The 68307-nt window shown below is 58.3% G+C and overlaps 2 protein-coding genes, 1 long non-coding RNA gene and 1 pseudogene across 6 annotated transcripts; 3 read left to right on the forward strand and 1 right to left on the reverse strand.

Moving 5' to 3' along the window:
• The first annotated feature begins 13593 nt into the window (after positions 1-13593).
• TMEM179 (transmembrane protein 179) lies at positions 13594-28929 on the forward strand. The gene is made up of 4 exons (XM_003902330.5): positions 13594-14901; positions 22446-22583; positions 24316-24394; positions 26019-28929. Exons 1-4 carry the CDS (start codon positions 14471-14473, stop codon positions 26196-26198), a joined length of 828 nt encoding a protein of 275 aa, XP_003902379.2. The 5' UTR covers positions 13594-14470; the 3' UTR covers positions 26199-28929.
• Positions 26303-28939, forward strand: LOC110743655 (annotated as a pseudogene). Its single transcript, XR_004184744.1, has 2 exons — positions 26303-26381; positions 27376-28939. The product of XR_004184744.1 is annotated as an uncharacterized LOC110743655 (transcript).
• A 1225-nt stretch (positions 28940-30164) lies between these two features.
• C7H14orf180 (chromosome 7 C14orf180 homolog) lies at positions 30165-40198 on the reverse strand. Of its 3 annotated transcripts, none has more exons than XM_003902328.5 (5): positions 39722-40198; positions 33438-33558; positions 32106-32232; positions 31685-31720; positions 30165-31417 (listed from the first exon to the last, which is right to left on the reverse strand). In XM_003902328.5, the coding sequence occupies exons 2-5, from the start codon at positions 33540-33542 to the stop codon at positions 31212-31214; spliced, it is 474 nt and encodes a 157-aa protein (XP_003902377.1). In that variant the 5' UTR covers positions 33543-33558; positions 39722-40198; the 3' UTR covers positions 30165-31211. The 3 variants fall into 3 exon arrangements, with proteins under 3 accessions (XP_003902377.1, XP_009210630.1, XP_003902378.1); XM_009212366.4 differs by lacking the exon at positions 39722-40198 and adding an exon at positions 38213-39710; XM_003902329.5 differs by lacking the exon at positions 39722-40198 and adding an exon at positions 38190-39710.
• A 19194-nt stretch (positions 40199-59392) lies between these two features.
• Positions 59393-63727, forward strand: LOC116275675. Its single transcript, XR_004184746.1, has 2 exons — positions 59393-63449; positions 63587-63727. It is a non-coding gene; the product is annotated as an uncharacterized LOC116275675 (long non-coding RNA).
• The last annotated feature ends 4580 nt before the right edge of the window (positions 63728-68307 follow it).

A 68307-nucleotide genomic window follows, 5' to 3' on the forward strand; every position in this document is an offset into this window, starting at 1 on the left:
AAATGGATAGTCTGTGCAGCTTTGCAGAGTGCAGGGCCATTTGCATAAATATTGTTTGCAAAAAGCAATTAGTGGTTCATTTACATGCAGTGAAGTAGCAATTTGCACTTTTTTCAGGAACAATTGCTTTGCCGACATGCACAAATTTGATGCTTTGCAATTGGCCTTGTAATAGTAAAGCTTTACAATTTTTCATGTTTAGTTCGTATCTTGCTTTCCTGAGATATGGAACTTTTCCTTTAAAAAAAGAAAGTGCCATGTCAAGGACGAAAGTTCTCCAAGCTAGCATTCCTGGTGAACACTTACTCCTTTTCTGACTGTGTCCAAGCTTCTGCATCTCCCTGAGTACCTGTACAGACCGTTTTCTTGGCCTCCTACTTGTGTAGCTTTAAGTGACGCTTTCTCAGTTGGGCAATGATTGGCCACACCCGCGCACACTGCCCTCCTCCCCCACCGTGGGTCAGGCTGCAGTGAAGAAGGCTCTGCCTTGGGCAGGATCAGTGACTGTGGATCTCAGTTCAAAGAGACAGGATCATGGTCTGGTATCTGGTGGCCCCGGGAGGAGTGGGAGCATCCATGCCCAGTGCCTACCAAGTGACCCTAGCCAGACCTGGCCTGGCTGGTCCCGCACTCTCACCATCAGTGTTGTTCACGTCTCAGCTGAAGCTTCAGCCTTTCCCGCAAGGGCTGTGGCAGACGAATCCAGCAGAGGACCTACGCGGAGGCTCTGCTGCAACGGTGACCTCGCAGTCAAGTCTTGCTCAATTTCCGAGGAAAGTCCATACCGTGTGCACTTGTACAGGTGTGAACCTGTACAAGCAGAAAGAGAAGCAGAACCAATAGAGCCACCAGAGAGGACCTAGAGCAAGTATAACTGGTGTCCTCAGAGAGAAATGAGACCAGTGGCTATTGCAGAGAACCCATGAGAGGTCTTGCAATGAAAAAAAGTCATGAAGAACAAAAGCAAGAAAAGCTCCAGTGATGGGAGGCAGAGTGGGCGTCTGTGGGAGAAGCAGGGAGCTGGGCGAGGATGCTGAGGGAGTCTACCGGAATGTGACACAAAGGGATGGAGTTGGGAAGCACAAAAGGCAAGCTGAGATGTGGAGGACGATCTAGAGACCATAGCATCCCTCTCATAGGATTTCAGGGGAAGAGAATAAAGGGGAGGTGCTGGGGGTGGGACAACAGCCAGGGCATGTTTTCATCTCTCCCTTTTCAGAGCTAAAGGCAGGTGCTGGCCTCACTGGAAGAGCCCACCAAGTGCCAAGCAGGATAAACACAAATAACCAAACTCCCCCAATTCATTCCTTGCTACATCAAAGTGCAATGTGGATCGTCAGTGATACAGCTAAAGCCAGGTGGGTAGGGGGAGGGGAAACCCCAATTATCTAAAAGGAACAAGGATCCGATTGACACCTGCCTTCTCATCTACAGTGTTGGGAGAACAGGTTAAGACTCCAAATCTTCCTAGTTGTGATGTGAAATCCTCGGACAATCCACTATTTATAAGCAGAGAGAAAATAAAACCAGCCAGGCGGGACAGCTAACACCTGTAATCCCAGCACTTGGGGAGGCCGAGGCAGGTGGATCACCTGAGGTCAGGAGTTCAAGACCAGCTTAGCTGACATGGTGAAACCCTGTCTCTACTAAAAATACAAAAATCAGACGGGTGTGGTGGTGGGCGCCTGTAATCCCAGCTACTAGGGAGGCAGAGGCAGGAGAATCACTTGAACCCAGGAGGTGGAGGTTGCTGTGAGCCGAGATCATACCACTGCACTCCAGCCTTGGTGATAGAGTGAGACTCTGTCTCAAAAAACAAATAAACAACCATTTAGCTCCCATAGTCCCTCGATTTTCTGAAAAAGTTGCCAGAAGATGTGTCTAGCAGGAGGAAAAGGGCGCCCGGGAGCCGATGCTGACTAACGGTTATCATCACCGCTGCTGCTCAGGTGCTCTGCTGAGTGCTGTGTGTGAATTATCTCACTGACTCCTCACAATGCCACGAGCCTGGTGCTGCTAGTCACATTTCACAGGGGAGGAAGTAAAAGTACAATAATGTTAGCATATTGTTAAGTTCAAATAGGTACTGATTGCTAAAAATGATAGCCATCTAGCAGTAAAATTCCCTGTAGGATCAACACGGGAGGCTTGAGGGAGATGTGGGGAGTGGACAAAAGCAACATCTTGTGATGGGTCTCATCTTGTTTGGAGAATATCTCGACTCTAACAAATTCTTGACACTGTCGGAAAAATAGATGCTTAAGTGTGTATTTTCTAAATCTATAGGTAATCAAAAGGAGATTGGAAATAGAATGTAAGTATTTCAAATACAGGTGAGGAAAAATGGAATAAAATAAACCTAATTTCTAAAATAAGATGAGAAAGGGGAAAAACAAAAACACCTCAGGAAATATAAAGTAAGATTTTATTCGATCAGAAATCATAATAAATGTCAGTGGACTAAACACATGTGTTAAAAGACAGAGATGCTCAGATTGAACAGAAACAAATAACAAATTCTAACTGAAATGTTGCTTACAAAAGACATACTTAAGGTAACCTAGAAAGTTAAAAATTAAAGGAATAAAAAAGTCTATCAAAAATGCTAAAAAAATGCAAGTAGTCCTAGCAATATTTATATAATACAAGATAAAATTTAAGGCAAAATGTTTAAAAGGGACAAAAGGAGATACTTCATATTGACAAATGAAACAACTCATAAAGAATACATGAGGCTAGAGGCAGTGGCTCACGCCTGTAATCCTAGCACTTTGGGAAGCCAAGGTGAGCAGGTCATCTGGGGTCAGGAGTTCGAGACCAGCCTGGCCAACATGGTGAAACCCTGTCTCTACTAAAAACACAAAAATTAGCCAGCATGGTGGTGCACACCTGTAGTACCAGCTATATGGGAGGCTGAGGCAGGAGAATTGTTTGAACCCAGGAGGAGAGGCTACAGGGAGCCAAAATTGTGCCACTGCATACTAGCCTGGGTGACACAGCGAGACTGTCTCAAAAAAAAAAAAAAAAAAAGAAGAGTCCATGAGAGTCATAAACTGAAATATATAATGAAAACATACATTAAGCAAAAATAGAAAATTACGAATTCATAGTCATGGTGGGAGACCTACCCCAGAAACTGAAAATTTAATAGACTATAAATAAATGTAAGCAATTAAAGCTTGATCTAATAGACACATAGAAATACATACTCAACAAATAAAAAAAATTTTTTTAGCACAGCAAGAACATTTAAAAAAATGTGTACTAGATGACTAAGAGAATTTTGACAACTTAAAAATTAACATGTAAGGCTAACTTCAGTGACCACAAATCAATAAAATTTGAAATCAATGGCAAAAAGAAAGTCCATCAAAATGAGTATAGCTGGAAATACACTATTAATTATTTTAGCAGGTATTAAAACAAAAATAGAAACTGTTAACTATCTGTAGCCAAATGGCTAGGAGAACATTTCATGTTAAAACCTATGGGATAAGGTCAAAGTGTTACCAACAGGAAAATGTATAGACTTAAATTGATTCATTAAAATTGAATATGAATAGGTTAAGATTTTAAACTGAAGAAACTGGAAAAGCAATGGAATAAGCTCAGGGAAATAACGTGTTAATCATAAGGGGGCATGATAATCATAAAGACAGCCATGGGATCACAGAAAAAGGGAGACATTGTTGACATGCCCTTCCCAGCACTGTCCAGGGAGAGGGAGCCACTGTTTTAGACCTCAAGTACTTGTGGTCACCTGGACAGGTGTATGTTATTGGGAGATGCAAGGCAGCTCCTCTTAGCTTGAGCTCATTATCATGAAATAATCTTATTCCCCGTCTGATTCCATGCTCTTCAAGACGACTTCTAATCGTGCCTTCCAGATAGCATTGCTGACAGCAAATACAGTTCAAATACGGATGTTGGTGTTCTAGTCTTGTAAACAGTAACTTCTCAGGGTAAATCAACACATCAACATTCTGATTTCCTGTATCAGCGATTAACTTGCCAGAATCAGGCTGCTGGTATTTTCCAAAATATGGTTGTAAGAATTTGTTAATCATTCTTCACCCCTCGTCTCTCCACTGATCAATCCACCTACCCACGTACTCACACATTCATCAATGTGTGAGTAATAAATCAATACATTTATTTATCCTTCATCCTCCCTGCCACCCTCCCATCCATCCATCCATCCATCCATCCAACCATCCATCCATCCATCCATCCATCCATCCATCCATCCATCCATCCCTTCATCCATCCACTCACTCATTCATCCATTCATGTACCTACACATCCATCTACCCATCCACTCATCCATTTATCCACCCAAACGTTCAACCACACAACCATCCATCCATTCAATCATCCATCCACCCACCCATCCATTCATCCATCCATCCATCCATCCAATTATCCATCCATCCATCCTTCATCCATCCATCCATCCATCCATCCATCCATCCATCATCCATCCCTTCGCCATCCCGCTCACTCATTCATCCGTTCGTATTACCTACACATCCATCTGCCCATCCACTCGTCATTTTATCCGCAGGCGTTCAGCCACCTGACCATCCATCCGTCCGCCCGTCCGTCTCCGTCCACTGGGCATCCCGTCCATCCATCCCGCAGAGCGTCTATCACCCAGGCGTCCATCCGCCCAGGCATCCCGTCCGTCCGTCCACCCCGCCCAAACATCCATCCGTCCATGCATCCACCCATGCATCCATCCATCCACCCATCTATGTATCCACCCCTCCATCCACCCACCCACTTATTCATCCATGCATCCATCTATGCATCCATCTACCCACCCACTCGTCTGTCCACCCATCCATTCATCCATTCATCCAACCAATCACCTACCCACCCTCTCATCCATTTATCACTCTCCTACTGATGTACGAGTTGATTTATTCATCCTCTTATCCCCCATGCACCCAACCACCCTCCACCCATTTACCCCTCTGCAAGGGCCTTCACTGGGCGTTCTTCTGGAGTGGTTGGCACCACTCATTTCTCTCCCATGCACGGAGGACTCTGTTGTGTCATACTCAGGTGGAGTGCAGCGAGTGAGATGATGAACAGTGCCCCTCAGTCATCTTTCGGATGGAGAGCAGTCTCCTTTATATAATCTTATGTTTGCCCTCAGTAGGAGCCAAAAAATGGAGTGAAACATGAAGACATTAGATCTTTTGTGGTTTTCTTTCTGAGTCTCCACTGACCCCTTCCCAGCCCCAATCTTTTTCAGCCTTGCTTCTTCCTCCAGCCATGTCCCTCCTCCCCTTCCACCAGAGGCCTTGCAGCGCCATCCATGGGCCCTGCCTCGAGTCATAGGGCACTGCCTGCTGGCCTGGCTGTTCTACCTGATCCACAGCTTCCCTCATATGGAATGTGGTGGGGGCAAGGGAGTGCCTGATGAGGACACTCTTTCTGGAGTGTTCTATTTATACCCTCCTGCTTTAGAGACGTTCCAGGTGCACCTGGGCGCTGTATTACGTGTTTCTGGACTCTTTCCCACACCTGGCCAAAGCCAGTTGTCCTGGATCCTTCCAGGCCTCAGGCAACAGGTCAGACAGGCCCTGACTGGGAGCTGGCAGGAAGGAGAAAAGCAAAGCATCCCTGAGGTGGGGGCGGCACTGCAGCAGAGGACAACGATAGGAGGCAGCTCTGCAGCCTGGGGGCCAGTGGGGGGAGCCAGACCACCCCTGAAGTTCCAGGTGGACATCCTCTCCATAGAGGGATCTGGGAGTGTCCTCCCCTAGCCCCAGCGACAGCGGCTGGAGCACAGCATCTCTCTCCCCTCACACATGTATGCAGACGGTAGTCACAACCTGGTGAGGCTGTGGAGAAATAGGAACGCTTTTATGCTGTTGGTGGGAGAATAAATTAGTTCAGCCATTGTGGAAGACAGTGTGGTGATTCCTCAAGGATCTAGAACCAGAAATACCATGTGACCCAGCCATCCCATTACTGGGTACATACCCAAAGGATTATAAACCATTCTACTATGAAGACACATGCACATGTATGTTTATTGCAGCACTATTCACAACAGCAAAGACTTGGAACCAACTCAGATGCCCATCAGTGATAGACTGGATTAAGAAAATGTGGCACATATACACCATGGAATACCATGCTGCCATAAAGAAGAATGAGTTCATGTCCTTTGTAGGGACGTGGATGAAGCTGGAAACCATCATTCTCAGCAAACTAACACAGGAACCGAAAACCAAACACCACATGTTCTCACTTGTAAGTGGGAGTTGAACAATGAGAATGCATGGACACAGGAAGGGGAACATCACACACCGGGGCCTGTCAGAGGGTGGGGGGTAAGGGGAGGGAGAGCATTAGGACAAATACCTAATGCATGAGGGGGTTAAAACCTAGATGACGGGTTGACAGGTGCAGCAAACCACCAAGGCACATGTATACCTATGTAGCAAACCTGCACGTTCTGCACATGTATCCCAGAACTTAAAGTAAAATAATAAAAAGAATTATATCAAAAAAGATGAAATAAATAGCTAATGTCCATACGAAAAAAATGTGCTATTTGTATAACACACCAAAGACAAAAGGAAGAGTAGTTCCAGAAGCAAATCCACTTAGATGTGAATTTAAAATATTTTAAAGGTAAAATTTTTAAAAAGTAAAAGAAGTTCAATATACAATTTCCACCCATAGAAGAGGAAAAAGTTGATCACCTTTCACAATATCCAAAAAATTGAACTGAAAATTATTTAAACTTTAAAAGAGATTTTGTAAATAGCAAAAGCATTCAATTTTTAAAGACTGTAAAAAATAAAATGGGGTAATACAAACACATGACTTTACAATTTGCTTTTTTAAATATAGCACTAGACAGATAATCCTTCAAGCCAGTACCCACAGACTCGACTCCTGTTTAATAGCTCAAAACTTTCCATTATAAGGAGGTGCCAGGATTTATTTAATTGCTCCCTGGTTTATAAACATTCTGGTTGTTTTCCATTTTTGGCTGGTACAAACCGTTGTAATAAACATTCATGTACACATGGCCTTATGAAATGAGGCTTTTCTGTTGAGCCCCCATGTTTCAGAAGTGTTGGGGTGATCTGAGCTTTTTTTTTTTTTTTTGAGATGGAATCTTGCTCTGTCACCCAGGCTGGAGTGCAGCGGCGCGATCTCGGCTCACTGCAAGCCCCGCCTCCCGGGGTCACGCCGTTCTCCTGCCTCAGCCTCCCGAGTAGCTGGGACTACAGGCGCCCGCCACCACGCCCGGCTAGTTTTTTGTATTTTATTTAGTAGTAACACGGTTTCACCATGTTAGCCAGGATGGTCTCGATCTCCTGACCTGGTGATCCTCCCGCCTCGGCCTCCCAAAGTGCTGGGATTACAGGCGTGAGCCACCGCGCCGGGCCGCTCTGAGCTTCTACCGACTGTGCCAGGTTCCTCCAGAAGACCACGAGGCTCCCTCCTCCCTGGGGTCCCCAGCTTTGGCAGGCCAGGAGCGGGCGTTATCAGCCTTTTAAAGCTTTGGGACTTAATTTTGGAGGCAGCCTGGGTCCAATGATGGGTCAGTGCGGGGGTACAAAGGTCCAGCTCCTGCTCCTCTGTGGAGCTGCTCTGAAGGGGCTGTTCCCAGGGGGTTGCCTCTGTGTCACCGAGCATTTCTCCCTTGGCTCAGTCCTGCTGCTCTTGGTGGCTCACAGGTGTTGCTCCTGAGAGGAACCCCCACCCTCAGTGCTCCTGTCTACAAACCTCAAGGTCCAGCATCTGTTCCCCTAACCTAGGGTGGTCCTGGGAAGCAGACACATATAGGATTTGGGGCTAGACTAACTACTGGCAGTCACTGGCTGTGGTACCTGTTGCTGTGGCTAGTGCAGAAGTGACAGCCCTGCAGTGTCAGGGACCCCCTCCCCGTGGTGCCCCAGGTGCTGTATCGGGTAGAGGAGGAAGTGCACTGGTTGGTGCCTTATCTCAGAAGCACGAGAGGCGGAGGCAATGCAGGAATCACAGAACCATGGGTCAGATGGCTGTTGCTCGGTGCTACAAATTTCTGGAGAAAGATGATGGGAGCCAAGCTTGACTCGTCTCCACTCAAGGCCTGGTGTGGGGGGCAGTGGGCCTGCTTGGCAGCCTGTCCTGAGAGTCTCATCCCCTACAATTGGAGGCAGGGAAAGGTGGTGGTCCAGCCCAGGGCTTAATTCTAAGGGCAGCATAGCTCCGGAGGTGATAGGACCCTCAGCCTTGGCAAGGCTGCCATGCCAGCCTCAGGCCCCCATGGCGGGCCCCTTTAGGAGAGAAGAACTTATTCCTCAAACTGCCATATGAGCTGCCCTCGATGGTTCCCAGCTGCCAGCCTCTTCTGATGCTGCCTCACTCCAGGTCACTCCCTGTCCCAGGCCAGCTGCTTCCAGTGACTGGTCCACATGTGCTTGCAAAGGCCCAGGGCCCTTGACCCTGGGGTCAGCTGAGCCACCACTGAGACTGTCTCGGCCAGCAGCCTCTCTGCCCTCTTCTGTTTTCATCTTTTCTTCCCCATCTGTGGTCCCAGAGCCCTTCCAACAAGCCTCTCTGGGTACTTCTCCACCTTACAGTCTGCTTTCTAGAGAACCCCACCTGTGACGACATGCTCAGAGGTTGGGGCTCTCCCATACCTTCTGGAAGCCTCTGGGCCTACAGAAGGGGCTTGCTCCTCCACATCAGACACAGGCACTTCCTTGTGTATGAGTTCTCTGGGACTGCTGAGTCTAAGTGCCATAGGTGGGGGCAGCTTAAACAACATTCATTTTCTCACAGTTCTGGAGGCTGGGAGTCCAATATTCAGGTGCCAGCATCTGCCGAGGGCCCTCATGGTGAAAGCAGAAGGGCAGGAGAACCCACACATGCAAGAGAAACAGGGGCTTAATTCTTTCTTTATAAGGAGTCCTTTTCCAAGGTAAATAACCCACTTTCCCAGTAAGGACAGTAATCCATTCATGAGCCCTCCTGACCTAGTCACTTCTTAAAGGCCCCACCTCTCAGCACTGTCACACTGGGGATTAAATTTCCAACATATGAATTTTGGGGGACACATTGAAACCCTAGCAGGAAGCATCATGCCAGTCTCTGCCTGCATCTTCTTGTGGTATTCTACTTCTATGCATGTCTGTCAGCGAATTTTTTACAAGGACATCAATTACATTGGTTGAGGGCCCACCCTAATGACCTTCTTTTAACTTGATTACCTCTGTAAAGACCCCATCTCCAAATAAGACCACATTCTAATGTGCTGAGGGTTCGGACTTCAACATATCTTTGTTGGGGTCGCAGTCAACCCATGACACCTTGTTGGAAGATGATCCACAGGTTTGCTTTGCAAGGAGAATGCATGGCCCTCTAGGGAGGGGCTACTCCATCTCTCCTGCTGGTGACCAACGTCAAACAATGAGCTCTGCTGAGAGAGGGAGGCCAGCGTGCCCCGACGGCTCTGCAGGATCTGAAGACCATGCACCAGCAGGAGGCAGGGATATGTGTGTCCCTGGACCACAGCGTGCTGGATCCAGGCAGGGGAGTAGAACATAAATGTTGGGTAAGAAAGAATTTATCCAAAAGGCAGAGTTGTCGTACAATACAAAGGTTTAACACCAGGCAAGAGCCCTGGGAGGCAGGGCTAACTTGTTCCTAGGATAGTGGGGCAGACAGAGTAATGCCCTGAAGATGTCCACATCCCAATCCCAATTCCTGCAACCCATGAGTATGTTACCTTTTACGGAAATAGGGACTCTGTGCTTGTGATTAAGGTTGAGGACCTCAGGTTGGGGGGTATCCTGGATTTTCCAGATGGGTCTAATGTCAGCATAGAGAGTCTTCTAGCTGCAGAAACCAGAGGGGTGGAGCATGAGAAGGGCTGGACTGGTGCTGCTTGCTTTGAAGATGGAGCAAGGAGGCCAGTAGCCAAGGAACGCAGAAACCTCTAGAAACTGAAAAGGCAAGGAAACAGATTCTCCCCTGAAGACTCCAGAGGGAACAAAGCCCTGCAGATGCCTTGATTTTAGACTTCTGACCCTGGGATGTTCTGGCCTCCCAGAACTGTCAGATAATCCATTTGTGCCGTGGTGGCGATTTGTTGCAGTGGTGACAGAAAACTCAGCTAAGTGGCTCTAAGAAGCTTGGAAGGTGGATGCTCACCCCTGTAGAATAGAATGGCCAGGACAGATGGCGGGAGAGGGAGTAAGAGCTCAGGGACAGGGGCGCGCTCGAGTGGCCGTGCTACAAAGGCTGCAGCACCTACAGAGGCCCCATTCCTGGGTGGCTGCAGGGTGTCTGCAGAGGAGTCTCCATTTACCAGAGCAAGAAAGTTGCACTGGGGAGGGGGCAGAATCACTGAGAAGCTCAGTGGGATGATGGTCGGAGCTTCCATCACAGGACTAGGTGCCCCGAGAACAATGCAGCTGGTGGGATCCCCAGATAAGACAGACCAGGAGGTGCCACCTAATCGTCGGGAGCAAGGTGAGCTCAGGTATCCCAAAGAGCAGCAAAGTCAAAGAAGGAGCCAGCGTGTCCTGACCAACAGAAAGCGGAGGAGATGGACAACAGGACTAGGCATCCCTGGAGGAAAGACAGAGGCATTGCTTACTCTGGTGCACTTGACACCATCATAGGATGTGAAGGGGAACCGTCCCAAGGGCAGCCTGACATGAGACGTCAAGACACTTGGCCCAATTTCTGGACCTAAGCGAGGTTTCAGACTCAGAACAAAATTAACTTGCAAATTCTAATATTTTTATAGAGTATCTTGAGATTCCTAGGTGTAGAATATTATCCTCCAGTAAAGATAGTTTTGCCTCTTTGTTTCCATAGTTATACTGCTTATTTTATTTTCTTGTCTTGGTTCATTAGGTAGAATTGCCCCCAAAATGGTCAATAATAGTTGCAACAGTGAGCATTCCTGTGTCGTTCCTGATTTGAATGGGTGCAGATTTATAATGTGGTTTAAGGTAGTCTTGACCACATTTAGGTAGTTTTATTTTACATAGAGGTTTTTTTTTTTTTTTTTTTTTTTTTTATATTCCTTGATACGAAAAGGTGGGTTTGTCTCCTTTATTTGTTGATGTGGCATATCATTGATAGATTTCCTAAAGCAAAGCTATTCTCTCATTTGTGGACTAAAGTCTACCCATTCTTGTTTTCTTACTTTCTTAATACATTGGGTTGTGTTCAATGTCCCAATATTTTATTTGAAAGTGTTCTGCATCCATATTTGTAGATGAAATTTCCTATGTCTTTCCGCCACAGTTTTGATAAGATTTTGGTATTAATGTAATGTTGGCTTTTAAAAGTGAATTTTGGAGTTTTCCACATTTTCTGTAGATTGGAATTTCTTCAATAAAGAGATGATTAATTTTATGTGTTAACTTGGCTGGGCCAAGGTGCCAGGGATGTGGTCAAACATTATTCTGGATGGTTCTGTGGGGGTAGTTTTGGACAAGGTTAACATTTAAATGGTGAACTTTGAGTAAAGCAGATTGTCCTCCATAATGTGGGTGAGTGTCTTAGTTGGTTTTCTATTGCTAAAACTGAATACCAGAGACTGGGTGATCTATAAAGGAAAGACGTTTATTTCTCACAGTTTCTGGAGGCTGGGAAATCCAAGGTCGAGGTGCTGCATCTGGTGAGGGCCTTCTTGCTGGTGGAAACTCCCTGCAGAGTCCCAGGGTGGGGCAGGGCATCATCCATGGTGGGGAGGCTGAGTGTGCTAGCTCATCTCTCTTTCTCTTCTCATAAAGCCATCAGTACCAGTCCTGGGACAACCCATGAATCCATTAGGCCATTAATCCATGAAAAGATTCATCTATTCATAAGGACAGGACCAAATCACCTCCTAAAGGCCCCACTGCTACATTGGGGATTAAGTTTCTACATGAATTTCAGAAGAGACAAACATTCAAACTATAGCAGTGACCCCATCCAACCAGTTGAAGGCCTGAATAGAACCAAAGACTGACCCCACCTCCCAATCCCCCTCCCCCACCAGTAAGAGGGAATTCTGCAGCCACAGTGTTGAACCACAACATCGACTTTTCCTGGGTCTCCAGCCTGCTGGCCCACCCTGCAGATTTGAGACTTACCAGTCTCCAAAATCACATGAGCCAATTCGTTAAAATAAATCTCTTTCTTTCTCTCTTTCTCCATCTTACTGGTTCTGTGTCTCTGGAGAACCCTGACTAATACAAACAAGAGAAGTCTTTGATTTTTGAAGGTTAAATAGAACTAATCACAGACATGCCAGAGTCTCGCACCTTTGACTTTTGAAAATGGCAGATGTTTAATCATCTTTCCAACCTAGTCTGCAGTTTCCAGTGCTGGTGGTTCCCTGTCAACTGTCATGGTCTCCTTCATGTTGGCCAAAGCCTAGAAGTGTAACACCCCCAGATGTGTTCAAATTGGTCAAACTGCTGGATAATGAGTGGATGGGACTTCCACGCCTGCTCAAGTCAGGGGAGGGGGTGAATTTCCTGAGTGGGCTCCCTGGGGATACTCCAAGAGTGGTGAAAACCCTGAGTGGATTTCCAAGAGAAGAGTGACCATTGCCGACCTCATGGCTGGCCTTCAAGGCCTGATTTCAAAGTGATTGCAAAATGAAATGCAATCCACAGAAGAGAAGAAGTTGCAAATGGTAGCAAGCATAAGAAGATATGCTCAGCCTCATGATGCCAAAGCAAGTCCAAGTTTACACAGCAACGAGCACATTCTGTGAAAACTGGCAGGATTTGAATACAACTGCTGTTTCTCAGCCGTGGAGGGGGAGGGGTCTACAACCCAGACGTGAGGGTAAATTTGAACAACATTTTTTTTTTTTTTTTTTTGAGGCGGAGTCTCGCTCTGTCCCCCAGGCTGGAGTGCAGTGGCCGGATCTCAGCTCACTGCAAGCTCTGCCTCCCAGGTTCACGCCATTCTCCTGCCTCAGCCTCCTGAGTAGCTGGGACTACAGGCGCCCGCCACCTCGCCCGGCTAGTTTTTTGTATTTTTTAGTAGAGACGGGGTTTCACCATGTTAGCCAGGATGGTCTTGATCTCCTGACCTCGTGATCCGCCCATCTCGGCCTCCCAAAGTGCTGGGATTACAAGCTTGAGCCACTGTGCCCGGCCGAACAACATTTTTAAAGCCAGTTTGGCAATTTTTGTCAACATTTTAAATGTGCATACCCCATGACCCAGCAATTCCTCTTCTAAGAATTTCTCTTATAAAAATGCCTGTGCAAGCTCACAAACATATGTGTACAACGATGTTCACATGACAGCATTTGAGGCAGGAAAAACTGGAGACACAAAACATCCACCTTAAGAGGAATAGTTATGCAAATTGTGGAATCATCATTATAATGGAGTTATGCAGTTATTAAAAAGAACGAAATAGGTGTATGTGTAGGCAGGGAATAATCTCCTTGACATTTTGTTGAATAAAAGAATCAGCCTTCAAAAACTATGTATAGTATGAAACATTTTTGTTAATTGTGTGTGTGTGTGTGCTTATGTGCTTAGCAAAATGTCTAGAAAAAAAGATGCCAGGCTATTAAAGTGGTCACCCCTGGTAGTGTGATGGGGTAGGGGAGTGGGATGAGGAGAAGGCTTTCTATTTTATTGTATACATATCTCTATTACTTGACTTAAGAAATGAGCATATATTACTTAGTCAATAAAACAAAAAGATTTTTTAGTGCTTGCAGCAAAAATGCTGATGTAACTTTAAACCAGGAGGAGCAATGTTAGGGCTTCCTCACTCTGCGAATTAGACTAAAGGTGACTTAGTTTTAAAGGCAACTAGAAAAGGCATTAATTATATTAATTAATGCATCAGCGGTTTCCATCTCAGCAAAGATGTCTTAATGAGGGGCTCGGGGCACCCATTATTTATCTTACAAATGCAGCTCCAGGGTCCTGACCGTGCCAGGCAGTGTAACACACATCCCCGCGGAGGGCTGGCGCTGCAGAAGCTCACGGTCCACCCCCTCCTGCCCACACCCGGCCTCACCCTCCCCTTCTCTTCGAGGATGACCTCTGTCCCAGTCCCACGGACCCCGATTCCTCCACGATCTGGCCCCTCCCCCCATACGTTGCATTCCAGGACTCCCGCAAAGGAATCACTTCAGCCTGGACTGCAAACCGCACTCCTACACCTCACTGTGGGCACCTTGGGGGTGTCCTCCAACATCCCCGCCCCGCCCTCTCTCTCGTGGCCTCCTTTCTTTCGAGCTGATGAGGAACTGGGGACCCAGAGTCGGCCTGCGTGAGGCCCGTACAGGTGGCTCCTGCAGTCTTTAGAGGCACAGGGTCGGTCTCCCCAGGCCGACCTGGTAAAATTCCTGCATCTCCTGCAGGCCGCCCTTCTCCGGCTTGGCCGGAACCAGCCTCTGGACCCCGGGCTCCTAGCCCGCGAGCACCAGGAGCTGTCCGCGGTGCTGACCGCAGGCGCTTCCCGCGCTCGGCCGATGCGCACGCGTCCCGGGAGGGGCGCGCGGGACCCGCCGGCGCCGCCACTGCGCAGCCTCCCGCGGGCTCCCCGCCCGGCGCAGCCTCCCGCGGCCTCCCCGCCGCCGCTGTCGCCCGGGCCGGCCATGGCGCTCAACAATTTCCTTTTCGCGCAGTGCGCCTGCTACTTCTTGGCCTTCCTGTTCAGCTTCGTGGTGGTGGTCCCGCTGTCCGAGAACGGCCACGACTTCCGCGGCCGCTGCCTGCTCTTCACCGAGGGCATGTGGCTGAGCGCCAACCTCACGGTGCAGGAGCGCGAGCGCTTCACGGTGCAGGAGTGGGGCCCACCGGCCGCCTGCCGCTTCAGCCTGCTCGCCAGCCTCCTGTCTCTGCTGCTGGCCGCCGCGCACGCCTGGCGCACGCTCTTCTTCCTCTGCAAGGGACACGAGGGGTAAGTGGGGGCCGCTCCCGGCGCGGCGCCCCTTCCATGCCCACAGCGCCCCCAGACCCGCCTCCCCAGGGGGGCGCGCGAGTCCCTCCGTCTCTCCGGTAGCTCCGAGGCCCGCAAATGTCAACAATCAGCCCTCACCCCCTCCATGCAGACCGCCCTTTGTCTACACACACATCTAGGGACCATGACGACCACTGGTCCTGCATACAAGGCCAGTGCCTCCCTTCCCCAAGTGCGCATCACCTCCCGCTTCCGGACATCTGCCCACTTGGGTTGCAGATGTTGCACCGTCATCACCCAGCAGGCCTGGACCTTCCTGGGCGGGCTCAGCCGGGCCACACTCGCCAGGACCGGCGACAGCTCCCAGCCCGGTCTAGGGCTTGCGCTGGGCTCTCCAGGTCCCAGTGACAAGGCGTACTGGGGAGCCCCACCCGGCACCATCGCCCCAGGCAAGGGACGGCAGACGGCTGTCTGGAGGGGAGCCACCCAGGCACACCTCGAGCTCAGGACTTGGTTCATGGAGAGAGACGGCAGGGCGAGGGCTGTGCCTTGTGGGCTCAGGGCCTTCCTCAACCTGGCCTCCATTTTCCTCTTTCTCTTTCCTGCTCCGGCAGGATACTGGATACTGGAGCCTATACAACCTGGTTCACCTGGGGTGCGGTGGTACCCTTAGCCAGTGGCGCCCTGGGGGCCCTCTGGGGGCCTACCCACTCCCTCTGTAGGGGCCCTTTGCGGGCTCACCCACTCCCTCTGCAGGTGCTCTCTGTGAACCCTCGCACCCCCCTGTGCACCCACCCGTCCCCCCTGTGCTCCCACCCGCCCCCTCTGTGCTCCCACCCACCCCCTGTGCGCCCACCCACCCCCTATGTGGCTGCCCTCTGTGGGCCCTCCCACTCCCCTGGCGGAGGCCTGCTGTGCCCTGGAGCAGCCCTAGATCCTGCAGAGGTTCCGGGAGAGCACTCATGAAACCCAGGCCCCTCCCAAACTCTGCCCCCACCCCCATCCTTTGTTGTAGGTTTTCACTCCCTGCCTGCGGGTGGGAGATGAGAAGGACTCAGAGGGGTGCGGGTGGCAGGAGTGGGGAGGCCCTCCTGTTGCCCACCCCCTGTGAGCCCACTGCTTGGTTTTGGCTGAGAGAGGGGCCAGAGAGGGGAAGAAGAGGGACTCCAGGGAGAAGGGAGGGAGCCAGGGCTATGCCGAGTGGGGCTGTAAAATCTGCAGGGAGGGGTGAGAATCCCAGCGCCTGTGGGTAGGAGCACCCTGGGGCTGCTGCAGCACAGTTCCACCAACTGGACTTAAAACCACTTGTCCCACCACCCGCTGCCTCTGTCGCACAGGGCGTCTTCTCTCTGCTTCTCTGTCCTCCCTCTTTTTACAGGGACACCAGTCACTGGATTCAGGGCCCACTCTAAACTCAGGGAGATCTTATCCTGAAATCCAGAGCTTAATTACACCTGCAAAGATGCTGTTTCCAAATAAAGTCACAATCACGGGTACCAGGGGTGGGACTTGGGCATAACTTTTGGGGAACACCATTCCACCCACGACACTAAGGTTCTGGGTGGGGGTCAGTAGCAAGCTGGCTGTCAGCCTGGGAGGACCCAGGTACTGTGGGGCCATGGACCCAAATTGTGTGACTGGAGCCCTGCTCAAGGTGGGGTCAGGCCAGGCGCAGGGTGGTGTCCTGTCCATCTGCAGCTGTCCTCCTCCCCTCAGCCCACTCCAGGGCTGGTGTCCCAAGAAGAGGCTTGAGACATCATCTGCACCCATGTTGCCAAACCCGAGAGTTACCCAGTCTGGGCTGTGTGTGCAGGGCAGGCAGGTGGAAGTCTCCCTGAATGAGACATGGCGTGAAGAGGGAGTGGGACAGCCAGCGAGTAAGGTCAGCTTCCCAAGGCTTGAGGTCCTTTAGTCTCGGAAGCTGAGGGTGAAGTGTGCAGGCCAGGTGGGGCCACAGTTGGTTCATTGCTCATGCACGTCTTCCCTGCCTCCTGGGTGTCCATCAGGGTGCCTGTGGTCCAACTGAGGCTGAGAGGTGGTGGCTGTCTAGATAGGACCCAGCTATGTGGTTGGAGTGATGTGAGATTTCATAGGGGGTTCCATCAGAGGCGGGGGACAGGGAGAGGGGAGAAAAGAGCCCCAGAGCTTGCAAGACAGGAGTCCAGGTCGCACAGGGCGTGGTCTGTTTTGCACACACTGGGCAGCAGACCCAGGGACGCCATAACAGCAGCTCTGCCTCTTGCTGTCTCACGGAAGGTGTCTGTCTGTCAGCCCTGGCAAACTGCCGGTACCATCTCCTTCCAAAGGCAGAAGACAGGTTCCTGGGGAGTCTTCAGGCCTTCCCAGCACTCTTTGTGGCATTCCATCCTCCCACGGGGTGGAGCCGACTGGGATGCAGGCCGACTGTGCGGCCTCTGCCGCAGCCCTGCTGACCGGCCCATATGGGATTTAGGAAGCCTTAGATGACCTGGTGTGCTCAGGGCCTGTGGGGGTTAGGGTGAGGGTTAGGATTGTTGAGGGGGTCTACATTGTGGAGGCTCACCATGGCCTTGACCCCACTGGAGGTCAGGCCCGGGCGACTCCTGCTTTCAGGGAGGGGGCCTGTGGTGGAGCATTTCAGGTTCAGCCCCTTTGCTTCAGTTCAGGGGTTCACCAATCTTCCCACCACTGACCTCTGCCCAGCCTGCTCTTTTCCAGGGACATGTGGTGCCCGTGTCCTTCTTGGCCATCAGGAATTAGTGGCTCAGGTCACGTGGTCATGTGGCCACCTGTCCCCCACCTCATGCACCGCACAGTCCATTGGCAGATGGGTTGTGCGATGACATCTGTCCAAAGTGTCAGCCCTCCATTGAGTTCTGGTTGTAGGCGTAGGTTAACGCTCTCAAGAGCCATCTCAGGCCACAGGTTCCCACCCTAGGGGACCCACGGCTGGGTGAAACCAAGGCAGGCATGCACTTATTCATCTCTGTGTCCTTAGGGCTGAGCACAGGGGATGGTGTGTAGGAGTCACCAGATAAAGTTTGTTGAATGACTGACAGAAAGATGCCTGGGTCCTGAGGCCTGCTGCCTTGTGGTCACTCACCTGGCCCTGATACCTGTGCAGACTCAGTTGTCTGGCCAACAGGTCCACCCTTCAGACTTGCCATGTCAGGAAGTTCTGGACCCCTGGGAAGATTGGGTCTGCAGGGCCCAGTGATAGGGCGGCCAATTCCAACTCAATTGTTGCTCCAGCTACATAGACTAGGCGAGCAAGTCCAGGTCGGTAAAGGGGACTCAGGACCAGCCAAGGGGCTGAGACAGGCCTTTATAGGGAGCTCCTGTGGTGGAAAAAGGCTCTCAGGGCCATCAACGGCCACTGGACATCCAGCCCATGGAGGAGCCTGCTGACCCCATCAGACTCTGGCCGCTAGAGAGCTGGGCCTGGTTAGGACGGCACACGCTCTAATCCTCTAAAGTGGACTCCACCCTCAGAGGCCACCCAGCTGCCCTCCCGCCAGTGCGAGCGCAGGGCCTGTTTGAGGTCTGTTTGAGGGTCACACGGCAGGTCCAGAGCTTGTGGAGCAGAGGCCATGTCTGAGGTGCCAGCTTCCTCTTCCTACGGGGGTGTCTTTCGTGCAGAGTCCGGGCCCTGAGAGCTCGTGCCCAGAAGTGTGAAGATTAGAGCGGGGGGGGGGGTAGCTTTTGCAGAGCGGTGTCATCTTGATGCTGCCTTATTGGCTGCTGATTGAATGAATGAATGAATGAATGGAATGGCGCCTGTGCTTCAGGGGGGGCTTGCCATTTCGGGGCAGAAGGGTTTGCTGAGGCAGCCATGGGCCTGGGGCGGCTGTGCTGAGAGGGAGCATTGAGGACTTGGGCTGGCAGCAGTTTGTGGTTGGCAGGCCAGAGGGGCACTGTGTTAAACTCATCTGCCTGCCCGGCTGAGCCTTCACATTGCTGGGCTTTCCAGGACAGTGGTCACCATGGAGATGGCACATCCTGGCAGCGCACCCTGAGCGGCAGTGAAGAGAGAGGGTTAACCCTGTGTGTGCCGGGCTCCTGTTTCTGACCACTGTCCTGGCCTGGCCTTGGTGAGGGAGAGGCTGGGTGGCCCTGTGACCTCTGGGGAGCTGGATCTGGGGAGGCTCTGGACACATCCAATGCTTTAACAACCTGGAGAGCCTGGGCAGGATCCCTGGAAACTGAGCAGAAAGGAATGAGAGGAGCAGACCGAGGCTGTCAGCCGGCAGCGGCCCCAGCCTGGGGTCCCTTCCCTGTCTCGTGGGGAACTCCTCGATCTGGTCATGGGAGAAGACTCCAAAATCGGGCCCATTTCATAGGGATGTGGCTGGATGTCTGAAGTCTCCAGATAATTGGCTTTTCTGTCTGTTGAAGGTTGTGTTGTGGCCCATGCTCAGCGGTGGAAGGGGACAGTGGGTCGCCTGGGCCCAGAGCCTCTGGCCGTATCTCAGGTGCGCTGGGCCAGGTATTTGCAGGCACTGGGGTCTTTCAGGGAGACCTTGCCCTTAGGGAGCCGGGCCACTCAGGGAAGCTTAAGCCGTGCACGTGCCTGTCTAGAATTCAGTGTATTATAGATGTGGAGGGTGCTGCCCCAGCCTCCCGAGGGGGATTGGGATGTGGCACTGGGTAACAGGCCCTAGCCCGACCTCACTGTCTGCACTGTGGTCAGCCTGGCCCTCCAGGGAGGTCTCTGGGATGGCCTGTCAGGGAAGTCTAGCAATGCCAGGTGCTGGAGGGTGCCGCTGCCAGACCAGGTCCCTGGGAGGACCGCAGGAGGGCTGCCCGGTGGGTGGAAGGGCGGATGTGCCCTGCGGGAGCCTGGCTAGGGACTGTCCTCTGCCCCCATTCCAGCACCATCCAGCGGGCCGGGTTTGATGCCAAGCAGCTTCCTTGCCTCTGGCTGTGGAGCTAACCCTGGCCATGCCTCGCCACCACCTCCTCCTTGGCTGCGGTGGAGCAGCTGGTCCAAGGCTGCAGAGGTGGAGTGGGCTTACTGTGCCCCGCTCTGTGACTATAGTGGAGGTGGTGCTGTCCACATCCCTGGCTAATGGGACCTGGACGGGTGGGTCACCTGGAGAGCAGCAGTGACTTTCAGTGGAGGGACCTGGTAGCAAGTTCCCACCTTGCTTTCCCACCCTTCCACCCCATTGCCCAAACCCAGCCAGAAGCCAGAGGGCACGGGGTCATTGCCATGGTCCGTATTTTTCAGCCTCCAGACAGAGAATGGAGGAGACGCACTGCGAAGAGCAGGTGGGAGACACTGGTACACGGTGATTCAGGCTTGGACTGGGCTAATGGAGCCAGTCCCACGTATGACAGCTCTGAGACTCACAGCACACTGGGCCAGAGAGGGACCGAGAATGACCCCGCACCCATCCTGGCAAACTTTTGCCACTGCTCTGTCATCAGAGAGCTTTGGATGTGGCGCTGCGATGGGGGTTGTGGCTTGTCTACTGGCACACGGTACCCACCCTCCAGCCATCTTTGACTGTGAGGCCTGGGCAGAGGCTTGATCACCCCCCACGCATAAGTGTATGAGTCCTGCTGGTCCTGCCCTCTTTGGTGTGGTTGTTGGGATCACAGCTCATGGCTTTAAGAGTGTCCCTGTGTCCTCTCCCCTTGTCTGGGACTCCTTGGGGTGGCTCAAGCCCTCCCATTCCTGGGGGGTGGTTCTGCTGTCAGCCCAGCGGTCACCAAAACAGTGTGGCTGGGGCTGGAGCCAGTGGACGGGTTCCTTGGAGGCACCAGATGTTACAAAGTAGCCTGGTGCCACCTGCTCTGAGTTGGGTGCTGTGGCCTGGGCTTATCCTCAGCATGTTGGCTGGGGCACCTCCCGGGACCAGGACTTCGTCTTTTGTATCACTCTGCCCTCTGTGCCCAGCACAGGGCAAGCGGGTACTCAGAAAGTGCCTGCTGAATGAATGAACAGGCAGCGCGCTGGCCTCCACGTTGCCTCATCAGCAGCTGCCGAGTTCGGATGATGGTGGCGTTGATGTTTTCTTGGCTGAGATTCCAGGGAGACCTTGTTTATTCAGTGATCACTGTGAAGCCGTTTCGTGGGTCACCTACCTTAGATCCAGCGTGCTGACAGCACACAGGCAAACATCCAGCCTGCTTGTAGGTGAGAGGCGGGAGCAGCCCCTTCTCAGCCGTGCTGCTCGTGCTGATGTCTGCCTGGGAGGAAGTCCCCCTCGGGGCTCCCACTGGAGGGACAGTCCCTATCCCTACCCCACGAGCCTCGGTGTGCATTCCAGGCTGAGCCCATGCCAGGCCCATTGGAAGGACTTTGAATCTTGTTGGAGCAATTCAGAGATGGTGGACGTTTGCATGCCAGGCAGGAGGGCCGGGTGGGGTGGGTGTCCCGACCACGTGCCTGGTATCCTCAGAAGAGGAAACATGAGCCTCCTCTGAAAGCCATGGCCGTGTGCGCCCTGGCAGAGGCCTCAGACCCCTGGGGCAGTGTGGCCCAGCCCTAAGCGAGCTCCTTCCTCATGACCCTGCCTCCTGTGCTCCCCATGCTCTGGCCCTGGTCAGATGGGCCCAATCACAGCCCAGCCTTTTAAGTTTAAACGGATAAACCAGAGTCAGCCCATCAAACAAGTCCTACCAGGGGTCCAGGCCACGCGCTGATGACCTGCGGGTGAATGGATGCTCTCAGCACCACAGGCTGGGGGCTTGTAAACAACAGGCATTTACTGCTCATACTTCTGGAGCCTGGAGATCTGGGATCCAGGCTGGGATCCAGGTTCGATGCCTGCTGAGGGCCCATTCCTCTTGCTGTGTCCTTATCTGCTGGGAGCTCGGTGGGGTTTCTTCTGGGAGGGCGCTCATTTCATTCATGAGGCTTCACCCTCATGACCTCCTCTCCTCCCAAAGACCCCACTTTTAACCCCTCAGCGGACTGTAACATAAGGATTTGGGGGGACACAAGCACCTGGGCCAGAGCTGCTGGTGACTGTGTGTGGGCGGCTTTGGAAGGGTGTCATTCATTTCCACCCTGGGTGCAACCTCTTTTATGAAATGATGGGGACCAGGGTTCCAGGTCCTGGGTCTTTGGGAAGGTGTGACCTGCAGCCCAGGGCGGGCACGTGGAGCTGCCCAAGGGACTGCAGGAACGGGGAGCAACCCCTCGAGGCACCACAGGGCCCAACCCAGGAATCCTGAGGGTCTGGAGGTGCTGCTGGCGGGGGTCGCCCAGGAGGTGGCCTCCTGTTTCTGGCTGCAGCCTTGGGGCAGGGGTCTCCTGGGTGGTGGTGTCCAGTGAGCCTGCCCCTCCTGTCTCTGGCTGCAGCTTGGTGGGGGGTCTCCCGGGAGGTGGTGTCCAGTGAATCTGCCCCTCTTGTCTCTGGCTGCAGCTTGGTGGGGGTCTCCCAGGAGGTGGCGTCCAGTGAGTCTGCCCCTCCTATCTCTGGCTGCAGCTTGGTGGGGGTCTCCCGGGAGGTGGTGTCCAGTGAGTCTGCCCCTCTTGTCTCTGGCTGCAGCTTGGTGGGGGTCTCCCGGGAGGCGGCGTCCAGTGAGTCTGCCCCTCTTGTCTCTGGCTGCAGCTCCTTCTTCTCCGCCTTCCTGAACCTCCTGGTCAGCGCCTTCGTGGTCTTCCTGGTCTTCATTGCCAGCACCATCGTGAGTGTGGGCTTCACCATGTGGTGCGACACCATCACCGAGAAGGGCACCGTAGCCCACAGGTGCGCCTGCCCCACCTGCCTCGGCCTCAGCCTCGGCCCACCTCCCCTGAAAATCCCTTGACACCCTGCCCTGCTCCGGTGATCTTCCCTCGTGAAGCCCATCCTGAGTCTGCAGTCCCTGGTCCCACTGTGCCCCTGCCTGTGTATAGCTGGACAGGCCCTCTCCTGAGACCTGCCCCGCAACATTGATACCTTCCCGCTCTGGGAGCAGGGAGCATCACACGTCACACACGAGCGATCATCCCTAGGGCTGAATATGGCTGGGGGTGACTCCAGGTGATCAGAGACTCTGGCTGCCCTGTCCTTGCCACCAGGGCTTGCGTGACAGATCCCATGCAGCATAGCCCCAGGTCCTGGGAAGCTCGATGTGACCACACAGCTGGAGACCCTTGGGCTTCTGTCCTGTGCTGGCTGAATGCGAGAGCCCAGGGAGAGCATTAGGCTCAGGGCTTTGGTCCCCAGGGTGTGGGATTTGGAAGATGGTGGAGGGGACAGGTATGGTGAAGAACAGGAGCAGAGAAAGCTTCTGGTAGGGTGAGGGTCAGCTCCCAGGCGGGTTGGGGATGAAGGCCTTTGAGCCATGGTGGTCCCTCTGGGATCTTAGCAGGGGCATCATTTGGCTTGTGGGGGGCCCCAGAGTGGAGCACGGTGACTGCCTGCCCCCAACAGTGGGATGCCCAGCCCTGAGGGGCACCATCCAGTGCCCCAGGCCAAAACCCTGGAAGACAGGAACCCTCCAGAGTTTCCACGTTCTTCCTTTAAGCAAACCGAGACCTGAAACCGCAGCATCTGCAATAGATGGCAGCAGAGCCGAGGGGCTCCCTGCCTGTCTGTTCCGTGCCTCCACTCTGGGGTACCTGGGGCACAAACCAGAGGAAAGCGTGAGCACCTGGGCGTGTGGCCCTGCAGGGCCTCCCGTGCTGAGCTGTGCCCTGTGCCCCATCCTGCACTGTCCCAGCTCCGCCTGCTGGCTCTGGCCACCTGTTTCCCGAGAGCGTGGGCAACCCCTGGTATACAGGCAAAGTTTCCTCGGCCTCACGGACACCGTTTCCAGCCCTTCAGCCCCTCCAGGGGCTGTGGGGGCTGCTGGGCTCCCTGTCTCTGGCACCCTGCTTCTGTCAATGTGTCCTGGCTTTATGTTTTATGTTGGGGGTGCAGGACACCGGGAGCCCAGGCCTGGCTCACTCCCGGGCCCTCTGATGCCCACTGCCTCCACAGATGCCTCTGTGATGGGGACAGAGCCTCTGGGCAGCGTTGGTGGGGACGCCACCTCCATCTCTGTATGGCTGAGGCAGGTCTGCATCTCCTGCCTCTGAGACCCTGTGACCCTCAGAGTGTGGAGCACAGGGGCAGAGGGTCCGGGACAGCAGAGGCTGAGCCGGTGTCTTCCAGCCGTCCAGGGCCAGGATGGGGAGGGGCCTGGCCTCTGAGACCCTGTGACCCTCAGAGTGTGGGGGATGGGGTTAGAGGGTCCGGGAGAGCAGAGGCTGAGCTGGTGTCTTCCAGCCGTCCAGGGCCAGGATGGGGAGGGGCCTGGAGGTTTCCTTTCCCGAAGGCTGTACTGCTCCATGGAGGAGGCCTCGAGGCCGATCGCCCGTGGTGTCCTCGGAGACTCCCTGCTGCCCCCCAACCATTGTAGGGCAAAGTTCGTGCCTCTCTGGCCAGCGGCTCAGCCATGTCCTGCACTGGCTGTCCTGGTGGTCACCTTCCACCCTACGTCCTCCTGTTTTAGCTGTGAAGAGCTTCAGGACATCGACTTGGAGCTGGGTGTGGACAACTCCGCCTTCTACGATCAGTTTGCAATTGCCCAGGTAGGGGCTCTGGGCAGGAGGGGAGGCTTGCAATGCTGGGAATGCTGGGAGGGGGGCATTTACGGCTGGACACTCGCTGAGCTCTCCCCCTATCCAGAGGAGGAGGCAGGCTCCTGTGCAGATAAGGTGGTTGGCAACGGGACCAGGCAGTGGGAGCACTCCGGAAGGCTTCCTGCAGGTGGGGGAGGGCTGGGCTTTTGTAGGTGGGTTTGGGGAGGAGATGGCCACAGTGAGTTAGGATCAGGAAGTGGCAAGGCCCTGGAGTCTGGAGTGAGAAGTGTTGGAGGAGGTGGTGTCAGAAATGAAACCAGACATCAGATCCTGGGGGTCCAGTGCAGGGACGAGGGCCTTGGACTTTGGTGCCAGCATGAGGTGAGCCTGTTCAGGTCAGTGCTGGAGGCTTAGGGACGTCCCCTAGCCGGGGGGACGCTGACACGGAGTCCAGGGACGTCCCCTAGCCAGGGGGACGCTGACACGGAGTCCAGGGACGTCCCCTAGCCAGGGGGACGCTGACACGGAGTCCAGGGATGTCCCCTAGCCAGGGGGACACTGACACGGAGTCCAAGGAAGGATGCAGGGGATCCCACTTGGGAATTCAGAAGATTTGCCACCCTACCCTTGTATAAGCTGCGTCCCCCACCCCCTAGGAGACTCGGTGGGGGACCATGGTAGACCCCACTCTGAGGGACCCTATTTGCTGAAATGCAGACCTGTGGGGACACATCAGTGGTCTGTGAGGGCCGAAGGGGGAACCCTGGAATTGGGTTTGCTCCTTGAAGTCTGCAGGTGTGCCCCAGATGGAGGTGACGCAGAGGAGGGGTGCCGGGTGGGGTTGGCTGAGACCAGACACCTGGCTCCTGCCAGCACTGATCAGGGCCCACCGGCTTCAGATCCACTTCCGGACCCCAGACTGGCCTCTGAAGGCTCTTGCTGGCTGTGGCTGGCTGAGGACGCTTCTCCTGGTCAGAACCCTCCAAGGGGCTGCCATAGGTGGGCCTGAGTGTTCTTTGCCGTGATGAACTGGATCTGTCAAAGACACTTCCATGCAAATTTAGTGAGTGGAAGAGGCCTCAGGCCTAATTTGTGCCAATTGGATTAAGGTTGTGAGTGCAGTCAGATGACAAATACGCTCAAATGAGAATCAGCTTAATGTGGCTCAGGCCTGGTTCTGATTAAATTGTTTCTCCTTCAACTGTTTGGAAACAGCGGCTAAAGGTCAATTTATTCTGGTGGTTGAAGGAGCCTCCGCTGTTTACCCGCCCTCCTTAGAGCCCACAGGCCCGAGCTGCTGCAGGAGAACGCGCTCGCCGCTGGCCACTGCCCCTCCCCAGGGCCTCTGGCTGGCCTGGAGTCGGGGTGGGTCTGAGTGCCCAGGGCTTGTGCTCCAGAGTGGGTTCCGGGAGGGACGCAGGTGCTGGAAAACGATGCTGGCTGCAGGAAAGAACTCAGAAGATTGATCTTGGGCAGGGTCTTCAGGATCCGGCCCTGCCCCATGTCCTCAGCCTCCTCCTTCCTCTGAGTCCCCTCCTTTCCCTGCAGAGCAGAGCCTGGGAGCTGGTGGGAGGGGGGTGCGCTGACAGCGGACCCCCAACGGCCTCTGACCCTGCCCCTGCCCTCTGTGCAGTTTGGCCTCTGGGCCTCATGGCTGGCCTGGCTGGCCATCACCACGCTGGCCTTCCTGAAGGTGTACCACAACTACCGCCAGGAGGACCTGCTGGACAGCCTGATCCACGAGAAGGAGCTGCTGCTGGCCCGGCCGTCCCCACGCACCTCCTTCCAAGAGGAGAAGAGCGCCGTCATTTAGGCACCGCGCGGGCAGGGGAGCTGGCCCCTGACCTCCCGGCTGCGCTTGGGGGCGTGGGCCTGCCTGGGGAAGCAGCTGGGGGGCTCTGCCTGGGCCCTGGCCACATGCAGCCCTGCGTGTGTCCCCTCGAGCGTAGTGAGGTGAGCGCCCCAGTGCCCACTCATGAGCCTAGCAGTGGACTGGGTGGGTGCTGGCTCCCTGATGAGGATGGTGCAGAGAGACTATGGGTGTGGGGCGGGGGGTGGGGGGCACCTCCAGGCCTCGCACAGGGCCCCATGGCTGTCCCAGTAGGACCTGACTGGCCAGCCTGGGTGGAGGGCGTCCAGCTGGTCTCCCCCAACCCTGGCCAGATGCTGTCTCCATGCCAGCTGGCCCAGGGGTGGCCAGACGTCACTCAGCCCTGAACGAATTCTGCATGAATTCTGCCATCCAGGCAGAGGCTACGTGTGGGGAGGAGCTCATGGCACCTTCCAGCCTCTGACCCCAGGTTGGCCCCTCCCCGGCTGAGTCCCCCTCCTGGGTGGGTGCCATAGGCCTGGGACACCCCGTGGCCGGGCTCAGGGAGGCTTCTGAGGCCTGTGAGTTCGCCTCACTGTGTGTGGGTCCTGTCTGTGCTTGGCTGAGGGGCACGGAGGTGGTAATCTGGGCTCCACAGAGTCAGGGGCATCATCTGGTTGGGGATTTGGGGGGCACACTTACCACACAGAGGATTGGGCCAGGAGCCATGGCAGGGGATGTGATTCTGTGAGTGCCTTTGTGCATGGGAGGGTGTGATTGTGTATGTGAGTGCATGAGAGGATGTGACTGTGAGTGTGCATGTGCGCGTGTGACTGCATGTGTGGGTGTGACAGTGTAGGTGTGACTGTACATGGGAAGGTGTGACTGAGTGTGCATGGGAGGGTGTGAGTGTGCATGAGTGTGCATGTGAGGGTGTGTGACAGTGTATGTGACGGTGTGACTGAGTTTGCATGTTAGGGTGTGACTGTGAGTGTATGTGAGGGTGTGACTGTTGTGCATGTGAGGGTGTGACTGCATGTGAGGGTGTGACTGCATGTGAGGGTGTGACTGTGAGTGTATGTGAGGGTGTGACTACATGTGAGGGTGTGACTGCATGTGAGAGGGTGTGACTGTCGTGCATGTGAAGGCTTGATTGTGAGTGTGCATGGGAGGCTGTGAGTGAGTGCGTGTGAGGGTGACTGTACCTGTGGCGTGAGTGTGCATGTAGGGCATGTGGGGAGGAATGTGGGTGAGTGCCTGGGTGCCTGGGCAGGTGTGTCTGCACAGTGTGCATGGCATGTGCGTGAGGAACCGCATGTGAATGTGCGTGTGTTGCATGTGAGCGTGTGCATGCCCGTGCGTGTGCATATGTGTGTGAGCATTGTGTGCGTGATGGGAGCCGTGGGTGCTGTGTGGACAGCCCCTCTGCCCCTCCCATGGGCTCCCACATCCAGCATCCACCTGAGAGAGGAGGGAACGCCTTCCCATTCTGCAGAGTCTGTGTGCTGACGCCCCACAGAGGCAAGTGGAGGAGCTGGGATGTGAACCTGGGACCCCAGGATAGGGGGCTGCTTGGCTGTTGACCCTACCCCTCAGGAGAACCCAGGGTCCACCTCTACAGGACTCATTCCAGGGGTGGGGGCCTCCTCACCCGGGGCTCGATGAGCGGCTGTCTCTTTCTTGGCTTGAGTGCTGCCGAGTGCTCCCTGCTGCTGCGCCCACCCTCCCAGGGAGACTCGAGCCCCTAGCTCCCTGTGTTGGTGACCCACCCCGTCCACCATCAGCAGCTGGCTGGTGTCTCTGGGTGGCTGGGCACCAGCCTCCTGGAGGCCACGTGCCTGGGTCCACATGGAGGGTCCCGGTGGGGGCATCACCCTGGGTCCCGCGAGTGAGGCTGGCAGGTGACCAGTCACACTGTGGCGAAGGCAGGTTCCCATTGGGGGCGTCAAGGCCGGGGGATCGAGGCTCTGGAAGCTCAAGGGGGCTGTGGCCTTGGGGCCCAGCTGAGTTTCCAGCTGGCAGCCAGGTCCTTGAGGGAAGGGGTTTGGACAGAATCCGAGGCCCCCTAAGCTGATGGGCTTCCCTGTCTCCCCTGCCAGCCCTGACCCACTGAACAGGGGACTCTTTCCAGCCCGGAGAGCTCCTTGTCTGTGTCCCCAGCAGAAGGTGGGGTGGCTCCTGCCTCACCCTCTGCCCAGCCCTGATCCAGGCCAGAGCCATCTAGGGCCCCAGAAGGAGGGGCAGGAGGCAGGGGTGGTTCTGGAACCTGAGGGTTGGCTCCGGTTGGGTCTGTCCTCGGGGCTGCACTGCTGGATCCCAGGAGCTGGAACAGCCCCACAGCCAGGGTGACAGAAATCCTTAGCTGCATGCAGACACAGACCCACCCCGGACTGGGTTGTCCCCGGAGCCCAGACACATCACCCTGGGAAGGGGCAGCTGGGCCTGAATTGTGCTGGGCAGGGGCTGGGCGCCCTGGTTGTGGGTTCTCCAGGGTCCCTTAGGGGGCTGGGCCTCTCCCCAGGAAGGAAGGTGGGAAGTACAGGCATGACCCGGGGTTCCTGAGGGGGGTCCGCCAAGTTGCTTCTGAGATGCCTTTGCTTCTCTCCTGGCTGTCTGATAATGGATATCTCTGTTCTAATTCCACTCTGGCTAAACTGAAAGTAAAGACCCTTAAGCTTACATGTGTCTACCCCTCAGAGTCAGAATAAAAACAAAAGCGCCTGAGTCTCCAGCAGGCATGAGGAGTGTGTGGGGTTCTCTCTGCCCTCTCCGCGGTCAGCCGGCCTGGCTCGTGGTTTTAACTGTCTGGAATGTGTGGGTCACACGCAGTGCCCTCGGGCTTTGGGCCTTTTGTGTCCGAAGCTTTTAGGAATTGGAAGATGGCCTTCCCAAGGTTCTGCCGTCCTCTCTGTACATTTTCTACTGGCTTCGAGTCTCACTGCTTCTTGTGCTGCTTCCCCAGGTGGGAGGATCAATTTTGAAGGATTTCTTGGGGGTGTGGTGCCCATCTTTGAGCAATATTTGTTGAGCACCTGAGATCATAGCATAGGACCCCGCAAAGCCAGGCATGTCCTTGTGTTGCCTTTGCAGTGGACAGGCAGCCGCAGCTGGGGGAGATCGGCCTGGGCGGCATCCCCCATCAGAACCACGGCTGGAGGGGTGGCCCAAGCACACAGAGAGAGGGCTGAGCCTGGGTCTATGACTGCCCTGAGACCCAACCTCTAGTAGCCGCTGCTTCTGCATCCAGAATATGGGGCAGGAATCTGCCCATCCTCCTCCCTGGGTGGGGTGGGCGGGGCTGGGCCTGGGTAGGTGGGGCTGTGGTGACTGTGGGGAGAGCATGATGCTGGAGGGTTCCCGGGGGAGCCCCCACCATGGTCCCTTCTGGGCCACTTCTGGAAACAGCCCTTTTTGTTGCCTCCAACCACAACTCTGGGCTCCCTGGATTCCAAAGCTGAAAGCGACCCTGGAGACCACTGCGCCTGTTCCCTGGCACCTGGAGTTGTGGGGATACACCCTGACTGCAGGGTGAAGGGAGCCAGCCGGGCATCCCTCAAGACTGGAGACGGGGAGGTTCCAGGGGCCCAGGACATCCACTCTGGCCACTGAGGCCGATTCCTTAGCAAATCGGTTCTGGTTTCTCTTGTTTCTTTTTCTTTTTTTTTTTTGAGACGGAGTCTCTCTCTGTCCCCCAGGCTGTAGTGCAGTGGCGCGATCTCGGCTCACTGCAAGCTCCGCCTCCCGGGTTCACGCCATTCTCCTGCCTCAGCCTCCCGAGTAGCTGGACTACAGGCGCCTGCCACCGTGCCCGGCTAGTTTTTTGTATTTTTAGTAGAGACGGGGTTTCACTGTGGTCTCGATCTCCTGACCTTGTGATCCGCCCGCCTCGGCCTCCCAAAGTGCTGGGATTACAGGCGTGAGCCACCGCGCCCGGCCGGTTTCTCTTGTTTCTATAAAAACACCAAGACGGAAGGAAGCCACGGTGTGTTTTAATAGAGCAGTGTCTCCCAGTTAAGTGGCGGGACAGAGAGGAACCACCAGACAGGTCGTCAGCCGTGCCCTTCCCTCTCAGGCGAGCCTCGAGGACCCTGGTCTGATTGTCCCTGTGTCTCTCCTGGGCAGTTCTGCCTGGTCCCTAACCGTAGGCCTCCCTGCTTTGTTCAGCCCTCCCCCCACGTAGGGTCTGGAGGGGCCCCTAGTGTTTGTCACCCACAGGGCTCCCTTCAGCTCTGCAATCTGGTGACAAAGCCACAACCACAGACAGTCTCCGGGACCTACAGGCCCCAGCTGGTGGGTGGCACTGGCTGGCCCTGGGCTCGGCTGGGTGCCCCCGGCCTGCAGAGCTGGGCACAGATGGCTGTTCTGAAGGCCGGGGGTGTCTGGGCCCCTTGCTGTCCCCTCAGCTTCTACACCTGAAGCTGCCCCCGATGAGGGGTCGTCCCCTGGGGCCTCTGCAGACTCATGGGACTGAGTAGGGGGTCAGACCTGGGCTCAGAGGATGGCACCCCACATCAGAGGGACCCACCTTGACAACCAAACCCTTCCTGTGGGGTTTCGAGGTCTGGGTTCTCCACAGGCCCTAATTGCAAAAGGCTGGGTTTGCCTCCTCTGAGCAGCCCCTCGAACACAGGCAGCGTGCCCCCCTCCTCAAGCGGGTGCACACGGCAATGGCCGGGCCGGGCCCTAGCAGCAGCAGGACCTCCTGCTGGGACAAGGGAGGGGCCTTTGGGTGAACCTAGGGAGCCCCAACTGTTAGCAGTCGAATCCTCTTTCTAATAAATCTCACATGGACCCAACACAGGAGACAGGAGGGCTGTGCTGACTAGTGTGGCAGGGCCGCCCGCTGTGCCCCCCATGTCCAGTCTCACACCATGGGGTCCCACTTTTCCCAGTCGGCCCCCAGGCAGCAGCCCTTCTTGGCCCTCGTGATTCACCAAGCAGCAGGGCCAGGGCTCAGGCTGTCTCAGAGCCCTCGGAGTGCTTGAGCTGTCCGGGAAGCCCCGCCCGTCCTGACCATCAGAGCCGCAGGAGGCCGTGCCAGCAGGTGAGGGCCGCGTGCTGCAGGTGCAGGACAAGGCTGAAGAGCCGGGCCCGCAGGTCCTCCAGTGCCGTTGCCACGGGCTTGGCCCGGCCGCAGTACAGGCCCAGGGCCAGCAGGAGAAGGACGCACACGCACAGCCGCAGGAGCAGGGAGCCGCTGTGTGGCCTGGGCCTGCCGGGCACTGCGGCCAGAGGGCAGGCAGGGTCAGCGCCAGCCAGCCCCACCCTTCCCTGGAGGACTGGGGCTGGTGGGGAAGGGATGGGGAGATTCCGCCCTATCCCTGCCCATGGCCCCTCCCTAGCCTCGTGGGGCCTCCTTGCAACAAGAACCCCCCACTGGGGACTCCTCAGAGGCCCTGGCCCTGTGACACCTCCCTTGGGGAGGGAGTGAGGGTGGGTGCACCGAAGGAGGGAGCAGTGGGGTACAGGCATGTGGGCTCGGAACTCACCCCTGATAGTGGCCGTGGTGTTCCTGTCAGCAATGTCTGGGAAGGAGAACGGAGAGTCGGCTGGGAGGTACTTGCCTCAGTCCATCGGGTGTCCCTGCCCTCTTGCCTCAACCTGCACCCCCGAAAGGACCCCTGAGACTATTCATGGGTTAGAGATCCAGGCCCAGCCAGGTCCTGACGCTTCCTCAAGAGGATGGTCATTCGAGAAGCCGCCGTCACGTTTTCCTCCAGTTGCCGTTTGACAGACCAGGACCGTGTGTCCAGGTGACCCCACGGGCCCAGGGGTTCTGCCACTGAAGACAGACGGCCATGGCCCCCCATGTCCTGGGCCCTGCCAGAGCTGGGTGGGTGTGGCCGGAGTCCCCGCCTCCCTCTGCCCAACCCCATCCTCTCCAGCCGCTTGCTGCGGGTGCCCTCTTACAGTGGACGGTCACTGCTGGGGGCTCTTGGAACCGCACATGCCTCGAGGTCCTCTGGGGCTCGGCCCCTGGGCGGTGATGCTCCGGCCGGCTCCTTTTCAGGATGGAGGGGGGGCACTTCTTGTCCTCCTGGGACAGGGGCGAAAAGCAGACCGGTGAGTCCCCGGCAGGAGGCCGACGGGGACCCAGGTCTGAGCCGTGTGGGGCCCAGCAGCACCGTCCTGGAACCTGTACCCTGTCCTGGCTGGTGTGTGATGCTGGGCCTGTCACTTCCTGTGGGGTGAGGGGCAGCTCCTGGACAGGCACTGCCGGGCAGCCAGACTCAGCCTCAGGGGCCCAGGCAAGACAGGAGCCCCTCCTGCCCCTGTCTCTTCACGCAAGGCCCCACTGAGCCTGTCTTCCTCTGCCTGCTGTCACGGATTCAGGCTCGGATTCAGGGTCCCCGGGACGTGCACAGGGGGAGGGGGCTGCATTGGCAGAGGGGCTCTGGCTAAGAGGCCAGAGTTTGCAAGCTCCATGGGGCAGGGGCCGGGCCAGGGCTGTGAGGAGGGCTGGTTGGTGGCCTCGGCCTCCTTTTCCCTGGGGCCGAGCCTCACATGCTGCAGACAGGGGCAGCTCCTGCCCGTTCGCCTACCTGGGCCCTTCTGTGCAGGTCTGCTCACGTGTACGGGCCCAGCCTGAGTTTGGAAGATGGAGCAGGAGTTTCAGGCTGCTGTGAACTCAGCATCCTTGTCTGTGACATGGTGACAACTGGGACTGAGGCGCCCTGGGAGCCAGCTCTGAGGTTGTTCCTGGCTGGGGCATTGCTCGCTGCACACAGTCAGCTGCTTGGCATCTGGCGAGGCTGCCCCTCGAGGGCGTGAGGTCTGTCCATGCTGAGTCTGGCCCAGCTCCTGCTGTGCCTGTGGCCTGTCCCAGCCTGGCAGTGCCTCAGAGGCTGGATGGAGCCTCGGGGTCTGAGGTCTGGGCCCCTAACCCTAACACTGACCCTTGGTGACAGTCTTGACCTGTCCTCCTCTCTCCACCCTCTTCTTTCCTCCAACACCCTCCTCCCCGGGCTGCCTCTTCCACAGCCCTCCATGACTCCCACTTCCTCTGCCAAGCGGTGTGCCCCACCTGGGGGCCTCCAACCCCGTCTGCCAGACCAAACCCTTTTAGGCACCCATGGCCCCCGACGGCTCCCTCCAGCCCTCAGTGATCCCCCTGCCCTCCTCCCATCACCCCTTGATTCCTGGGGCAGAGGATGGCCTTTCCTCCTTTGTCTGCTCCCTGCCCCCTCCAGCCCCCAGTGGAAGGCCAGCTTGCAGAACCTGCGTCCCAGTGGCCCGCCTTACCCTCTCTGCCCTGCATGCCCGTGGGCCCCACGCGGCCTCCTCATTCTTTCTGGTCTGATGTCGTGTCTCTGGCCGGGAGTCAGGGCTCAAGGCTGCAGTCCTCATTTACTGGAACATGGTCCTAAGATAAGCAAAGACGTTATTTATTATTTACTGCACAAGTGGCACTCAGAGGAATGAAAGTAAGAGCAGAAAATTCCTCCCCGGAAGCCAGGCTGGCTGCCCGCGCCTGCGGCCGGCCACGCTGACGAGTAGACAGCCCTTTCCCTCAGTGGTGTCCCCAGCACAGATAAATCCTGCTGCCTGCTCGTTCAGAAATGCCATCGAAAGCAATTTCCTTTGCTGCCACAGTCTTCGTAATTGTCATCTTTAATGGCTGCATAATATTCCACTGGGCCGCATAGTATTCCACGGGGCCGAGGTCCCATCATTGAAAGTCGCCCTCGATGATCGGGTATTCAGGAAGTTTGCATTTTAGTATTGTCATTTGCAGTGATTGGAGGCCATGGACAAGGCTGTAGGAAACATCTTCGCTTTGTCTCCTTTTGGTAGTGGGAGGTCCTGGGGCTGGGGACTGGGAATTGTCAGGGCTCTGAGGCTGGGCCCACAGAAAGGCTTCCCAGATGGTCATGCCACCTTTTTGGGCTGGTGCTGGTGGGATGCCCCTGGGCTCCTGGGGGCCCACCCCTCAGCACGGCTCATACTCTCTCTCTGTGTCTCTCTCTGCCCTCCCCCCGATTATGTGTCTCTATCTCTCTGTCTCCATCTCCCTGTTCCCCTGCCTCTCTCGGATTCTGTCTCTGTCTTTCTATGTCTCTGTCTCTGTCTCCATCTCTTAGTCTCCCTGCCTCTCTCTGATTCTGTCTCTCTCTCTACTTCTGTCTCTGTCTCTCTGCGCCCGCCTCTGTTGAGCTGGTTGCTTCCTGGCTGTGAATGGCGCCTCCTTGCCTCCGCCCCTGTGTCTATGGCGGTGAAGGCTTTGCTCTCATTCTTGCTCACCGGTGGAGCAAGTGTGGATTTTCTCTCACAGCCTTGGCGGGGTTCTTGACTTTTGGGCACTCCTCCTCCCTACAGAGGGGTGCAGAGCCTACCGGGCATCCATACAGGTGAGCTGGCACCGAGTGTCTGTCTTTCAAGGGCTCTGGGAGTGATGAGCCTGCCTCTCTCGCTGTAGGTGGGGAAACTGAGGCCAGAGGGGGCTGGGGCTTCCCTGGGAGCTGATACCAGGCCAGGTCCTCCCGGCCCTGCTCCCAGCTGGATAGAGGGCAGTGTGGGGGCCTCTTGCTGCCCTTCACCCCACCCCAGGTTCGCCTCTGCTCTGGGGTCCTTGGAGGGCACTGCGGCCCCTGCCCCTCACAGCGCAGGTGTTTGCATTTCCTGAGGTGCTTCCCTGGCTCCCGTTGGTCCTCCAAGGACCCTGCCCCCAAGGGCTGAGAAGGGGGAGGGCGAGAGTGAGGGGCCTACATGGTCCTCAAGGACAACTCCTCCAAGGGTCCCCCAAAGGGGTGGGTGCCTCAGAGGTGCAGGGCAGGCCTGTGGGAGGAGCTGGTTTGGGTGGAGACCCAGTGACTCCAGCAGCTGGGTGCCGTCCTGTACAGGAGACAACAGGGTGGCCACGACCGCGTCCCCGAGCAGGCATAAATACTGCAGACAAGCAGAGTGCCCCGTTAATGACGTCTGGGAGGATGCTGTCTGGATGGGTTCAATTATTTCAAAAGACAGCAATTTTCTGCTATCGCAGGATCAGGTTTTTATTGCAAATAGGGTTGTGGCAGGAGCCGGCCGTCCAGCGGGGTGGCAGGGAGGGGTGGCTTATCTTCAGGACCTGCTCTCAGAGAGTGGCCATGGGAGAGGTTGTGCTCGCAGGCCCAGCCGAGCTGGGGCTCCGTCTCCTGGGGCCAGGTCACCTGGAATGTGGGCTCTGCGTGATCCCCAGGGTTAGGGAAGCCACAGAGTGCCAGGCCTGTCCTGGTGTTTTGGGGATGCTGCCTGGCATGCCCCAAGGGCAACCTTGACCGCCTGTCCATAGCAGGGCTGGGGCTGGAAGGGCTCTCTGGATACCCTTGACTCAGTTTCCACCCTGGGTGGGACAGAAACTCTGCTAAAGCCCAGGGGTGGGGTTGGGGGTGGAGCAGAGCCCCCAGTGACCTCTTGGACCCAGAGCCTGGGCTCTCCACTGCCTGGCGGAAGGAGGCTTGTGTATCCGGGGCCATCTCCTGGGACTGCACAGCCTGGGGCTGGCTGGTGTGCCCAGGGCCACAGCCCCCTCGCCAGACGGCCCTGCAGCAGCCTTCCAGGGGGCCCAGCCAGGTTCACCCCTCATGAGGAAACAGGCCTGGAGAGGCTTGGGCCAACGGAGTCACGCCGGGATGCAGGGCTGGACGAAGTCTCCCCCAGCTTCTGCCAGCAGCTCTCGCTATTCAGCCCTCCCTGGCCTGAGGTCTGTCCAAGGGATGGTGGGACAACAATGTGTGTGTGCACATGTGTGAGTATGTCCCTGAGTGTGCAAGTGTGTTTGCATGCAATGGAGTGCATATGCATGTGTGAATGTGCACGTGTGAGTGTGCAAGTGTGAGAGTGAGCACGTGTGTCAGAGGGTGTGAGTGTGCACGTGTGGGGTATCTGTGTGTCTGTGTGTGCATATGTGTACTTGTATTTGTGTGCATGCATATGAATGTGCATGTGTGTGTGAGTGCATGTGTGGGTGTCCATGCATGTGCCCATGTGCATGTGTGTGAACATATCTGCATATGCGTGGGTGAATGTGTGTGTGTTTGTGTAGAGTGTGAGTATGTGAATGTGCATGCGTGGGCAATGTGTTTGTGAGGGTGCCTGGCTGTGGCATTAACCGTCTGTCATTGAGCAGCATAACTTGGAGAGGATGTCACTTTGCCTTCTGGGGAACAGAGCTCTGCTGAGTGTGGACAATCAGGACTTCCTATGGGACAGCACCTCCCCCTCTTCAGGTGCGGGCTCCGGAGCACCTTGTGTGACCACGTGTGACCTTAGGCAAGTCTCCTAATCTGCCTGGGCCCTGGTCTGCTCAGCTGTGAAATGGGGGTGAGGAGAGCAGCAGCCTCTGCGGGCTTGCGTGAGGGTAGGAGTCAGTGCACAGACTTGAGTCCGCACCATGCCTGTGCTCTGTGCCATCAGCCACTGTTGGCATCACTCGGGGAGGGGATGTGCCCAGGAACAGAGCTCAGGTAGCTCTGGCCGTGTCTGGACAGTCAGGACTTCCTATGGGATGACACCTCCCCTCCAGGATCCCTGGGGCCCTCTCCAGAGATGCGCCTTCCCCTGGGCCACGCTCTGCTCCCGGGCAGCCTCCCTGAGCCCTGTCGTCCCCTCCCTAACTGGGCTTCATGCTTCCCCTTCTGGAAGGGAGGCCTGGCTCAAGTCCGGGGCTCTGTCCTTCTTTGGCTCTGTGACCTTGGGTAAGTGGTGTGACCTCCCTGGGCCTCATTTTCCCCACCGGAAGCAGGGGAGGAGCGGCTCTGGCACGCTCGGCAGGTGGGGGCGGGGAGGCCCGGGGCCTCTGGCAGGGACAGTGTGTAACTGGAGGCCTCGTGACAGATGGGAGATAAAGGGCAGAAAATAGCTTCAGAGCCTGGACCTGCAAGTGTCCTGCTAGGCCCGCGGCTGGGGAGGGTGTGTCCACCCGAGGGGACTCTACCCCCACTCTGGGCACAGGACCCCCATGGTGCCTCCCTTGGTGCTGGGGGGCTGGGGGGTTCCTACCAGCTCCTCTACTGAGAGAGGGCACCAAGCTTCCTGGGGGAGGGGAAACTGAGGCCCAGAAAGGGAGAATAGCCTGCCAGATTTCAGAGCTTGGGTTGAGACAGAGGCTGGAGTCAGGGCCCGGAGCTCCCAGTTGTGGGCGTGACCCACCCGTGCTGCTGGTGGGAGGTGGGGCCGTGAGGGCCGAGGCTCAGGACCTTGGTCTGGGCTGTGACCCTCCAGCAGTCTTTGGGGGTCTAGCCCAGTACCCCAAAGACCCCACCTCATCTTGAAGCTGTTGAGAGACATGAGGGCACTGACGGAGCCCAGCGGCCCTGGCAGCGCTGAGTCCCCCCCGCCTCGAGATCAGCCTGCAGTGGGGCATGGGGGCCGGCCAGTGGTTCTCGCCTGGTTCAGTGGCTTGGAAAACACCAGGCTCTGGGGCCCAGCCACTGCTGCTCCCTCCCGCTCCTGTCCCGTCCTCCAGGACGCCGCCCACCGGCTTCCCGCCTCCTCCCAGGCTGCTGCCTCTGCCTGCCCTACACCGCCCGCCCTTTCACCCACAGTCCACCTCCTGATGTTTCTCTGTCCTCCCTGAGGGTTCCTCGGGGTGGGCAGGGTCCCCCATGCAGCAGCTGGCTCGTGAGAAATCCCGACACCACCCACCCCACACGGGGAGGGCCCTTCCTCGGCTCTGAGCATGCGGCCCCACACTCCCGGCTCACCCCTCACCTGGCACTGCGCCCATTCACACGGCAGCCTCACAGCCTTCGGGGCAGAGGGTCCTGGGGCCTGAGCAAGCGCAGGCCGAGGCTGGGCTTCCTGCCTCCCTGTAAGTGCAGGCTCCCTGCAAGTGCAGCCTCCCCCAGGGCAACTCACCTGGGGGCTAGAGACAGGTGGCCAGGCTCCTGGGAAGCCAGAGACCTTCCTGGGAGAAGCTGGAGACTCACAGCCCCCAACCCCACCACTTACACACACACACACATACACACACACGCTGTCTCTCTCTCTTTCTCTCTCTCTGTCCCTGCCCACCTGGGCTCCTGCTGGTGCTGTACCTCTGGGGTGGCTCATCCGCCTGACCGGCCCTGAGATCCACTGGCGGTCAGAGCCTTGCTGTCACAGGGTGTGAACCAGAGCTGTTGCAGCTCACAACCAGCTGAGAAGTTTCCATTACGGTGACACAGAGCAGTGGCCTCAGCGGCCCTGGGGGCCCTTGCTCCTCTTGGGATAGCCCGGTCCATGGGGAGGCCGTCAACCAAGGGCTTGGTGGCCCCAGGTGGCGCTGGGCCTCCTCAGTCTCCCGGCACCTTGGTAGTTTGGCCACAGGCCTAACCCAGTGGCCCTGGGGCTGCAGATGCAGGCTGTGCCTTCTCCTAGTGGAAGAGGACTGGGACCGTGGACACCGCCTTGCTGGCCTTTCCTCTGCAGGGTGGAGGCAGAGCACGGCCAGGCGGGGCAGCTGGGCTCCTGGGAAAAGCTGTGGCTCCCAGCCCAATGCTCACCACTGGAACCATGCTGTCAGCTCCCCAGACAACATGGGTTCTCGACTTAAGTAAGAGGGAGAACTTGTGGGGAGGCCCCTGGCTGGGCTGACGGCCAGCTAGGCTTGCTCAGGTGCCTGCAGGCCCTACCAGGTAGGAACAGGAGCAGGAGCTGCCTGGTCGCCCCCTGAGGCCCCTCTCCGTGCCTAGATGGGCCTTCACATCGGAGGTGCACTTAGGGCTCGGGGTGGCAGCACCACCGGGTGACGGCTGTTCACCTGCTGGGTGCAGGGGCCACCCTAGGCCTCGAGAGCCCTGGACAGACAAAGCAGGGACCTCCCAGGCCCTCCCTCCCATATGTGGAATGGGGGTTGTTTGCCAACTGTCCAGGGCACTGCAAAAGCTCAGTAGGTGCCCAAGAAATGGCATCCAGTGCTAGGTGGGAGTCCTATGGCCACACAGGGCAGGACAGGGATTCCTTCTGACTCGGCTCAGAAAAGAGCCAGTTCTCAGGGATTCCCAAATGCTGAGAACTAGGCTCCAGTTACTGGAGTAACGAACCCATTCCTGCTGGGCTGGGCCTGCGTAGACTTGCCCTCAGAGGAAGCCCCCCACGAAGGCCCTTCTCGGAAGGCTGGCTGGGTTCGTGCCTGACACGGCTCCCTGCATTCCCCTAAGAGTGCAGCCCCTTCTCCCCCTGCCCAGGCTGTTTCGTTCAACATCAGGTACCCTTTGGAGGCTTCTGTGTGGCTGGAGACCCACAGCCCTGCTGCTACGTTTGAATTGGCCACGTTCACTGCTTCCCCCAGGGGCGGCCTGGCCTCAGTGGGGACACGGGGCTGGCCTGGGACTGTCTCCATTTTAGGGAAACCATCAGTCCCAGGAAAAGAGGGGAGGGTGGCCACCCTGGAGCTTGTCCAGGTCACTCAGGGTCATCGGTGTGTGCTCTTGCCCAGTCTCTGCCTGCACCTGCTGCCCAACTGGGGCAGATTCCCCATCTGCGCCTGCCCTTGGCAATCTCTGCTCTGGCAGCTTCACACCCAAGCGAGAAGTAAGCCCCCTCTCCCTGGGGCTGGAACTCACCTGGCTCCCTCCTGGCTCCCTGAGGGACAGAAACAGGCTCTTCAGGCTCTCCCTGTGGGGCACAGTCCAGTGAGGTCCTGGACCCTCTTGGCTGGCAGCACCCCTCCCAGGCCCTTGAGAGCTGAGCCTCAGGCAGAACTGTAGGGCACACAGGTGAACGGGCCAGGCCTGCCCAGGCCTCCTTCCTGAGGGCTCTGGTCTGGAGGCGCCACCGCCCGCTGGCAGGGCCGGGTCTGTTGTGGCCTTCGTTCCGTCTCCAGCTCTCTCTGCTGGATTGCAAAGCCGGGCCAGCTGGCAGCAGCCGGGCTATAATTACCTCTCCCCTTTGGCAGAAATAGCAGTGACCCCGAGGACAGGCCGCTGGCCCCGGAGCAGAAGGGGGTGGCTGTTTCCCAGGCCCCCGGTAGACAACAGACCAGGATTTCAGATGAGACCAGAGTTTGATGCTCTTCCCGCCCCTCCCGGCCCAAATGTGCCCCTCTCCCAGGCCAGTTCCGGAGCTGCGCAGCTCTTGGAAAAACCGATGGATTGGAATTCAGGGCGGAGTGGGAGAGGGAGGGCACTGTGGGGCTGTGGGAGGTGAGGTGATCACAGAGTCCAGCCTCCAGTAAGACCCTGACCTGGCATGGGGCCTCCACAGTAGAGAGGGTGCCCGCCCCGCCCTGCCCTGGCCCCTGTGCCCCTGTGAGTCCTGACCTGGGGTTGCCAGAGGGAGAGGCAAAGAATGGGTCCCAAGCTGCTGTTTTGGGGTACACTGGCCGAGCCTTGATATTGCCCGGGCAGGAGGGGGCAATGTCTGGGTCAGTGAGGGATGGCAGGGGCGAGGGATCACCCTTTCTCAGGGTCTGTCCCGGGTGGGTGTCCAACCGCCCTGCCTGGCAGCTGCTGAGTCTGCCCCTTATTTGTAGGTGAAAGTGCAGCTCAGAGAGTTGAGGCACCCTGTCCAAAGTCACACAGCCTGGAGGTGGCAGCCCGGCTCAGGCTTGGCGGCCTGTCCTTGCCAGCCCCCCGTCTGCTGGTGCACGTAAAGGCAGGCCTGAAAGAGGCTGGTGAGGGCACCACCGCATGTGGGCAGACCCCTGCCTGGTTTGCAGGACTTTGACCTATTTGAGGGGACTGCTGGAGGAGGTGTGGAGAGACCCATGCTGCTCTCTTAGGAGTGGGGGTGCATCTCCCTTGGGTCAAGCTACAGGACCCCCGGGAGCCCAGGGTGTGCCAGGCTGGGGGACAGTGTGCACAGAGGCTGCCTGGGCACAGTGGCCTGGAACCCACCATCTGAGCATGCACAATGCGGCCATCGGGGCGGGGTTCAGGGGACTGGCACTCCCTTTGCCGCTGTCTTCAGTACAGGGCGGGGAGAGCAAACTTTTCTTGTAGAGGGGAATATGGCATACGGTGCGCTCTGTGTTTACACAAACGGGGCGGGCCAGATTGGCAGGAGGGCCGTGGCGCACTGACCCTTGTTCCAGGGACAGCACTGAGGAAGGCTGGATGGTCCTGCTGGCAGCCTGGCTTCCTGGGAAGAGAGAGGTCCTGGAGCCAGACAAGACCCCTCTCCCGCCTGTGCCCGATCTGGGAACCTCTCCTTGGCTTCCCAGGGCTGGAGCTGCTCCTCCTGGATTTAAGAGGTCAGGCTGCACACCTGAAGTTGGGGGCCTCCAGGACAGCTCCTTCCTGACCCTTCTCGTCGACAGAAGGGAGGGAACGGCCAGCCCACAGACCTCGGGTGCTGCCCCCTCTCTGTGCTCCCTGGAAAGGCGATGCGGGCCGCCCCTGTGGACACCGGCTCCATGTAATTTATTAGCGAGCTGATGGCTCGGCTTGGGGCTCAGGTCCCAGCAGGGTCGTATTTCTGGCCTTATCTGATAGGGCTCAGCTGCACCCTCCTCGCCTCCGTCCACTGCGCCTCACTCCAGCCTGGGCTCTGCAAGGCGAGATAAGGCCGGCCCAGGGGAGTGCTGAGCTGCCGGGTCCACAGGGGGTCCCCGGTGCCTGTGCCAGGCAGTGCCAGGGAGGAGCTCGGCTGTGTCAGTCCTGTCTACAGCCAGCAGGTGGGCCCATGTGCCCACAGGCAGTGGTGCCAAGGACGTGGTGCCCAGGTTTGGGCCCGGCTCTGTCACTGTTCAGCCAGGTGATCCCTGCCACACCTTCATCTCTCCCCGTGAGCTGGGAATGATGGGATGCCCCACCCTCCCCAGGTCTTTGTGGTGCACCCACCCTGGGCAGTGCCCCGGGGACACAGCAGTGGAGGCCAGCTGTCATTCAGCGGGAGGGTGGAGCATATCCGGTGACCGGGCACTCCTGAGTGCTGGGAAAGTCCAGCGAGCTGGCTGGTCTGGGCTGTTTTCCTTGGGGTGGTCCTGGAAGGTGGCTGGGGTGGGGTGGGGTGGCACGTGGGAGTGGAGACTGCAGGGCTGGTGATTGTGGCTACTCCGGTCATGGCCATGTGGTGCTGGCCCAGACTCCCAGCCCTCTCTGGACCATGGTCTGGTTGGAATGTGGAGAGCCCTGGGCCTCAGCATGGCCTCATACGTGGTTCCAGGCAGGGACGGGGTGGGACTGGAGGGTGTGGAGGCTCTAGGCTGACCTAGGCCAGAGAAGAAAGGGCCGGTGGGTCCGGGAGATGGGGATGGGGTCCACAGCTGGTTGAAGCAGAAGGACCCCAGGCATAAGAGAGGCCAGCGTTGGCCCGGGGGTGAGAGTGGGCCATGGCGCTCTTGCTCAGAGGCCTGGAGGCTGGCCCTTCCCCTGTCTGGCATACAGCCTAGGGGGAAATTCGTGCGGGCTGTGCTGACTGAAGCACCAGGGCTTGTGCTGGAAATGGGTCCAAAGGTTCTCCAGGCGTCTCCAGGGCTCAGGGCTGCACCCCTGTCAGCTGAGGCCGTCCTGAGCCCAGCTCCCTCTGGCTGCAGGGGGAGAGCCCAGCTGAGGCCGTCCTGAGCCCAGCTCCCTCTGCTGCAGTGGGAACACGTCTTCGCAGTGCTCGTCTCTGCTGTGGGTAGTCAGCTGCTTCATGACCGCTGGAAACCCGCTGACAGGGCTTGGTCGAGGGTCTCCAGCTGGGTGGGGATGGTGGCTGATGGGGTCATGAGAGGCCCCATAAGCTGTGATCATCATGAGGGGGCCCTGGAGAGAAGGCATGGGGGTGGGAGAGGGCAGGCAGGGGTTGGGGTGGCGGGTGAGTCCAGGGCCAGTGGAGGCCATATGAGCAGGTCTTTGCTGCTGGCACACTCAGCCAGTGCTAGGTCAGGATGGACAAGGAGTGAGGTCCCCACAGGATTTGCCACGTGGTGGTCACAGGTAGGCTCGGCCCGGGCACCCTGGGGGTTGATGGGAGTGAAGCCTGAGGGTGGAGTCCAGGAGAGGAGGAGAGGAAATGGGGGAAATGAGGGAGGAGTGTGGGTTTGGGATTAGAGGGGCTGACGCATGCTCTGGATGAGAGCTGGAATCTGGGCTGGGGCTCCTCAGGCACAGGCTGCTCTGTGCAGGGGCTAGTGGGGAGAACCTCCCACCAGGCAGAGCTGCCCACAGGAGGAACAGCCGACAGTGAGGTAGTGAGTTCCCCGTCACTGGAGGCAAGCAAAGAAGGATTTGTGCCTTTGGGGACTCTTCAGGGCCCCACAGACCTCAGATGGGGAGGGGGGTAGGAGGATGGGAGAGAAGACTCTGGGCGTGTGGGGGTGACCTGTGACGCTCTGGCTCCGGTGTCTGCTCACTGGCCCCTGACATGTGGCTGCCTGGAGATATGCTGCTCTTCCAGCTTGTGGATGCAGCTGGAGTCCTGCCCCAGGTCACAGCCTGGAGTGGGAGGTCCAGGCCCCTACCGGAGAGCCTGTAGCTCGTCATTCTCAGACTGAGGCAGGGCCTTTTGACAGGGCCATGTATGGTCACCCTGTCACCAAGTCAGAGCCCTTATTAAGAATACAGGAAGCATGGACACTGCCCCCAGCCCCGAGTGTGGCGGGGGGCCTGGGTGATGACACACTGGTCTCCTCGAGTGAGAGCCATAGCTGCTGGGGCCCCTGCTGCTCCCATCAGCCGAGATAATGGGGGCCTCTGGGCCCCTCGGAACACTAACCAAAGCGGCCCCTTTCCTTCTCCTCCATTATTCATGACCTCCGAGAGGCTGTGAACGTCCTCCTCTCTCTACAGGAGCCATTGTTACAGTGATAAATTTTATGTACAAAGTCAGTCTTTTCCTGAAAGCCAGCTGGCTGGGGGGCCGCACATACGCCGTAACTGAGCCGGCGCTCCCGGAGCTGCCTGTCACAGCTGTTTCTCCAGCAGCATCTCAGGGGCTGGCTGGAGGGGCCGGGAGATCCTTCCACCACCACCCTGACCTGCTGAGGGTCCTGTGCTTGGAGGGGAGGCCGTGCGGGGGTCTGTCTGGGCTTCAGTGGGGCAATTGCAGACGTGGGTCCCGGGGGCAGCCGGTCAGCCCAGGTTCCCACTGTGGGCACCATCCCTGGTCTCCGGCCGTGAGGACCCACTGCAGGGACCTGGCTGCGGCAGGCCCGGGGCCGAGCATTCCCACACATCACACACAGCCTCATTCTCACGCCAGAAGCGTGCATTCTCTGTGACGCAGGCATGCCACACATCTGTGGACATGTGCCCAGAACTGTGCAGGCCACACCGTCAGTGTGCAAAAGTGCTGCGTGCTGTAAAATAAAAATAAAACCCTAAGCCCCCCAGCCCACTGAACAGGCCCCCTCTTGGCCAAAGGGACTCCCGAGAAACCGGAAAAACTGAGTTCCCAGTCATGATGGGATGAGAGGGCAGACACGCCTCGCTCTCCCGGTTCCCTGTGGGAGTTCAGGCAGGGCCGACCAGTACTGACGTTAACCTAGCGATCAGAAGACTGTGACCCCGACACAAATTATAAACAGGACTGAAGGCCGCCAGACCAGGGTCAAGTCACGCACCCCACAAGCCACTGTGACCCAGTGTATCGGTTAAAAGACTTCTTAATCTTAACTTAAAACTTTCCTTTCTGATGACTCCACATTCATAGAAAAAGCTTTACTTCTTTAACTCATTGCAAATGAAAGAATCTCTGGCCCCACTGATGACCTGTCTCCCCCCTGCTTCAAGACACTCTGCCTTTCTGTGCTAAACCGATGTAGGAGCTCCTTGAATTATGACTGCCTGAAATTCTGTCACAGTAAAGCTCGTAGGAAGCAGAGCTGGACTCTGGCTGCCTCAGGACCACCCACTCAGGGCTCACTGGGTGCGTGCACTTTTTCCTGGGCCGCGGTCACTCATACTGGCTCAGAATAAAACTCCATATTCTACGGAGTTGGGTCTTTCCGTTAACCGTGCTCTCCAAGCGCTCGACGGGCAGGATGCATGCTTGTGTGCAACGGCTTAGCTCCTCACAGGGCTTAGCTCCCCTTCCCTCCCCGCCGCCCCCTGAGCCCCAGGCCTGGCCTCACTGGCAGATAAGGACAGGGGCTCTGTAGGAGGAAGCTCCTTGCAGGGTCGTGAGGCAGCAGCTTACGGAGTGGGCTTAGAGCCAGGGCACTGGGTGCCGCACTTGGTCATGACTGCCCTGCACACGGCTGCAGGGACGTGGGGCACAAGACACTGGGAAGAGCTTGGCACCAGAGCTGGGGGGAGGGAGGGCCCCGCCCACACCCTGTCCTGGCTCTGCGACCTTGGGCAGTCAGTGCCTGGCTGAGAGCCGCTGCCTCCTGCCCCAGGGGAATGCTCTCCTTGCAGGGCCGTGGCAGGTTCTGAGGGGCTCCCGTGTGCCTCCCTGTGAAAGCGGCAAGGTTAGGCTGGCCAGGCAGGCACACAGTTCTGGTCCACACGGGTGCTTGCCTGGCAGTTTCTGAGTGGCCCAGAGCCTGGGTGCCCAACGTTCCCTTGGCCCAGGTGTGCCTGTCACTGGTGCCGCCCTCCCTGGTGCCCCCTGGAGCCCTCCAGCCCACTGGGAAGTGCAGGTTCTCCTGATCTTTCTGCCATGTGAGGAGCAGCTGGCCTGAAAGGGCAGAAGTCAGTGTCCAGGCAGAGAAACTATATGCTGGGCAGGAGACTCCCAATCTTTTGAGAGCTGTGGGTGCAGGCTCTGAGCTGGCAGTGACATCAGGGGACCCAGAACACCACCGTGGGCAGAGTAAGGGCTCCCGGAGACCTGGGGACAAGCCCGCCCTGCAGTGGTCCTGGGACCCTCAGCCTCTCGTGCCCAAGGGAAGGAGCTGCGTGTACTCTGCAGTTGGCAGAGCCCACCCATTGGTTCCTTGACCTAATGATTATGAGCCATTTGGGCAGGAAAAAAACCCAAACAAGTAAGTGGAAGCTTCTAAGACCCTGGCCAAGAGAGTCATTCCACACATCCTGAGCATCTGCAGAAATTAGGACCATCCCCGAAGACTCAAAAGATACAGGCATGGCCAATCCCACTGTCCCCACTGTTCCCACTCTCTTCACCCACATGGTCCACAAAACCCAGCAGCACCATGGCCAATGGTGACGGACGAACCCAACCCAACCCAGAGTCAGCCCACATGGAAACTGCGCCGCCAGATGCGGTACCTTGACCGAACCAAGTCGCCACATCCTCTGGCACTGGGTGTGTGCTGTGTGTCTAGGAAGCGTGTCCTTCCCAACCACCTCAGTGTAGAGGGGCCCACCCAGTCACTGTGAGAGACAGCAGTGCTCCAGCCACTGGCACTTTCTTGCTACTCTTGCAATCCAGTGCTCTAGGACACTCCTGGTCTGTAGAAAATGATGCTCATCAGCTTCATTCGTGATGTCATGCTTAGTACGTCATGTGGCAGGTGGTCCAGACCTCCAGGAACCCATGCAACAGTGATAGCCATGATTCGTGGACAATGGAGGAAAAACTCTAGCCCTGGCCCCCAGGTGGTTGGCTGGGGAAGTCAGTGCAACATGACATGACTAGCTGTGGCACTGGTGACCCTCAAGGGCCCTGAGGGCAGGGATGAGCTGTGAGCACTGCCTTGGGTGTCACTGTGGCCAAGGGAAGGATGGATGCAGGTTCCTGGGCCATGGCAGCTGGCCTGGATGACCAGGTAGGGCCTGTGGGAAGCATAGGCTCGAGGACCAGGAGGTCTGGGGGGAGGTGTGTGGGTAGGTGTGCAGGGTGAGCACAGAGCATGTGGCTCTCTGGTCTTGTGCCTGCTGGAGAGCATTGAGGGACAGGCTGGCTGGGGGAGGGGCTGCTGCAGGACATCCTGGGCAGCAGCCAAGGCCCTGTCCTGGGACACAGAGGGAAGGGATGGGCAAGCCTTCTCTGTGGGGCAGTGCCTGCCTCATTCTGGGGCACGTGCACCAGCAGCTCTGCGTGAAGGAAGCTAGGCAGGGCCAAGGAGGCTTAGCAGGGTCCACTCAGCCCAGGGCCCTGGGGACTCAGGAGCAGCCCCTCCCTCGTTCCCGGGGCCTGACCTCACTCAGAGCCCGCAGGAGGCCAGCCAGGGTGGCAGGAGGGCTCCCAGAGGTGGGGCAGCCAGGCGGGGACCTGTTGACCATGTCCTGTGGCCGGGAGTGGGGATCTCGGGTCTGGACTCCAGGGTCCCAGTCATGGGCCAACCGAGACTTTCCCTGCCCTTTCCGGAGCCTGAGGGGAGAAGCCCTGTTCCTGAAACTGGCTTTTTCTTGCCATGTCCTGTTTCCATTTCTTACGAATAACAACATTGATTGGATGTGCTGGAAGTGCCATTGCTTGTGATTCGATGCCCGCTTCCCCGGGGCTCTCGGGGCTTTCTGCAATCCCACGGTGCAGCCAGCCGCAGGAAGTTCAGAGGAAGTCACTAAAACAGGCCTGAGAAAAATCCTCGCGGGAGCTGGGCCCCAGTGGCCTCTGGCAGCAGCAGCGACGGGCTCACAATGGGGCCTCCCTACCCAGCATGGGGTGGGCATGAGGGGCCAGGCTGGGGCGCCAGGCAAGGGGCATAGGACAGTGGGCACTGCCAAGTCTGCCCAGGCCCCTCCCACCACTGCACTGGGGCTGCTGCAGCTTCTGCTGGGGAGGGGCCTGAAGCCAGGGCCACAGGAGAGGAGTGTGGGGATAGGAAAAAACAAACAAACAAACAAACAAAAAACCGAAAGAGGGAGGGCTGGGGAGGGCTGGGGAGGGAGGCCAGGGTCAGACTGAAGAGTGGGAGGTGGAGCTTAGCTCCTGGAGGAGCCACCGACCCCATCCACAGCTTTCTGGTCTCGGATGAGAGCGTGAGGTCTTTGTACAGTCAGAAGCAGGGGGCTCCCCCGGCTCAAGTGTGCCACAGAAGTTCCTGTGAACCGTCGCCTGCTGTGTTTCATACGTACGCAGTCACATGTGCGCAACCAGGCACACTGAGTCTCACACGCATGCACGCACACACACCTTCTCTCTCTGTCTCACATCCCTGGCGGGGCCCCAGCAAGCTCTAACCCTGAGAGGCTTTGTGCGGCCCCAGGCTTCAGCAGAGGTGGGCAGACGTGCCACGTGAGCCCCACTCTCCCAGTTCCCTGGCACTCAAGTTGCACGCAGCCCTGTTGTCTCCTCGCTCATAAGGGGAGGACCACGACATATGCACCTCTGGGGCCCCCAGAGGCTGAGTGTGGCCAAGTGCTGCCACCGCCTTGTCACCAGTGCCCAGCACCTGCCCATTTCGCTTTGACAAGGCCCAGCCTGTAGAACCCACTGGGGTAAACGCAGGGAGAACGCACTGTTACAAAGTCATTCTGTGACTCCTCCCGGCCCGCAGGGAGAGGAGAGTCTGCCAATAGCCATTTAGGTCGAGAATTGCCCAAGACCCCTCCAGGAGTGCCCCTCATGCTACAGATATTGAACGAGCTATCTTAGTACGCAGGAGGTTTCTGGGCCGCATGCGTGAGCCCTGCGTAGACACCCCACAGCTGTGCTCATGCCCAGGCAGGTGTGCACACGCACCTGGCCCACGGGTGCCTGTTCCCTTAGCATCTAGGGTGCTGTGAGGTTACTCATGCCCCCCGTTTACCCTCCCACCTCCTTTGCTCTTTTGTCTGGGGGAGAAGGCGTGTGGGTAAGTGCCCGGTGTCAGGTGGGAGCAGCAGGGGCATGTGTGTGCTGCGTGTGTGACTCGTGTGTGCCATGTGTGTGTCATGTGTAAGCTGCAGTGCCTTGCCTAGCACCACACAGGGAAGCCAGGCTCTGGCCTCCAATTTACAAGGCAGTTTGTTGGGACCCCTGAATATTGGCCATGTACAGTTGTCCAGGTTGCACAATAAGGAATTAATTTAGGTTTACTGGAGGAGGGGGTCAGATGCGCCCTGGGGGCCTCTCGATGTGGAGCACCCAAGAGAGATGTCAGAGATCAAAGGGCACAAGCAGGCTCTTGTAGGAGGAACTGTGTCCGACCCTGATCACCATGTCCATCCGTCTGGCCTCACCTGCCCTGGCCCTGTCCCTCACTTGTGCTCCCTGCCCCCGCCCTGTCCCCATTCCCACGTATGGTGCTGCTGCTGCGTCCTTGGCATCTCTTCTTCCCACTGAGTTGGAGCAGACCCACCGTGAGCCGGTACATGCGCCCACCCTGGGGCCTGGAAAACCGTGGAGGGCGGCACCCTTGCCAGCAGGGTTTGCACAGTCGCCTGGGCTTCCCCAGGAGCCCACATGGAGGTCATTCCCGAGAGCGCCAGCTCCCTGATGGGGATCACGTTTGCCTGTGAGGGATGTGTATGTCCCAGTGGGAGAGCCATCAGGGAGCTGGGGATTAATAACCTGCACCCACTTACGAGGCGGGAGGCCAGGAGCCCTCTGGGGTCCTGAGTGCTTCATGTTTGGGGCGTGCTGACCATGCCAGCCACAGGGACGCTGCCTCGAGACGGTCGGTAACTTTGTCATGGTGTGTGTGGTCTGCGGGTGCACGAGCACACCTGCTCCATAGCAGCCCGAGGAGCTGGCGGTGGCTAATTAAGTTCTAGACTTTATGTTACACGAAATGGGGGAATCTTCTATAAAATCACCACTAAACGAGAGCCAGGTGCTGTGTGTGCGCAGAGCCGCCTGTAAAGGAGTCCCTGCCTGGCAGACACCCGAGAGGCTGTGGCTGTGGCAGGCATGCGGAGGGAGTTTATTGCTCACCGTATGATAAAATAATGGAGTCATTAAGAGAAAATACTTTTCAGAGCATTAAAATTAGAGGTGAATTGATTCAGTGGTAAAACAGTCCCATTTTCCTTTTTGGGGTTTATTTAGAGCTTTTATGTGGCGTTCTCGCTATGATCCTGTTTGAAAGCTGCACTGGCTGACTCCGGCTGCCCCGAGGCAGGATGGCTGCTGTGGGTGGGAGGGCGGCAGCCTCCAGAGACCCTGCACACACCTTCCTGCTGAAGGTATTGGGGAGGCTGAGGGCAGGAGGGGCTTTCGGGGTATGCGGGGACCCCCCTTTGCTGCACAGATCCTGTCATGGTTCATGTAGCACATTGGAACCCTGTGTCCAGTGTACTGTGGCCCCAGGACCAGCCGTGGGTGATGTCCGGGCATGGCCTGTGGCTGAGGTGTGCCTAGGGGCAGGGCAGGGGTCCCATAGGGCTCAGGGACACTGGGAAGGGCTGGTGCTGGGGGTGGCAGTGGGAGCAGGACAGAAGGGGCAGCTCGCCAAGCTGGGGTTGGAGGGGCTGAATGCAGGAGCCCTGGGGAAGGGCTAGAGCAGAGAAATGGGGTGGATGAGCTGGAAAGGCAGCGAGCTGGCCTCACAGCCCCCAGGGTGCACCAGGGGGGCCCTGAAGGTGCAGGGCCCACACCCAGCACTGCTGCAGGGCTGCACATAACCTCCCACGTGGACCGCGGCAGCAGCACGTGCCTGACTGAGGCCTCTGTGCTGCAGCTCCCTCTGCGCTTCACAAGTAGTGGCCGAAGCTCATGGCTCCCAAGGGGCTGTATGTCCCCTTTACAAGGGAGAAACTGAGGCTGAAGGTAGAGCAGGCGACCCCGTGGCCACAGGCAGCATCGCTGAGCTCCTGGGCAGAGGGGCTGACCCCTTAGGGTGGCCAGACAAGGCCTGAACGGCCTCAGTTCCTCCTGCCCCGGCCCCAGCCTGGGTTCTGTCCTCAGCTTGGTGTGGTGAAGGTGAAACAGCCCTGCCCCTGGCCAGCCCATCCTTTTTTTTTTTTTTTTTTTTTTTTTGAGACAGGTTTGCTCTTGTTGCCCAGGCTGGAGTGCAGTGGGGCGGGATCTAGGCTCCAGTGCAACCTCTGCCTTCTGGGTTCAAGCAATTCTCCTGCCTCAGCCTACTGAGTAGCTGGGATTACAGGCATGTGCCACCACCGCCCGGCCCTGTGTGTTTATAGTGGGCGGGGTTTTCTCCATGTTAGTCGGGCTGGTCTGAACTCCCAGCCTCAGGTGATCCGCGCAAAGTGCCCAAAGTGCTGGGATTACAGCTGAGCCACCGCGCCTGGCCACCAGCCCTGTCCTTTTTTTTGAGATGGAGTCTGGCTCCTGTCACCCCAGGCTGGAGTGCAGTGGTGTGATCTTAGCTCTTTTCAAGCTCTGCCTCCAGATTTCCGCCATTCTCCTGTCTCAGCCTCCCAAGTAGCTGGGACTACAGGTGCCCACCACCACACCCAGCTAATTTTTTGTATTTTTAATAGAGATGAGGTTTCATCGTGTTAGCCAGGGTGGTCTCAATCTCCCGACCTCGTGATCCACCCGCCTCGGCCTCCCAAAGTGCTGGGATTACAGGTGTTAGCCACCGCACCCGGCCCTGGCCTGGTCCTTTTATGGACAAGGATGCCAGGCTTGGCAAAGGCCCTTGAGACATGTCATGGCCGTCTGGCCCTGTCCCCAGGGTCCCCAAGCTGCAGCAGGTGGCCCTCAGGGGCTGCCTCAGTTCATTGTCTAGCCTCCCGCCCCCACCAGGCCCAAGCAAGTGTTAGGGAGTGGGGGGCCGTGTAGGGGCTGGGGTCCTCCAGAACCCCTCCTCCCCAGGCTGCCCTGGGGCTGGGAGTGGGGCAGACGCCCAGGGCCGCCAGCACTCTAGAGCTGCTAGGCGTTTATCTGGGGGGCGATCTCCCCGCTTCTGGGCTGAATTACGGCTCCATTTCTGTGGCTGAGGAGCGCCGGCTTCATGGGCCCCCATAACGGAGGACCGTGCATCTTAATCTCGGCAGGGTCCGGAGAGGGTGTGTGGCCTGAAAAGCCAGTGTGATGGATTTCTCTGGTCTTATCTTCATCTCGCCTGCCTCCTCAAAGACGGTGTGGCTCGGCCTCCTGCACACCGCTATCTGGAAGCTGCTTGTAAAAGTGGGAATATTTGGATTCCGGACAATGCGGGGAGAATATTGGAAAAGGAACTCTGAGAGGTGGAGCGAGCGACTGAGCTGCTGTCTAGAAGTGCTGGCCTCCCCTGGTTTCCACCTCAGGCCCCAGAGGGCCCCTGCTTGCTGCACTGCCGGCTGTGGCTCCTTGCGTCCCAGGCTGGGTGTCTCACGCACTCCCACTCTGGCCCTTCCTCCCCCAGGGGCCTCCTTAGGTGCTCGCGGGCCTGGGCCTCCTGTGCCAGTGTTTGTCCCGCCTCACTCCTGAGCCTCCTACTTTGGCAAGTCTTGCTTGACGGGTGTCAGGTGTGCCCCTCGCCTGCCCGTCTGTACCCCCAGGCCAGGGCGGCCCTGGCTCCCAGGACAGGGGTTGCAGTGTCTGGGGCGCTGAGGGGTTGTGTGTGCAAATGCCTTCCCGTGTGCTCCATCTTGCAGTGTGGGTGGAGGCAAGGAAGCCGGGTGCGGGGAGGCTGGTGAGGTGCAGTCTATTCCCTCTGTCATTGCTTCTGCCAGCCCCGGGTCCTCTGCTTCCGAGGGGCTTCCTTACCATGCCCCATACAGACCTCAACGAGCTGAGGGGCTTCCTTACCATCCCCATACAGACCTCAACGAGCACAGGAGAAACCATGACCCTCGCGTGTCAGGCGGGCCAACAGTCACCCCCAGATTGTCTTCTGCCCTTTCTGACTTTTGCAGCCGCCTGAGCCTCCAGTGATGGGTCAGTCCTGAGGAACCCTGTCCCTGGCTTGTCCTTAAACCACAAACCGGCCTCTCCAAAGCCCGAGGCAAGGCCTGGGTCTCACAGGTGGGCATTTCTGACACATTTGCTCTCTGCTGTGGTCTGCGAGTTCAGGTCACGTTCACACAATTCAGAGGCAGAGAATGTGGGGTTCTCTCCATTCAGAGTCTCTGGAGTCCTGAGCGACCTGGGCAGTGCTCACCTGCAGAGCCCGCACCTGTGACTGTCTGAGCACCTGCTTGCTCACACCTGGCCCACCGGTGGTGAGTCAGAGACCCTCCTGATAGGATCAGTCAAATGGCATCGGGGTGCAAGAAAGCCCTGGGGAACAGTCTCCTAGGCAGGGAGGGGGGCCTGTCTGCAGACAGGCCCCCCCTTTCTCAGCGTGGAGGTGAGGAAGCAAATCGCATCTTGGCCCGTCTCTGGGGAAGGAGAGGGTATGACCGCTGCTGCAGTGGAGCCCCAAGGGCCCCGAGGGGCTGAGCACCACCTGCCCTGCTGGTTCTGTCTCCAGGGCCCTGGCGCTTGTCCTTGTCCTCGAGGCTGGGCTCCTGCCCTTGGGCCAAAGCTGGAGTTGGTTCAGGAGCCGACAGCACATGTGACCTCCATGGGGACACTGGCCAGAACCTGCAACTGGAGGAAATGGGGAAAGGCAACCTGCCTTGGAGATGTGTCCGGGGAAGGGCACGGAGGGGCCAGGCCCCCACAGCTTGCACACTCACGGTGACAAACCTGCCTGCTTCTCGCTCACCTGCTGCTCCCGGGGACAGGCTCCTTGGAAGCCCCGGGGCCCAGAGCTGGCTCGGCAGCCTCCCACTGGGGGCCCCCAGCTCAGGAGGAGTCAGACTCCCCAGATGATGACTAAGGAGCCGTGGGGCACTGGGTACTCTGTCCCCAAAGGCTCTCCCTGAGCCGTGGACTGCTCCCTCTGGGCTCTGGGGATGAGGCGTGCTCAGGTCACTCATGGTGCGTGGCCGAGCGCGACTCCAACCTGACTTCGAGGCGGTGCTAATCCTGGAGTACCAGGTGGGGAGACTTGCCCCTGAGATGCTGCCCCGATAAGGTCCACAGAGTGGTGGTGCTGCACGCTCAGGTCCGGTGCGCTCTAGCTCAGTGCACGCCTGGATGTGGCCCTGACCAAAGGCATCGCTGCCGTGTGTGGGGCTAGATGGTGGCCTTGAGGAAAGCAGCTGCCTGGGGCCTCAGACGCCCTGTCCTGCCGGCAGGTCAGCCTGGCTTCCCGCTGTGCCGGTGAGGCACGTGCCATGCATCGTCGAGACAGTGGGTGCAGCAGAAAGTGGTGACGTCTTGGAGGCTTCTCGGGTCTGGTGAGCTGGGGACCATCATATATGTCCATGACAGGACCCCCAACCTTTCAGCGCCACCCTGGCTGCCAGAGACCCTCACGTGGAAGATACCGATGTTAATAAATAACTTTTGAGTTACAAAACCATTGTTATCGCTCTGACGGGTGACAAAAGCCCCACGGTTGACAGGCAGCCACAGGGCATGGAATGGCTTGTAAATGTCCCTCCCGCCAGCCCCACAAAGTTGCGGAGGCAGCGCTGGGTGCTGAGACGTTACGGTTTAAGACCCATGTTGATTAGAATTTTTTATAAGTTTTTTTTATAAGAGTAATAACAGCTCTTTCGAGACAATCACATGGCTCAGGAAGGGTTTTAAAGACCTTCAGGAATGAGAATTGGATTCGCAATCAGGAAACCCCTCCCCCGGGCCGCTGTAACGCAGCCTGTTTGTGTCTTTTTATTGCTGTTTGCCCTCCAGGGATGGAGCCCCTTTGATGACTGAAGCTCCTTTTCAAGATCAAGGGCACTGCTCCAGCAATGCCCGGACCGGGGAGCCTCCCCATCCAGGACAAGGGCTGGAGACCCCTGAACCCTGCCTTCTGCCAAAGTCTGGCGAGTTCAGGTCCAGGACAGCTGCCCAGCGTCCACCCAGGAGGCGCCGGTCCTGGAGGAGCTCGGGTTGGGCACGTTGGCTGTCCCGGCAGTCGTGGAGCAACGGCCACCAGGTGGCGATGGAGGACTGGCCAGTGAAGAGGGATGCAGGATGCAGGGCCTGACCTGCGGGGTGGGGGTTGGCGGGACCGGGGACTTGTGCCGCGGGGCTGTCCCACACTACCCTCAGGCCCAGGAGCCTCGCTACCCAGGGGAACCCAGGGAGAGCAATGCATTTCCTAAGGGTAGGAGCACCAGGACCCATGTGGGTGTCTGGGCTCAGGGCAGCTTTTTTATTGGGACAAACTGCAAACTCACAGGCCTGCAGTGTGCGGCAGCCTCGGGACACCCGGGGGAATCCCAGTGGGGCCACATGGCTCCCCAGTGGCATCCTCATGCATGGGCTGGCTCCACTCTGGGGGCACCAGGACCCCCTCTTCCCCCACACACAACCTCACCTGGGTCAGGGGCCCCACAGGCAAGGGGGCTGCAGACAGTTCTGGGGAGGGGCTCCCAGCCTGGCAGCCTGGCCATTGGCCCTGGTGCTCAGTGCTCAGGGAGGCAGCACACGCCTGTGCCCCTTCAGGGCTTGTGGGCCGGTCGGCTCAGCCCTGGCTTTGGGGGTGGGGTTGCGCAGTGGGCCACGCCCACACCCGTCTTTCTTTGTTGTGCCAGGAGCCAGGCTGTGTTCTGGGGAAGGGCGGGGGCTCCTCCTCACGGTCACAGCCCAGGATAAGGGTGGGTGTGCAGTCCGTCCCCTGACACCTGGGATCCCTCGGCAGGGCTGTTAGGCCGTGTGAGTCGGCGCGGCCTTCCCAGAGCGTCTGGCGGCCGTGGGGGTGTTGGGCGTTGGTGTCCTGACGGCCGCTTCCTCTGCTGGGGGTGGAGTTTCCCCCTGGGATTCTTCTGTGGGACAGGAAGATGGATGAGGGTCCTCTGCCCCTTCTCTGGGGTTCCAGGATAGTGATGGCAGCCTGCGCTGGGCTCGGGGACCAGGGGCCTCAGTTCCCCCGCAGCACAGGAGGAGGGGTCTGTGATGACTCTTTCCTTGAAAGGCAGCCCCAGGGCTCACCCTACAGGCCCTTGTTCTGTGCAGCCGCCTGCTCCTGGCTGGGACAGCGTGTCCAGAGGTGGCCTTGCTCTCCCTCCCGCCCTCCCTCTGGGAGCAGCCTGGGCTCATCAGGGAGACCCTCTCCCTCTGGCCGCTGGGGAGCGGTGGGGTAGTTTCCAAGCTGTCCTTCCTGGGGGATGTGGGTCTGAGCCTCAGTGTCTGCCCAGCATCCTTCCATGTGCTTGGACCCCGTGTGCTGTGCAGGTCCCAGGGGACCCTGGCCACCCCTTTCACTGGCTAGACAGCTGTGTCCATAGAGCTCCGAGGGACTCACAGCCCAGACATGGGCTGCAAGGGGGGTGGGTGGCTTCTGCAGGTGGGGAAGAGCAATGGGGCCTGAGCCGCGTGGACCCAGGAGCTCCACCAGCACCTGTCGCCTGCTGTGTGACCATGAGCAAGTCCAGCTACCTCTGTGAGGCCATGCCAGAGCGTTTTGACTCAGCCCCAAACTGAGCCTGGATCCCAGCCCACATGGAGCCCTGACCTCACACAGAGCCCTGATATTTGCTCACACTGAGCCCTGATTCCAGACACATGGAGCCCTGATTCCAGCCCACCCTGAGTCTTGATCCCAGCGCACTCTGGACCCGGATTCTAGCCCACTCTGAGTCTTAATCTCAGCCCACCCCGGACCCGGATTCTAGCCCACCCTGAGCTCTGATCCCAGCCCACCCTGGACCCTGATTCTAGCCCACCCTGAGCTCTGATCCCAGCCCACCCTGGGCCCTGATTCCTGCTCACACAGAGGCCTGACCGCTGCCTGCACAGTCTGACCCAGGCGGGGCCCTGAGAGTCCGTGCTGGCAGAGGAGCATCAAAGTGGGCACATGCCTGGGGGGACACATGGCTGGGGGGGCACATGGCTGAGGACATGCCTCGTATCACATGCATAAAAGGCCACGGGCTGGAGGGGATACACACATGGAGGACACACATGGCTGGGGCACATGGCCGGGAGGGACACATGGCTGGGGACACAGGCTGGAGGACATGGCTGGAGGGACAAGCCACAGCTGGGGGGGCAGCCATGGCTGGGGGACACATGGCTGTGGGGACACATGGGGGACACATGGCTGGGGGGACACATGGCTGGGGGGACACATGGTTGGGGGACACATGGCTGGGGGGCACATGGCTGGGGGGACACATGGCTGGAGGGACACATGGCTGGAGGGACACATGGCTGAGGGACATGGTTGGGGACATGGCTGGGGCACATGGGGGACACACATGGTTGTGGACACATGGTATTGGGGGACACATGGCTGGAGGGACACATGGCTGGAGGGACACATGGCTGGGGGGCACCTCCTTCTGCCACGGGGTGGAGGTGGTCTGGAAAATGTCTCCAGGAAGTATTTAACTCCTTTTTTTGGTCCTCCTCATGGGGCTCTGGGGCCCATGCGACTTGTGTGGGCAGAAAGCCGTTTGTGGTCAAGCCTTGGTGTGGATCTCCACCCGCACTTCCTTTCCATGGAGCAAGACTTGCTCTCGCCAGCAAATCCCAGAGGGAGGAGCTCCCCATCCCTTGGCAGGCCCCGGAGGCTCTTTGTTGGAGGGCTGCAGGCTGGGTGGTGTCCCAGCCACGGGCTGGGCATCAAGGCAGGGGCTGAGCAGAGGTGAGGACCTCCGTGGGGCAGGTGAGGAGCAGCCTCCGTGGCCCCTCCAACCCGAGCCCGGGTGCCTGGCTGAGCTGGAGCTGGACGCACAGGCAGCCCTGCCTCCAACTCCATAAACTTCCTGGTGACGCCGCCTGTCAGGCTCCCAGCCCCGCGTCAGTTCATTCTCTCTTCCGCTCCACCCAGGATCCTGACCCTGCGTAAGCACGCTGGCGGCGTGTGAGTGGTGGGGGCGTTCTGAAAGATTACCTGCCACCGGCGCTTATGTAAATCCCAGGTGATTTATGAGCACGGACGGTTTTAAGGCCACCGGCACGCAGAGCAGGTAGTCGGCCAGACTGCTGAACCAACAGTTTCCAAAGTGAGCGTGAAGGCACCAACCCAGCGCCTGCCCCAGCCTCCGTGCTGCTCAGGGCAGCTGCCTGTGTCTCTGCTCGGTCCTTGCAGAGGACGCTGGGGGGGTCCTGTGGAGCCTCAGGCCCTGTGGGCTGTCAAGGGGAAGGCGGTGGCTCGGCCTGGGCATGTGAGGCTCACAAGAGCTGAGGGGCGGGTCCCAGTGGGTGCGCTGGAGTCCCAGCATCTGTGGTGGGGCCTGAGGCAGGGAATGGGGGCCTGTTTTCTCCTGGGATGAGCAGGGTGACAGCAGGCTGGGTGGCCCAGGAAGCTGAGCTGAGCATCTCTTGCTCTGTGAGTGGATACAGGCCAGGCACGGTGGGGCAGGCAGCTGGGGCAGGGAGGAAAGAGTCCAGCCTCCACCCATCCCCACCTGGCTGGGGAGGGCGCCCCAGCCCTCTGGCCTCTGGGGGCTGGGATGGGAAGCTGGTGCGAGAGGAGGGCGGGAGGTGAGGGGGAGACCTGGCTGGTGGAGGGAAGCAGGTGGAGACTACAGGGAGGCTGAGTCCCCACTTTGCCAGCCAGGCAGGACAGGGGACACAGATATGGAACCTCCTAATTCCTGAACACTGGTGCCCAAATCAGACCCTGTGAAGGGGGCCACGTTGCCTGCTGAAGAGTGTGTCTGGGCCCAGCTATGGCGAGGACAGGTGTGAAGGGCTGTGGGCCCAGGAGGAAGTGGACACAGACGCTGGTGGGGCCAAGGGGAGTCACAAGGCTGGGTCGGGGGTGAGGGCGGCTGCGGGAGGCACTGCCAGGCACCCAAACTTGCAGAGCTTCCCAGCCGCTAGCCACTGGGGGACCCTGAACCAAGCCCCTTCCCTCTCTTGGCTTCAGCTCCTCTGTGCCTGAAAGAGGGGTGCTAGGAGTGGTCCCTGTCACCCAGTGGCTCCTCAACTGGTCCCCAAGGACAAGGCACAAGGTGGCACCACTCAGTGGCTTCGGGAGCTTGCTCCTGGCCGTGTGCATGTGTGAGCATGCAAGCTTGTGCCTGTGTGCAATGCAAGCATGTGCGTGTACACGGGTGTGTGCGTGTGCAGCATGTATATATCTGTGTCCATGTATGTGGGTGTGGACATATGCATACACGCTTGCATGGATGTGTGTGCATTTGTGTGTGTGTGTGCGTGTGTGTGTTTGCACCGGGCAGCAGGGCTGACTGTCCTGGAGGAGGAGGAGCCAGGCCCGCAGGCATGAAACTGCAGGCGCTGGAGGCTGAGTGGGACGCGCTTCTCCCCGTCGCAGCGGGGCAGGCTGTGGATTGGCACGGCTGCCACGTCCTTTTTAGTCCTCTTAATGTGAAGTTAATTAGGCGGAACATTCAAGAAAGACATTTGGAAGTTGATCTCAAATCAGGAGAGCCCTCAGTGTGAGGAGAGGGAGGGCGAGGAACATCCCTGCAGCTGGGGAGCCTGTCTGTGTGAAGCAGGATGGGCGCGCAGAGGGACCGGGCTGGGCAGCCTGAGTCCTGGGCTGGGTGGCACTGTTCTGGAGGCACCCTGGGTGGGGCATTCCGTCCTGCCTGGCTTCCCCTTCCCCATCTGCCAAGGGTGGAAACAGTGAATGGGGGGCGCCCAGGCAGCCTGGGGGGAGGAGGGGTGGGTTCAGGGGACAGCCCGGCTGTCAAGTCTGGGGGAAGAGGAGGGAGGGGTTTCTCTGGTGGCCCCACTAGGGGTGCAGGTCCTTCCAGGGCTCAGCTCCCTCTAGTTGGCCTGGGGGTAAGTCCCGCCCAGGTGTCTCCACTGTCCAGGGAGTCAGGGCCACAGCTCTAGCAGCCTGGGGACCTGCCTCAAGAAGGAAGGCAGCGCTGGATGCCTGGGTGCCCTCCTGGTCTCCCACTCCCTGGACGCCCGTGGTCGGGGAACATGACCTTATCTCTGTGGGCGAGGCAGACTCTGCATGTGGGGCCATTGTGGAGAAGCTGGTCAGGAACTGGAGGCCTGAACCTTGGGTCAGGAAAACCCCATGCCTATCCCTGGGTGTTCTTCAGACCAGGAAGAGGGACAAAGGCCACAGCAGCCCCGGGGAGACGCCAGTGGGTGAGTGTGCCTGGAGACGAGGATGGAGGGAGGCAGGGTGGCAAGGAGGCCTTGTAGGCCAAGGCTATGGTGTGGCCTGGAAGGCTGGTAGGGGGATGCAGGCTCTGCCTGCACTGAGGGCAGCCCTGGGCAGGCAGAGGTGAGCTGTGGCCATGGTCAGTGAAGGTGGCACTGCTGGGTCGTCACCTTGCACGGTGGTCCCAAGGCCAGCATCCCGGGGTGCTGGGACAGCATGGGGCACAACAGCCAGCCCACATGGAAATGAGGCAACGGGTCACAAGTGCAAACCCACAGCTAGTGAATATTTAACGCCTAACAAAAGTGCATGCATAATTAACCAGGCGCTGGTGGAGGAGCTGGAATAATTTGTCTTCTTAAAGGGGATTTGGTAATTTGTTAAGCTATTTTGAAATCTGCAGTCTAGCTGTGGGAGCTGCTCTGATTTCTAAATTAATTTGTGTGATTTAGAAAGTGGAAGCCTCTTGGTTCTACAGGGGCCGCGGGAGCAGGGCGGCCTTCGCAGGCTCCTGGGTGTGCTCTGCATTTTTGATTGTCTCATCCATGGAGACCCTGCTGAGGAGCTCGGCCCTGGGCACCCCGCCTCTCCCACCACCCTTGTTTCCATGTGTGGAACCCAGTGGTCCCCTACCTCCCAGGTGAGTTAGTTTACAAGCAGGTGCCGCGGGAAGGTGGTCTCTGGAGACTCAGTTTAATCCCCCTCCTCAGAGGAGGCTCTTGGGCTGGAGGTGGGTGAGTCCATCTGGCCTGGAGGCGTTGGGCCTGGCTCTGAGGTTGGCTGGCCCATCTGCAGTTCAAGGACCAGACTGCGAGACCCAAAGGGTGAGTTATAACTTAAAGGGTCACAGGGGTGACCACAGGAAAAGCCCCAATTTCCAGCCCCAGATCCCCAGACTGTGAGTCCCAGCTGTGTGTCACTGACCGGGAGCCTGCACTGCATCCCGCAGGGCCCTGGCAGGCCCCACAGGGCATCGCCACCCAGCTGGTGCCATCCCTGAGTCTCCGAAGACCACTCTGTGAGTCCATCAGGCTGGCAGCTGCCGGACGGTGGGGACGTCAGACCAGTGGATTCTGTGAGGTTGAGTCTATTGCAGCTTGAAGGGAGATCCTTGGCTAACAGCAATGTTGTGTGGAAGGCCAGGCTGATGGGGAAAGATGGTCATTTTTGCAGAAGCCTTGTGGCCAGGAAAGACCAGTCCATATTCAGATTAAGCGTCTCTTCTAGTAAGAACTAAGTGCTGCCTCTTTCACACAAAAGCAGTCCAATGTCATTACCTGTCACCAGGCTGCCCTGGTGATGGTGCTTCAACCTGTACTGAGCCTCAGTTTACCTCCCTAGCTAAACCTGAGTCCACCTCCCAGCTGATCCTGGGTCCATCACCCCAGCTGAGCCTGACTCCACCTCCCAGCTGAGCCTGGGGCCATCTTCGAGCTGAGCCTGAGTTCACCTCCCAGCTGAGCCTGGGGCCACCTCCCAGTTGAGCCTGGTTCTTCCTCCTAGCTGAGCCTGATTCCACCTCCCAGCTGAGTCTGGGTCCACCTCCCAGCTGAACCTGGGTCTATGACCCCAGCTGAGCCTGAGTCCACCTCCCAGCTGAGCCTGGGGCCACCTCCCAGCTGAACCTGGGTCCATCACCCCAGCTGAGCCTGACTCCACCTCCCAGCTGAGTCTGGGTCCACCTCCCAGCTGAACCTGGGTCTATCACCCCAGCTGAGCCTGAGTCCACCTCCCAGCTGAGCCTGGGGCCACTTCCCAGCCGAGCCTGAGGTCACATCCTGGCTGAGTCTGGGCCCACCTTCCAGGAGAGCCTGAGTCCACTTCCCAGTTGAGCCTGGGGCCATCATCCCAGCTGAGTCTGAGCTCATCTCCCAGCTGAGCCCAGGTCTACCTCCCGGCCAAGTCTGAGTTCACCTCCCAGCTGAGCCAGGGTCTACCTTCCCAGCTGAGAGGGGCCCTTGTGATTTGAGCCTACATCCCTATGGAGCCATGTTCACCATGAGTGATTTTGGCGGTCCCTTCATTTGGTGACTTCTGGGTGTTAAGCACAGATAGTTAAGCGAATCCCACCTGGATTGGCTGGGAGTCCCCAGCCACGCATGCCCGTTCTCTTGGTGGCCCACTCCTCACCAGCCTGGACACCAGACCCTTGGGCAGCTCCTGAGCCCGACACACAGGGTCTGCTGGTGTGTCCTGGGATGGTGGGGAGGTGGTCCCTGGAAGAAGAGTAGGGGGAAACCTGGCACACTCCCCTCTCCATGCGCCGTGGCCCGTCAGAGCCTGAACACCTCAGGGAAGGACCCCATGGCCTTTGCCAGGCCTCTCAGCACTGGAGCTGCTTCTCTCCGTGAGGCACCTGCTGCTGGCTCCGGAGGGGAGTCTAGACAGGGGAGCCGAAGTCTCTCCAGCCTTACCCTCAGGTGGGCTTTGCGGAGGAGGGTCTCCTGCTTCCTGGGGACTGGAAATCATGGCAGAGAAGTCTGTGGTTTCCTTTGATTCTGGAAGGTTCTGGGGCAACTGGGGAAGGGTGAGGTCAGAGACTCTTCCTGGGGAGGGGTGGCCAGCCGGGAGTGGACACAGTGACTGTTTCCTTCAGAGCCTGGGGGTCTGGCTCCTGTGGGGGCTCAGGGCATCACTCCCTGGGTAGGTGAGGGGGCCTGGGGGGCTCCTGCAGACCCTGCCTTCCCTGACCTCCCTGTCTTCTCTCAGTTTCCCAGGGCCTTTGGTCATAATTTGGTTCTGGCATCCTCAGTCTGGGTGTGCTGGGAGGCCCTGAGGGGATCTCCTTTTGGGCTCCTCTCCTTGAGTTGCAGGAAGAGGGGGTGACCCTCTGGCCCACGTGCGCCTATCTGGCTGGGCCAGCCCATTGCCAGCGTGCTGCTGGGACAGGATTTGAGGGGCATGATGGCCGCTTCCTCTGAGCTCCAGGTTGGAAAAGGCTGCACAGGGAGCTCGGGTGCTCTGGGCCAGAGGAGAGCCCTGGGCTCCGGGGAGGTGGGGGGGCAGCCCAGGCACGGTGTCACTGCAGCCCTCTTGCCTACCCCCGAGTGCCCCGCCTGCTCCTGAGCGGCCCCCTCGTCCCTCGTCCTTCCAGGGGTGCAGAGCTTCCTGCAGGAGGCTGGGAGCCTGGAGTGAGGGGCAGGGCTGGGCATGTCTTCAAAGACCTGTGCTCCAGGAAAGCCCAAGCAGGGGCTCCAGCTGCCACAGCCTCTGGCTTTGAAGATAGCGGCCATGATGGCTTCTTTCCCACCTATAGTGCCTTTTTCAAGCTCTGGGCTTCAAAGCCAGCCTGGTGGCTCCTGGAGAGGCTCAGCCCCTGCTGGATATGGCTGGGGTGGGGGAAGAAGAGCTGTGTCCCCAGGGACGGCGCTGGTGGCCACACACCGCTGAGATTGAACTTGAGGGAAGCTGTGACCCCAGGGCAGATGGCAGGTGTTTGGTTGGGTGTCTGCTCCCTGGGAAAGCAGCAGAGATGACTGTGGATTGCATCTCCACAACCCCCGCCCTGGCTCTGTAGAGTGGCCGATTTCCTAGGAGCTCATCCAGTCCTTGCTGTACGGGTGGGGAAACTGAGGCTCAGAGAGACTCGCCCACAGCTGCACAGCAGGCAGGTGAGGGGCTGGGCCCCCTCCTGGGTCCCTCTTCTGGCAGGGCTCATGTGGCTCTGATTTTGGGCTGCTGGTCCCCACCTGGAGACCCACTAGGGTGGAGCCTGCCCCGGTCCCGCAAGCCCAGAATCTCTCCACAGCGCTCTTCAGAGAGGCCGCCGAAACTCTAGCCTCCTCTTTGTTCCACCCAGCGCAGGCCCTCAGCAGCTCTCTCCATGGCTGGATGCGTCCTGAAATTCTCTTTCCATTAAAAATAAATGCCCCATTTTATCTGCCTGAAATGGCCCTGCTCTCTGATTGTCTTTTCCGTGACGCTGTATATGGAGAACTATAAAATCATAATACAACTATTAATCCCCTGTATCTGCTTGTACCTAATTTTTATTAAAAATATCCTGTGCTCCAGCTGCCTTGTAAATTACAGTGAGGTTGAAAGTCTCCAGCTGGATGAGCCAGGAAGGAGAGCGTATTGGATCGGAGACAGGCTCACTGTGGAGCACGGGGCCTGGCGGTGTGGGTTCGGAACACGGCAAAGCGATGCTGGGGCTACCCCGTGCCCTGGGCAGCTGGGGGGAAACTGGTGTCCATGGCTCGGTGACAGCCTGCCCCCCCTCCCGGCCTGGGCTCCCTGGGCCTGGGATGGGCTCAGTGGGTCTGGTGCAGAGGAGCTCGAGGCCTCCAGAAGTCCTGGCCCTGCTGCTCCTGGTGTCACCCCGTGCAGATTCAGACTTGAGCCTAGCTGCCATGACCACGGGCCATGGGACTCTTCTGAGGTGCAGTTTGCCCCCTGCACGGAGGAGTGACAGTGGTGCTGAGGGGAGGGCAGGGAGCAGAGTCCGGGAGTCTCTGCCTTCCGAGGTGGGCATACCTCCAGCCCTCCGGGGCCTAGTGTGGCTCCTGCCCTTCTCTCCCCTTGAAAGGTGGCTGCAGCCACTCTGAGGGCTTCCTGGGTGGTCGTTGAGGCTCCGAGCTCCAGCAGGATGAGCTTCTCTGACATTATTTAATGAAGCTGGACACCGCCCCAGGCCCTCACAGTTCAGGCAGACGAAGGGGAGGCCCAGGGCCTCTTCCTCCCAGCCTGAGCCCTGCCTGGCTTGTTGTGTGGGGACAGGAGATGCCGCAGGGGCTGGGGTGACAGCTGGACATTCCCTGGCAGCCACCCACAGCCAGTACTGCAGGAGGGAGGCCCCGTCCTGCCGGAGGGCAGCGAGGCTGAGGACAGAGGCATGCCTTTGGTGTGTTGCGGGTGCTGGGGGCCACTGTGGCTGGGTTATGGGGGTCCCAAAAGTCCAGCTCTGCAACTTTGCCTTTGAGTCGGACTGACCTCCCAAAGTAGGCCTTTCAGCGGGAGGAAGGCAGGAGGCTGCCCGATGATGACTGCAAGGCTGATGGTGGCACAGCGAGGGGTTCAGGGACGCATGTGAGTGCAGGGGCTTAGGGAACAGCAGGACAGGGGTGGCCTCTCCTCTTGGGAGTCCCCCCTCACTGCGGAGGGAGTGTTGGCCAGATCCACAGGTGCCACAGAGTTGCGGACACACAGCGGCCATGGGGTGCCCCACCTCTGGACTTGGGACCTCCAGGCAGCTCCAGCCCTCTCCTGCCCTCCTGTCCCCTCACCCCAGGCTTTCCCTGCTCACCTCTCGGCCCCCCATTCTGGAGGCCTGGATCCTTGTGCCTCAGGGAGTGTTTGGCTCACAACGGGGGGTCCCAGGCTGAGGACTGGAGGGGCTGCACGGAGGAAGGGCCCCTTCCTGGAGTGGGTGGGTTGGGCAGAGGGCCCTGTGGCCCCTGACACCCCAGAGTGGCCAAGCCCCTGTGCAGGTCTCTATGTGAGCTCCTTCCTCAAAGGTGGTTGTGGAGAATTCCAAGCACACCATGGGGAGGGGACAGTGCCGTGGACTCCGCCCCCTCCACCAGCATCCCAGTGCCGACCCCCAGTCTCCTCTCTCCTCTCCACACCTGGGGAGTATGGAGCAAATCCCCTGTGTTGGATTCATGCATCTGTAAATATCACTAAACAAGAAGGCCGCCTTGAAAAGTAACTACAATGTGGTTATACCTAACAACGAAAAACAATGTCTTCAAATCATCGCATACATAGCTACTGTTCCCATCTCCCCCGGTGTCCTGTGTCTATTTCTACGGGGTTGCGCCTCTGTTGGTCTTTTCCCCTGTGCAGTTTGTGTTTTGCAGTGGCTGGCCCTTTGTCCCAGAGCGTGCCCAGTGTCTGTGGCAGTGGTACCATGCCCGCTGTCCTCAGTCCCCTGCATGGCCTGGCATTGGTAGGTGCAGCTAGAGGTAGGACCCACGGGGGTGCTGCTGTGACCCCCACCCAGCCGCGTGCCCGTTCTGCTGCTCTTTCTTTTCTGGCTGTCAGCAGCTGTGGGTGTCCCTGCCCCGGCAGTGGCCAGCTGGTTATTTTTGTCCCCTTCCTTCTTGGTTCCTTTGCTGATGCGGCTTCTGCAGAGACATGCCTTCTCCACCAGGCCCTATGCGTCACCCGTGGAGGATGCCAAGTGGAGGAGGCGCACGCTCTCGGGCCCTGCGGGGGCGGCTCCCTCGGCCAGCGGCTTAACCCGGTGCTCCTATAAAACAGGTGATGCCGCCTGCCTCATCGCGAGACGTCATAGGTTAGATCGCCGAGACTTGGCGGAGGCGAGTGGAGGGCGTCTGGTGAGTGGAAGTGGGTGAGAGGTTTCCTTTCCCGCTCTGTCCTTCCAGCCCCCTTCACTCCCTTGTCCTCCCCCTCCCCAGCCTTCCCTCTGGTCCTGTCCCACTGGTTCCCAGAGGGAGGTTACCCAGGGGCAGCTGTTTGGGGTCCAGGCCTGGGGAGCAGAAGCTCTTTGGGCAATTCCAGACTTTCCCTGGCCAGGCACAGCTCCCTGTGATGCCCCTGAGGCGCGGCACCTGCTTCTGCAAGACGCACAGGGACATCAAAACCGATTCCCCATGGAGACAGAGCCTTTAATCGACATTTCACTTTTATGAACAGGTTTATTACAAAGTAGATTTCCTACAGCTAATTCCCTGCGAAGGCAAGAGGCTGGGCCACAGCAGGACAACACGGCAGCTGCCCGGGCATGGACGCTGCACACGGGAGTTATGCTCGAGGTTGGCGCCTGCCCACCTCCTGCCCCGGGTCTCACGGGTGCCCCCAGGATCTGACCTACCGGGACTGCTGTCAGGTCTGTCCTCAGCAGTAACAGGCCTCGAGACATGGGCTAGGACAGGTCCCGGATTGGGCTGTTCACCCAGGGGGAGGGAGAGCCGAGGGAGGTGAGCTCTGCCTTCAGGCGGTAGCAAAGCCACCCTTACAGCGGCATCCTAAAACCCCCCTCAGCGGCACCCCAAAACCACCCCCACAGCGGCACCCCCAAAACCACCCTCACAGCAGCACCCCAAAACCCCCCTCAGCGGCACCCCAAAACCACCCTCACAGTGGCACCCCAAAACCCCCTCACAGCGGCACCCCAAACCCCCCTCACAGCGGCACCCCAAAACCACCCTCACAGCGGCACCCCCAAAACCACCCTCACAGTGGCACCCCAAAACCATCATCGCAGTGGCACCCCAAAACCACCCACACAGCGGCACCCGTGGGTCCTTCCTGCACTGACGGTTCTCCCCACTGTCATAGCTGCTCCCCGCCCCCAACAGGAGCATCACAGGCTGGGGCGGACCTCGAGGCTGAGGGACCTTCTGGAAGACTGGTGACCCCAGGAGGAGGTGTGGGTGTGGACAGATGCCTCTCGCCAGTGCGTGGCTGCCAGCAGCAGGGGGCCGGCCTGCCAGGGACCTGAGGCAGAGCTGGGGTAGCCAGCAGCCGAATGTGGTGGATGTTTGAGCCTCAGGGAGGAGGGGCTCTCAGGCCTGGCCTTGGCTGGAGGGGGAGTTGTGGGAGTTGGCAGGCCCAGCCCAGGAGGGAGGGTGCAGCGGGAGCCGTCCTCTGGGCTAGGCTGGGCCTGGCTGATTTCAGCGGTTCCTGCTGGCCTGAGCGTCCTCGGCTGCTGTCCGGACACATCCACAGCTGGGCATTCTCCAAGTGGCTTCAAGGACCCCATTTGGGGCAGGGTCCCTAAAAAGCCCTGGATGTGAGCAGGAGCCAGTGGGAACTGTCTGCCTGCCCCTCCCAGCTCCGAGTCCCTCACCTGCACACTGGAGATTCTTCCCTGCTATTGTTCCCACTGTGGGGAGGGACCTTCTCAGAGACAGAAGGGCACCACCGGGACCCTGATTGGATCGGGAGGGCAGAGGACGGGAGGGCTGTGGGATGGGCTGTAATTTTGACCCTGACTTGGGGGAACTGGTTGTAACCTGCAGTGAAGACCCCTGCTCCCAGCCCCTGCCCTCCACACCCCGCCCGCCCGCCCTCCGCACCCCGCCTGCCCTCTGTGCCCCGCCTGCCCTCCATACCCTGACATCACCACAGGGAGCTGCCTCCCTCGGCCTGGGAGATGGGGTGCTGCCCTCCCTTCTTTCTGTAGGGCCAGGAGATGTGTCCGGGTGAAAAAGGAAGGGAGGAAGCCCAGAGAGAGGCAGGTTGGGAGTGCAAACAGTGAGAGGAAAAGGGGTCCCCTGGGGAACCATCTGGAGGGAGGCAGCCTGCTCAACCCCCCTCATTCAAACTGGCCCCAGCACTGACTCCCTTCCAGTCCATATCGGTCAGTCTCCCAATAGTGGCCGGTCACCGGGGACTGCAGTTAAGGTGCCTGTGACTGACGCGGTTTCGGGAGCTGAGACTGATGTGTGGGACAGCCCAGGTGCCTGCAAAGCCACTGATGGATCAGGGCCCGCTGAGTCATTCCAGGTGAAATCGAAGGCGAGATGATTGCTTAGGGCGGCGGAGGGAAGGATGCTTCCA

The sequence above is a fragment of the Papio anubis genome, chromosome 7, assembly GCF_008728515.1.
Source record: "Papio anubis isolate 15944 chromosome 7, Panubis1.0, whole genome shotgun sequence".
Taxonomy (NCBI): Eukaryota; Metazoa; Chordata; class Mammalia; order Primates; family Cercopithecidae; genus Papio; species Papio anubis.

Excerpts from the sequence above, each read along its gene's own strand:
- TMEM179 (XM_003902330.5), top strand. The coding sequence starts at position 14,471 with ATGCGCACGCGTCCCGGGAGGGGCGCGCGGGACCCGCCGGCGCCGCCA. Across the intron at positions 22,584-24,315 it reads AAGGGCACCGTAGCCCACAG|CTGTGAAGAGCTTCAGGACA; the intron begins GTGCGCCTGCCC and ends CTCCTGTTTTAG. Across the intron at positions 24,395-26,018 it reads ATCAGTTTGCAATTGCCCAG|TTTGGCCTCTGGGCCTCATG; the intron begins GTAGGGGCTCTG and ends CCCTCTGTGCAG.
- C7H14orf180 (XM_003902328.5), bottom strand. The coding sequence starts at position 33,542 with ATGAGGACTGCAGCCTTGAGCCCTGACTCCCGGCCAGAGACACGACAT. Across the intron at positions 31,721-32,105 it reads CCCAGCAGTGACCGTCCACT|ACATTGCTGACAGGAACACC; the intron begins GTAAGAGGGCAC and ends TCTCCTTCCCAG. Across the intron at positions 31,418-31,684 it reads CACCACGGCCACTATCAGGG|TGCCCGGCAGGCCCAGGCCA; the intron begins GTGAGTTCCGAG and ends CTCTGGCCGCAG.